The sequence below is a fragment of the Medicago truncatula genome, chromosome 4 (genome assembly GCF_003473485.1).
Source record: "Medicago truncatula cultivar Jemalong A17 chromosome 4, MtrunA17r5.0-ANR, whole genome shotgun sequence".
In the NCBI taxonomy this organism is placed as follows: Eukaryota; Viridiplantae; Streptophyta; class Magnoliopsida; order Fabales; family Fabaceae; genus Medicago; species Medicago truncatula.
The window spans coordinates 35,717,411-35,789,499 of NC_053045.1; the positions used below are offsets into that span (position 1 = coordinate 35,717,411).

General features: G+C 32.9%; 5 protein-coding genes and 1 pseudogene across 6 annotated transcripts; 4 read left to right on the top strand and 2 right to left on the bottom strand.

Moving 5' to 3' along the window:
- The first annotated feature begins 4,275 nt into the window (after positions 1–4,275).
- On the top strand, positions 4,276–7,911 carry LOC112421236 (pre-rRNA-processing protein ESF1). The gene is made up of 6 exons (XM_039833799.1): positions 4,276–4,349; positions 4,449–4,651; positions 5,283–5,439; positions 5,514–5,642; positions 6,517–7,193; positions 7,587–7,911. The coding sequence occupies exons 1-6, from the start codon at positions 4,329–4,331 to the stop codon at positions 7,870–7,872; spliced, it is 1,473 nt and encodes a 490-aa protein (XP_039689733.1). The 5' UTR covers positions 4,276–4,328; the 3' UTR covers positions 7,873–7,911.
- A 16,555-nt stretch (positions 7,912–24,466) lies between these two features.
- On the bottom strand, positions 24,467–25,778 carry LOC120579969 (photosystem II D2 protein-like; annotated as a pseudogene).
- A 3,957-nt stretch (positions 25,779–29,735) lies between these two features.
- LOC11439680 (E3 ubiquitin-protein ligase UPL3) lies at positions 29,736–40,241 on the bottom strand. 2 transcript variants are annotated; one of them, XM_003607148.4, is made up of 18 exons: positions 39,062–40,241; positions 38,556–38,666; positions 38,317–38,433; positions 37,964–38,134; positions 37,725–37,886; positions 37,330–37,575; positions 37,060–37,181; positions 35,560–36,958; positions 34,649–34,747; positions 32,791–34,347; positions 32,465–32,689; positions 32,270–32,374; positions 31,160–31,240; positions 31,005–31,073; positions 30,780–30,908; positions 30,390–30,512; positions 30,071–30,296; positions 29,736–29,950 (listed from the first exon to the last, which is right to left on the bottom strand). In XM_003607148.4, exons 1-17 carry the CDS (start codon positions 39,923–39,925, stop codon positions 30,231–30,233), a joined length of 5,646 nt encoding a protein of 1,881 aa, XP_003607196.1. In that variant the 5' UTR covers positions 39,926–40,241; the 3' UTR covers positions 29,736–29,950; positions 30,071–30,230. The 2 variants fall into 2 exon arrangements, with proteins under 2 accessions (XP_003607196.1, XP_024636883.1); XM_024781115.1 differs by having other exon boundaries at positions 30,156–30,296; positions 39,062–39,925.
- A 10,683-nt stretch (positions 40,242–50,924) lies between these two features.
- On the top strand, positions 50,925–58,745 carry LOC11442815 (synaptotagmin-1). Its single transcript, XM_003607150.4, has 12 exons — positions 50,925–51,312; positions 51,434–51,532; positions 51,809–51,859; positions 51,977–52,100; positions 52,577–52,695; positions 52,786–52,887; positions 54,145–54,219; positions 55,130–55,206; positions 55,319–55,565; positions 55,650–56,000; positions 57,258–57,386; positions 58,339–58,745. Exons 1-12 carry the CDS (start codon positions 51,202–51,204, stop codon positions 58,465–58,467), a joined length of 1,614 nt encoding a protein of 537 aa, XP_003607198.1. The 5' UTR covers positions 50,925–51,201; the 3' UTR covers positions 58,468–58,745.
- A 1,112-nt stretch (positions 58,746–59,857) lies between these two features.
- Positions 59,858–64,197, top strand: LOC11443228 (L-ascorbate peroxidase 3). Its single transcript, XM_003607151.3, has 9 exons — positions 59,858–60,164; positions 60,284–60,408; positions 60,505–60,554; positions 62,112–62,177; positions 62,259–62,307; positions 62,489–62,571; positions 62,651–62,730; positions 62,914–63,016; positions 63,638–64,197. Exons 1-9 carry the CDS (start codon positions 60,049–60,051, stop codon positions 63,827–63,829), a joined length of 864 nt encoding a protein of 287 aa, XP_003607199.1. The 5' UTR covers positions 59,858–60,048; the 3' UTR covers positions 63,830–64,197.
- Positions 64,198–67,240: 3,043 nt separating this feature from the next.
- LOC11442816 (myb-related protein 308) lies at positions 67,241–68,808 on the top strand. The gene is made up of 2 exons (XM_003607152.4): positions 67,241–67,795; positions 68,036–68,808. Exons 1-2 carry the CDS (start codon positions 67,533–67,535, stop codon positions 68,628–68,630), a joined length of 858 nt encoding a protein of 285 aa, XP_003607200.1. The 5' UTR covers positions 67,241–67,532; the 3' UTR covers positions 68,631–68,808.
- The last annotated feature ends 3,281 nt before the right edge of the window (positions 68,809–72,089 follow it).

Here is a 72,089-nt window from a genome sequence, read left to right on the forward strand (position 1 = left end):
AAAGTTACATAGATTGTTTGATATAAGTCTGAATTAAATTTTATGTCTTTGTTTTATGAATAATTTAGTTCTTGCTTTATATGAGATATCGTTGCTTTGAAAGTGATTATAACAACTTAACATAAATTTCTATGGCCACGTTAATTTACATAACAAATGTTAGTAATTTTACAAACTTGATTTTTTATTAAACTAAAATAAATTGCTGTCAACCATTTGTTGTTTATCGTATACTCGTGAGGTTGGCTCAGTTGATATAGACAATGCATAAAATATGCAAGGTTCGGAGTTCGAACTCCGACCACCGAAAAAAAAAATACTCATATGACCTTGCTTCAAATTTGAAACAAATTGAGATGTGAAGTATATACTATTTTATTTTAAATTTATGTTAGAAAAACAGTTTTCGATGCCCTGATATACACACTAGTTTCAAATTGTTTTCAATAATGCTTTTCCATTGTATAAAACTTCTAACAACTATAAATGGCAAAAGAAAATCAAATAAATTTTCCTCATTTACAAGATCAAACACAAATTAAAGCACAACATTACTATGAAATAGTTATTTTTTTAATGATTAATTCTATTTCATAGTTATTTTGCCATATGACATCTACATTTTTCAATTGTCAGATATCACCTGAGACCAAAAGTGAAGGCATCTGAATTAATAGAGGTTGAATAGTTATAATTATTTTGCATAAAAGCGAATGACATGCAAAACCTAAAATTTAAGATAAAAAATTAAAATAATGATACCTAAAAACCAACAAAATAAATCATCATAATGTTGGGATCTTAGTAATTACGTACATTGGGTTGTATCGTTACATTAGGCATTAAGTATTTGAGTCATCTCACTCATATGTTGCTCAACATCTATTACTCTTGTATCCAATGTAGAATTTTAACTTACATTTAAAATATTAATATATCTCCATTAAATGTGAGACTCTTCGTGTGTGTAATCCAACATCAAGAACCACTGTGATACAAGTGTTGGGCTTTCTGGAAAAACAAACCCTGACATGGGTTGACTCATTGGAGAAAGAGCAATAACATAAGTAAGAATGATATACTATCTTCAAAGTATTACTTTTCCTACCCTATGGCCTTCTCCCGCACCCTGTAAAATTTCCAAAAACATCCTTGTGCAGTTTGGATTTTGAAATCTGGATTCATGATTACTATTTCGGATTTTATAACCCGGACAATTTTTATGTATAATCGGTCATCAGACTCTCTCACATTTCAGCAGTTTTTAGTTTTTCTTTTAAAAACAACAAAAAAACTAAGTAAAAAATGCTAAAAATCAAATAAAACTAATGCAAATATTTTTGGATTTTTCTGAGAATATGAAAAATTAAAAATAAAAAAAAAATAAAAAAAAGATCTAAACAATGGAATTTTGGATTTTGAGGGGCGGAGTCCCATAAGAAGTTCCTTCTACGGGAGGCATGATCCTCCAATTTTTTCTGATTTTCGGGGGATGTTTCGGAGCAATCCGATTAAGTAGCCCGAAAACCCGATTTTTGACTAAGAAAATGTAACAATGACTCAAAACAGAAGGATGAGAGTTAGGAAGATTAATATTGTTCCCTAAAATAACTATTTATGTTACAAACATGTTTAAAATTTGTGCTGATACAATTCAAATTATATAGGGGGCGTTTGTTTCAGGGATTCATAAATTAATTCCAGGAATAACTTACCTGGGAATAAAGTAGTGGGAAGTTTATTTATGGGTATTTTTAAAAAAAAAAGTGTTTGGTTAGTATTTTAATTTTTCAGGAATATTTTCGAAAAATGTTCCCATAAATAACTAATTGGTTTTTAGTTTGGAATATATATTCCTAGAAAAAAAAAAACATGATACAGTTACAAAAATACCTGTTCTAAATCAATTTGAATCTATTTACTATATTTTATTCTCATTATAACTTGAAGCATTTCAAAATACATCATAAAATAAAATTATGTTTTCATATATTTGATTGATAGAATAGAACAATATTGTTGAAAACTTGAATAGACACATAAATATTTTTTTGCACAAACCAAAAAGAACATAAAGAAATAATAGATGGATTACATAATAACATACATTATAACAATGTCTTGATGCACAATATGTAAACGAAAAAAATCAACACGTTCAGTGTATTGAGAAATTAATTGGTAGTTGAAAATACATGGTGGTAGTGGGGTTTTCATGTAGCAAGGCAAATGTCATTCTTAGGAATAAAACATTCCAACTCCTTTTTCATGGGAATAAAAATGGGGAGATCATGGGTTAAAAATTTTCATGGGTATAATCTGTTCCCAGGTATATTTTTCTTTTACCTTCTACCAAACATGGGAAAGTGCATTCCCATCCTCATATTCCCAAGAATAAATTTTATAACCTGGAAACAAACACCCCTATAGTAGTATTGTATTTTTCGGATTTGACTCAAAATTTAGGATGTGCTATTTGATTTTTTCGGATTATAGATTCTGAAACCCCCTAAACACTTTTTTTTTCTTCATGGTGCTGATGCAGTTCGGATTACGTAATTCTAACTGTAGTTCTGAACTATAGTATTGTATTTTGAATTATAGTATTTTAATTCTGACTTGAGTTAGATCATGATGAACCAGGAGAATTGATATAATTAGGGGTGTTTGGAGTGTAGTTTGGTTCGATTTTGAGGTTAAAAGTCATTTGAATCGCTTGATAAATATGTATGCGGTTTTAATAAAATCTGAACCAAACCAAACCAAACCAATTTGGTTTGGATTTGATCAGTTGGTGCGGTTTTTTTAGACGATAATTTTTTTCCAGCATTAAAATCAAATTAAAAAGCTAAAACAAAGCATATTTTCAACAATGTTTAAAATTTCATCCAACATTACAATTTTATTTTCAGCCAACAATGTTCCCAACTAGGTAGACTAAATATAAACGCGGACAAAAAGTAATCCTATTTTGTAAGAAATACAAAAGATTAAAATTTTAATCATTCTCTAAGAGTTCAAGTAGTACATAAATACATTTTTGAAAGAAAAAGCAAAGAAGAAACTTAACAAGAGAAAAAAATATGTCATTTTATCAATGTTTTCGTTAAGTAGCCTAGTAGTTAGAAAGAAAACGCGGATATAGATTTTTTTTTTTTGTCAAGTAGTCTAGTAGTTAGAAATCACACAATTTAATTGTGGAGAAGTAGGGTGTCCGGGGTTCGACCCCTGCATATAATATGCAATATCCCTACCAACTGAGCTACGCTCACGGGATTTAATTAGTGTTTTCTTATACTGCGGATTGGTTTGGTTTGGTTCAGTTGGTAAAATTAAAACCGCAAACCAAACCAACCCATGCGGTTGAGTGAAAAATTGATTTGAATAAATCCGAACCAAGTACGGTTTTTTACGATTTTGGTTTGGATTGGTTCAGTTTGCGGTTTTTCGGTTGAATTGATTCAGTTTTGAACACCACTAAATATAATAACTATTAAATTCTTTTTTTTGACAAGAATAACTATTAAATTCTATTTGCCTAAAGGTTGGTTATTAAACGAGATTATGGATCCCTAAAAATAAAAAATAAAAAAAGATTATGGAGTTTTAAATTTTAAATATAAATATAAATAAACAATCTGGACCTAGTTGTAAATTTACCGGGTTACTACAAATCGGAAAGTTGAAAGTGAAATTAGGTTTAAGCGAACCTACGTACCCATTGTTAGTTACAACACAGATTTGGTATGAAGTCGTCGCGGTGGTTGTTTTCCATATGTGAATCAAGGAAACAAAAACAACGCCGTGAGATGAAGAAGAAGCTTATCAGTGATCCTCGATTTGTAGGAATGCACACAGACCCTCGTTTTCGAGAGGCTCGAAAGGATGAAACAAAAGTGGCAATTGACTCTCGCTTCAAGCACATGTTCAATGACAATTCTTTTTTCTCTTATTCTGCACCAATCGACAAGAGAGGCAGGTATATAGAAAACAACCTCACTTTAAAATCTGATTTTCTTCGCCATTACTACAAAGTAGAAGAAGAAGAAGAAGAAGGAAAAGAGGAATTGATGGATGATAATGATAAAGCAGCAGAGAATGAATCAAATTCTACTACAGACGAAGAAGAAGATACATACACAGATGAAGATACTGACACACTTGATATGCAGGTACTTTTATGCCCAAACTGAGATACTTGCAGGGACCAAGCACATGTTTAAATTTTTTTTTCCTTCGTTATTAGTGTTTTTGTTGTTATTAAATAGGATCAGGAAGACGAGGTATCGGTGATTGATAAAGATACTTATAGGCTTGCTGTTGTCAACATGGACTGGAACTATGTGAAGGTGTGCATAAACGTATAATAATTTTTTCTTTTTTTTAATTTAAATGCTAAGAGTTGAAACATTTGATTTTGTCAAAAATGTTTTTTTTTTTTTTTGTAGGCTGTTGACTTGTATGTAGTATTCAATTCATTTGTCCCACCTAATGGAATGATCAAATCTGTAGCTATCTATCCAACTGAGTTTGGCCTTCAACGTTTGAAAGAGGAGAATATTCATGGACCTGTTCTATTTCACAATGAAAATGATATAAGTGATGAAGATATCAATGAGAATATGCGTGCCTATCAGAAGAGCATGATGCGGTATATATAATAACCATAAAACTGACTTGTGCCGTGACACATTGGCCTGAATGGCATATAGATAAAGCTCTTCAATTTGATTTCAGCTTGAATCAAGCATAACTTTATAATAATAATAATTTTATCAGTTTCATAGTGCTTCTTACCAACATTTAGAATTGAAGATTGTTGAACTTCCTTTTAAGCATTCATTGTATCATTCTGTAAGTATTGCATGGTGTTCCAAGCTTACTTTAACACTGAAGAGTAATGTGTAAACATGGAGACTTAAAAATATCGTTCTTTTTTCTTCTTCATACCTTTCTTGTCGTGTAGCAAACGATCATTGTGGTCTATTATATGTTTTAGTGTCACACATGCTTTGTTTGATAGACATTACACTCCTTAAAACACATGGTAAGCAATCAAGACATGTATAATTCATATTATTGTATTTTTGTCTGCAGCATGGATTTTTTAACTGTAATGATGGTAGATATACTTGCATCCCCAATGTATATCTTAGAATATTTAATCTTTTTTTTTTTTTTTTATTCTGCATTCCTGGTTCAGTATTTTGATAGATATGTTTACTGTGTCCTATGTGCATCTCTCTTTTTTCCGTAACTCGATTCTTTATCTCATTCTCCAGGTTCTATCATGCTGTGGTGGAATGTGACTCAAGTACCACAGCAGCTCACATTTACAAAGAATGTAATGGTCTTGACTTTTTATCCACTCCACTTGATTTAAGGTTTATTCCTGACTTTTGGGAGTTCAAACAGGAGTCTGAGGATGTCGTGACTGAGGTATATAACACATGATATGCTTATTTATGCTCTATGATAATAATTGGTATATTTTGACTCCTATCAATGCTCAGGTACCTGCAAACTACGTAGTCAAAGATTTCGGTCCTCGAGCACTTCAGCACAGTAAAGTTGATTTTACTTGGGATGATGATGACCCCCTTCGCAAAAGGACCTTGAGACGGAAATTTACTGATGAGCAGGTTAGCACTGCCCTAGTCTATGGTAAACAACATCTAATGGATACCGGAAAAAATGGAGTTAAACATAGTATTGTAATTCGCAGTATTAATTGTGGAAATCCAGGCTTGTATCACTATGATGATATCAGGTCTTGGTTTCTGAAGACAATAGGAAATGTAGAAACAATGAAAAACACGGTAAGGGAAATATAAGTTAAAAAATTTAGGAAAAAGAAAATTATGTCACGACCCAAAATTTTAATCGTGACCGGCGCACTGACCAATATCTCATAGTTTGGCAATATCTCATGGTCATGCTCTCTTTTTGGGGGGAAACCATACATCAATATCCTACAAACAAACGTCGTTGTTCATTCCTTTCCACTAGCAGTTGTTTCTACTCCATGTAATAAATGTTTGCACTTGATAATACCCCTTTCCTTCATCTTGCAAGGCCTTCCCTTAATCATGGTTCACGAAGAGGCTTCCCTTAATCATGTTTATTGCGCTAACACTTGTAAATTATGAACAAACCAAATGACACCAACATAAAAGCTAATATAATATAAATTCTTATCTTTTTCAATGACACCAATAATATAACATTATTGTAGGTGAATTTGTTTAAGGGTATAACTGGAAGAATGAAAAACCCAACCCAAAATCACCTATCCCCTCTATATTGTTATAGATAGATAACATGCTTTAGAGCTTTCATAACTTGCAGTATCGATGTATCCTGTGCATGTGTCTATTTTGTTAATTGTTAAGTATCTGAATGGCAGAAGAAACTGAGAAGAATTCATATTCTCATGTATCATTTTTATATTTATCTTTTGAAATTTGTTTCATACTAAAATGTACTTTTTCTTCTTTTCCCATATGCTAATAATAGCTTGCTCAGTTAGAATGGAAAGATTACTTGGCTTCGGATGCGAGTGAAAGTGATGATAACACCGAGGCTGATGATCAACTTGATGAAAAGGCTAGAAAACAATCTATATATCTTAATTTGGTCTATTCGGGCAATGGTTCAGATGAAGATGCTGAACATGACATTGGCCAAGAGATGGAGGTGACCTTCCATTCAGGATTGGAAAGTCTAAATAAAAAATTAATGGAAAAGAAGGATAAGGAAACAGTTTGGGAAGCATCTCGAAGGAAAAGGCATGAGAAAAAGAAGGCCAAGAAGAACAAATCGAAGTATTCATCAGATGATGATAGTGATCAACAAGTTATTGAAGCAGCAAATGAGTTCATTGAGGAACCTAGTGTTAAGAAGAGGAAGAAGACAGAAAAGAGTAAAACTGACAATCATATGGATATAGTTGCTGTTGACAAAGCAAGCAAAGAAGAGCTTGAGTTATTGCTTGCTGATGACAAGGCGACAGAAACTGGTCTCAAAGGATATAGTCTAAAATTTAAAAAAAGGAAGGACAAAATGGGAAAGGAGAATGTTATTATTGATGAGGGTAAAGTTCCAAACAGTACATATAGTGATGATCCACGTTTTGCACATTTTTTCTCTTCTCCTGACTATGCTATTGATCCCACCGATCCACAATTTAAAAGGTATTTTTTGTGTTCTATAAACATTGTATTGTTGCTTCTATTTAAGCTATTACAAGCAGCTGCCAACAATTTACTCAATAGTGGACAGGAGTAATTAAATATGGCAGTTATGTTTACTTTTTATCGTTCAACACATATTCGGTTCGGCTTTTCTATATCTATCATCATTGATGAAAACATCAATGGTTTATCTTGTATGCACATGTATAACAAATCATGTGTGTGTGTTTAACACTCAAGTCAGAGGACTCAAATCCATTCATAACTGGTTGTTCTGGTACTATTCTCTTGCTTAGCTTAAAGGTTGACATTGAAATGGTCTCTGAAATGTATTTTCTGCAGTTCAAGATGTTTGTATATAGAAAACTCACTTTTAATTGTGGATGTTATCAGGAGTGCTTCATATGCCAGGCAGCAGCTAGCACGCAAGCAGAAGGGTCAAATGGAATTATCAGTTCCCAAAGTAATGCAAATGCCTTCTGAAAATGCTGGAAATGGCATGATGGAGAAGGATGAGAAAGAAGGATTGCTTGTTTTTAAATCAACAAAAAAAGATGAAGACGAGCTCTCGTTTCTTGTTAAATCCGTCAAGATGAAATCAAAGCATATCCTTAATAGTAAGACAAGGAAAGATGGAAAGTCACAATTTGATGGTGTGGAGAAAAAGAGGCAGCACTAGTTCTCTCATTTCTTGTTTATCATATATTTATGGATCTTGTTAACGAGTGTCACGGGACACTCTTTAAACATTCTAAACTAAGTAATTATTTTTTAAAAGTATTTAACTTTTCAATTTTCAATATATCGATTACACTAACTTTCATAAAAGTTTATTATTTATGGTCCTTAAGTATATCCGACACTAGTTAACATTTTCCTACTTTTATTATAAAATGTTTAGCTTTAATTTTTTTCAATAGGTTTTTTTTAGGGAATTTCCAATGGGTTTTGTTTTAGATTGTAGTAACTGAAAATCGAAATAAACATTCTTTTGCAATTATGTTGGTTTTTTGTGCAGATTTTTGCAGTAACGATCTTAGTATCTTCTACTTTGGTTTTAGTCATTGTACAGTAAGTAACGATTTTCCCTTCTTTTAACTTGGTTCAATTAAGTGGAAAAGTTTCCATTCAATACAGCAAGCAAGGTCGATTAGTAGATAATTTTGTCTTTTTCAATCAGAAACTGATTTATTTGGCAAAGGAGAACATGTGTTTGTGGGAGCTTCAATAGAGAAGATGAAATGTGAAAACCTGATTTGATTAATAATAAAAAAATAAAAAAATGGCAACACATGTTAACAGGTAAAATGAATTAAAAAAGTGGATGACATGGTTAATTATGATTGGATGTTTTAAAAGAGAGTGTTAGTGAATGTGACCCTAGCATTTATCTTGGTACAGATCATTCTTTGGTAAAGTGATAACAATTAAGAGATGTCGTTGGAAACAGGGAATGAGGCTGAAGCTATGTGCATGCATCCGGAAACTAACATGCCATTTAATGTACCAAGGAAATTGGAAAGCCATTGCAAAAGGCATTAAGTGTAATGTAGGAAATTTTGAAAATGCATCGTGTGCTGTGTTACGTTATAGCAAACAGATGAGCATTAAATGTAGAAGATCAACGGTTGATGTTGAATGGCGCCTAAATAATCAGCATCTAGTGGCCTGCAAGGAGGAGGGAAAAATGAGGGGGGAAAATTAGTGTTAAGGATAATTTTAGGGGATAAGCTTTAGAGATTCTTATCATGGTTCAGTTGACTAATTATTTTTTTTTTTTCTTTCATGAATACATTTTTGGGTGATCATAAAGATATTTTTCGAATGCACTGCTATGTGTTGTTGAGGATGCTAATAAGCTGGGGGTTGTCTCTGATATACTCATAGATGTCTAAGTAAATGAAGTGGAGAAGAATTCAAAACAAGATATAAGAGTTGTATAAATTGCAAAGATAAGGTTTAAAAAAAAAAAAAAATACCTTTTTTTTATTGCTAAGATGAATTTAATCTTTCTTTTTATTTCCGTGATAGTTTTTTAATGTCTAAGTAACACAAAGATATTTAGGGCCTGTTTGATTCCCTTTTTGAATACAGTTTTTCAATTTTTGAAAATTAAAAAAGAATAAAACTTGTTTGATTACTCTTTTGTGATTGATAGTTTTAAAAACTGTTCTCCTGTTTCTCTTTTTTAAAACTGAGAAATGGAAACACCAAAAACGTGTTTTGCTTTTCTGTTTTTGATTTTCACTCTAAAAACACGGAAAATTATGACAAATTTCATTAATGACAATTTTGTAAATATACAACAAGTTTTATGAAAATTGAACACGACCGAGTCAAGTGGAACTATCAAACAGTATTTCTTTTTTATTGTTTTCTTAAAAATAGTTTTTTAAAACTGATTTTCAATTGAGTATTTAAAAACTAAAAATCAAAACCCAATCAAACAGGCCCTTAGTCTTCCATTCTTGCTCACCATGTCAGCTTCTATCTTGCAAATTTCATAGCAATTGATTTATATTGTTAACTATTATCTTATCTTATTATTGTGATGCAAGTTAAGCTGTACTCCCTAAGTTCTAATTTATAGGCAAAAAATATTAATTTACACTTATTATTAAGAAAATTAACATTTAGTGATTTGAGATATGATTTTTTGTGTTTTTTTTTTAATAAGTTTCATGGAAAGATGTAAAAATAATTTTTAATTGTTAAAAATTATGGAAAAAATAAAAAGAAGAACAAATTAAATGCAACTTGCATTTAATTTTACATTGGAAAAGATGATTTGTTTGAAATAACATAAAAATAGCATAAAAGTTGGTCTGTTATGCTTATATTTTGAGATAAAGAAAATGAAATTTTTTTGCTTATATTTTAGGACGGAGGAAGTACAGCTTTCTCTTATCATGGTGTCAAACTTTTTTGAAGAGAATTTCTAATATTGTTATTATGTTTTGCTATTGGAATACAACACAAAGATGTCAAAAATGAAAATTTATTATTTGTAATTTAAAACGGGAAATTTTAACTGGCTATATTAACTAAGTTATATTAATGAATGTTGGCTCATTTAATATGGAATTGGTGTAAGACTTGGATCAAATTTCAAAGAGTCAATTTTTGTTTGTTTTATTTGCAATGACTATTAACAAGAGTTACTTTAAGAGATGGATTGAATACGTAAAAAAAAGGGAAGAAAAAAAAAAGATGGGTTGATGATAACCGATGATGAATGTGAAAATACTAATGTCACTTCAAATGTCATTTTTATAATATTTCGTAATGTATGATAACTAATGTAAAATGTACAGTTTTTAAACTATATTAATGTCAAGATGATATGATTAATGTAATACATTTTTATCATGTGAATATTTCATATTTCTTTTTTTTATCATGATATAACTTATTCTTACATATTTTAGTCGGTCTGCACGGGTCGATGGTCTAGTTATAATAAAGGCTTAATTGCACTTTTGGACCTCTATGTTTCCAAAAGTTGTGGTTATGGACCCCTAACTAATTTAAATACAAAACAGCCCCTTATGTTTTGATTCTTTAGCAGTTTTGGACCCCTAAGGCAAAAAAAATAAATAAAAAATCACACGTGACACCTCACTTAGGGTGCCACGTCAGCGTTGACCGAGTCAACAATGGACTGGGGGTCCAAAACTGCCAAAGAATCAAAACATAGGGGGTTGTTTTGTATTTAAATTAGTTAGGGGTCCATAACCGCAACTTTTGGAAAGATAGGGGTCCAAAAGTGCAATTAATCCTATAATAAATTGCATACGCTTGATTTCTTTTTTAACTTTAAGATGAATAAATTATTTGATATAGTAAAAAAAGTCTTTCATTGAAAATTCAAAGTTGATCGATTAAATATAACACTTGTAAGTATTATTTAATTTTTTTTTTACTATTAAAATAATATAATAATTGAATAGAGAAAAAAATTAGAATTAATTGTGTGTGCGAGACCCACTTGTAATAGGAGAGAGAGTGCGCCTATAAAAGCACTCATCTCTATATAGTGGTGGATCTTCAGCCATGGTACCCCCATATAATCTATAAATACTAGAGTAGGTGTCTTCTATCATGTGTATTGTGTGAGCCACAATGGAAATAGTGGAAATAGATTCCTTTTTGTTACACAAGGTCATGAGTTCGAGTACCATTGCCTCCTTTTCATGCATTTAATGTTTTTATTTTATTTTATTTCACAAAAAAAGGCTTTGCCCAAAGTTGAACATCCAACCAAGGGGTACCACTTAAGCAAGCTAAACCACTACACTACAACTTTAAATTTATATACTTGCTATGAAACAATTTTTATACATTCTAAGAATATTTGGCACCCCCGACAAAATCAGCCAAGATCCGCCACTGTCTCTATAGGCACCCAATTAATTGACGTCACAATGGTGTTGTTTATTTAGTTTGGTGCTAAATATGGGAAGAACCTGCCATTGTCTTATAAAAAAAAATTTCATTCATTGGAACAACAAAACAATAAAGAAAAAAGCAATAAAATAAGAAAGAGTCAATGACATTAAAATAAAATGTCTAGCAAAAACAATTATAGAAGGAAAAAACATCAAATATCTGTAATATTCTCATTCATTCATCAATGCACAACGTATATTGGGTACAACAATTCAACAGTAAGTGCTCATGGATCCTTTGCCAAATCCCTGCCAAAAATGAAGTAAAAGAAATGACAATTTTGAAAGCACTTTTGGGGACAATAAATGTATGGAACTGAAAATATGCATGTTAAATTCAAACTTTTGACTGTTACACAGGAGCATCTATACATGTACATAATTTAGGCAAGAGGTCGTGTATTTCAGAAGATTCTGCTCTACTACAAAGAAAAAATGTGAAACCATACATTGATCAGAAACTCATCAGTTACAGCAAACATAAATGGACTACTTTAGTCAGCTCTGCATTAGTTTTCTTTGGCTGCCTTCTTCATATGTGCCCTGTATACAAAATGGAAAACAAAAGAATAAATATTTGTTCTGCTTGAAGAACATCGGCACATGCAAAAGTCCAATTGAAATAATAAATTCATGCGAAGTTAGCAGCGATTAAATAGGCACACATATTTGCAGTTTCTAACATTAATATGTGTTGTTCGAGCATAAAATTATCACACCTAGTGTTGCAAGCTATTTTAAACCATTACATAGAAGAAGACAGGAAAAAACAGGACATTGCATTTGCATTTCAGCCAAAATGTGCAATTTACGATATAATGGATTGATTCTCACTTGAAGAGAAGTCACCAAAAGAACAATAAGGCTGCCGAATTTTGAACATCTCCCCCAAAAACATGTTTTACCAATGGGAAAAGAAAAAACATTAAGTTGCGAAGAAATCTAGTCAACTAGTATTGTTCTCCCACAAAAAACATAAGTTGGTCAATGAGTTAAAGACATCAAGTGGAACAAAAAAAAAAACAATGCATAGAAAAGCAATAATATGAGAAACACATACCCCTTCATCTATCACAAAAACTTCAGACGGGGTAGATTCAGATCTGCATTTAGCATGAATAATGGGGCATAACTGTGACATGGCCATGCCTGTTGTTATTCCATTGGGCATATTAAGGTATACAGCTCCTCTATACATCCAATCCTCTGTTTCATCACTGTAAAACTCTTCAAAAGGTTCTCTGCATAATGCACATGTATTTTGGTCCTCGTCAGGAGGAACTGCCAGCTTTTCATCTTCTTTCTTTTCCTCAGTGGTCTCGGTTAGCAAAAAATCAAGAGCTGATTCAGCTCCCAATGCCTCTGCACCACTAAGCCACATCGTCTCACTCACAAACCACATGCGAGAGGGCTTCTGCTTACGGTTTTTAGACATACGGTTCTTAGTCACATGCCAATCCATGTGACTTCTGTGCTCATCTTGGGATTTGAATCGGAGGCCACAAGTTGTGCACTGTCTAGGAAGATCACCATATAAGGCACTGATTGCAGATTCATGACGAACCTTCAGAGTATTTGGATCAAACTCAATGCCAACAAAATCCTACAAACGTAATAATATAATTACAAAATTGGTAAGCAACCAAACAAAAATGGAAGGAAAATAGGATATAAAAATTGAACTAAGGATAGATTTAGTTACCTGCGCAGGGGCTTGATTAGTCAATGAGATAACACCTTGGGCCATGAGTGAACCAAACAAATTAGAATATCCAACAGTTGGTTGTTGGCTTGACACAGAAGGACAGGGATTGGGATTAGGTGGAATCTGGAGTAGAGTATATGGACCAGCTGGAGGTAAAGGTGGCAAAGCTCCCCCCTGGAAACTGAAGAGCTGTTTGCAATTCTTTGGCCTGACGAAGGAAGTGGCATAACAAATTGTGCATTTTGCGAGGGGTTACTAATAGCAGCACCATGTCCTGGCAAAGAGGTCTTATAAGTAAATTGTGACGCTGGTGGATTCTGAGATGGAAAAAACTGGAACGGTGGCATTTGTCCACTGTTATGCGGGTTAGATGAAATCGGACCGGGTAGCTGATTAGGCAACTGATGCAGGTTTCTTTTACTAATATCATTGTTCTCAACACCATGTTCATGCAAAGGAAAAGGTCTATTAATTAGACCATGACTCACAACGGTACTATAAGCATTTATCGATTCGAATGGATTCCTAACAAGATTTTCGATGGAAATATAGGAGTTATGCTGGGAGGATGCGGAGCATGCACATTAATGGAGTGCCTCATTTCAAAAGTTGCTGGCAAAACTGGTGGACCGTACTCAATATTAGAATTGAGACCAGGAAACTCCCTTGACACTGAAGAAGTTGCACTTGCTGCAACAATGTCGGGTTTTTCTGATGAGAAACCAATAGTTGGTTGCAGGAAACCATTACTTCTACTACGGTCTTCTAGTGTCGGACTCATATCTTCCCAATCGAACTCCTCCTCTTCAGTATTCTGCCAGGATGTTGTCATAACCTTATCCTTACCGTTTTTATCCAGTCGCTCCACTAACAAAGGCTTACTGCCAGAAGTTTCTTGACTTTTGTCACTACCATAGGCATCAATTAGAGCTCTTGGATTTTGACGCGGTTGTCTGAGATAGCTTAACTCATCAAAACATCTCTTTCGCGTAATGTTTGAGATAACTGAGGAAGAATTTTTTGGTATTTCGCTCAAAGTATTCCCACCAAGATGAAAACCATCGGCAAGCATCTTCTTGATTTATCAGAAGCTATTCAAATTCTGAAGCCATGAGAAATAATCCAACAAATATAAGTTACAGAAAATTCCAACAATGTTCTTGATGTGCCATAAACTAATAGAGGAAAAACATGATTATCAATTGATCATAAATTTAAACAGGCTCACAATTAAATGTGCATATATAAACACCAATGTGAACATCAATCGGAAATCATATAAACATCATAATTCAACTAAAAGTGGTACCACAATCTAAGCAAAATTCACAAAGTCTCAAAGATTCTTGGAACAATTATTATTATTATTATTGAACCCATTATTAATAAACATTCAAATAATCAAATTCATTAATTCAGAGAGAGAGAGAGAGAGAGAGAGAAAACCTAATTTTTCAGTTTCAGGATTCCGATTAAATTGGGGTTAGTTTAGGATTAACGAAAAGATTGAAGTTATTATTATGATCAATTCATGATGATACACACGCATTACAAAACAATGAATTGATTAATCACTTGGGTTAAAACAAAACCCTCAATTCCAATGAATTAAATTAGGGTTAGGGTTTAAGAATTGGGAATAATAACACGAATTGAGAAAGAGAGAGTTAAAGGACAACATACAACGAACGTGGTTGGTGTTAACGCCGTTAGTCTCTGTCACTGTCGTTAACGGAATTGTTGTTTTCTTTTTGTTTTGTTTTGATAAAAGAGTTATGGTTTTCTTTTCTTAACTTGTACACTAACTATTTTTAGGGTTTAAATTAAGTTCAATACAAAATAAGTCATTAATTTAATGTGATCCTCGTACTCATTCTCTTTCAAAATACATGTCGCATTTTTGTAATGTACATTGTTCATATAACTTATTTTGACCATACTTTTTAACTAACATATATATAAATACAAATGTTAGCACGTAAGATGTTGTTCAATTTGTTTCGATAAGCATTTACAAAATATTAGTTTTTATAATTTTTTTACTTTAATAATTAAAGATATTAACTGTCAAAGTTGTGCATTGGCATGTGTAACGTAGCTGAATGCAACATGTATTTTGAAATGGAGGGAGTAATATGTAATTGTAGTCTTTAATTGTATATTTTGAGGGGAGTTAGTTTAACTTGTTATCAATACAATTACTCTTATTGTTTTTTTACTTCAGTAATTTTATTTTTCTTTATCTTTTTTATGTAATTTTTGTTTGTTTGATTAATTCGTATATAAATTTTGAAAATTCAAATCTATGATTTTATTTTGATATGAACTTTTAATGTTTAAATCAGTATTTTGAAAATCAGACCGAACAGTCGTACCTCTCTCACACCAAAAACCAGAGAGATAATTGTTCAGTTTGGCTATTGAAGCCGACGTAAACCGACCAAAATTGGAACCTATGAACCTAGGGATTTTGCAACCCAAGGGTTTATGTAATCTATAAAGGGAAAATGTTGATAGAAGTATGGATGGAAGCTAGAGTAGTTGGGGGATCGGTGGTATGGTAAATTATAAGGATAATGTTAACCGGTGTCTCGGACACACTGGTTAAGGAATCAAATGTAGTAAGTATTACATTGAAATTTGTGTTGTCAACTCTTCAAAAGCATAAAAAGTGTTATTTTCATTTTAAAAGTTTCTTTTTTTAGTGGATTTGTCTAATATGTGTGCAATATTGCACATGTTAAGGAAACTAAATGTAGCAACTTTGCATTGGAAAACACCAATTATTATTAAAAAGTTATCTATTTAATATAGAATATACAAGTTTCAAGACAAACTTGCTACTTTAAATTTCTTAACATTTGTAAATTTGTACATGATAAAAAAACCTTTTTTTAGTTTCCTTAACTAATGCCTCGGGACACCGATTAACATGACCCAAATTATAAAAAGAAGTGGTTGCGTCCTCCGTGAGATTTTTTTTAATTGTAACGTGGATGTTTTGTTCTTTACAAGCTTCAGTAGAGTATGAATTTGTGTATGTATAAGAGAATAAATAGGGGCTTTTGTTGGAGATAAAACGATGTGGTTAAAACCTTTTTTTCGTTCACATAGCCGAAGTGAAAGCACTACCTGTTGCAATTCATTGGGTCAGAGAGCTTGGATTTGATAATATAATTTTCTCTACACACTCCAAAATTGTAGGTGATGCTTATAATAGAATTATGCAAGATTGTACTAAGTTCAGTTTTGTTATTAACAGTCATCACATACGTTCAATCTAGTGTTTACAACTCATGTTGAGTTCTCTAAGAGAGACGCTAACATGGTTGTTCTTCATCTTGCTAAGGTGGTCATATATAGTGGTTCTCGAGTTTATTTTGATATCCGTACAATGTAGTGATTCTTCTTCTATCTTTAATGAAAAGAGCTAGTTTTCTTTCATTAAAAAAACATAAATTTGACTAAAGGGTAAATAGTCATTTTCTTTGTATGAATGTATGAAGCGAAAGCATTATTGTCCTTCAATTAGTCGAAATTACAAACACATCTTCAAACATCTTTTTATCTAGTCATTTTGATCCTAAAAAAAAACCATAAAGCATTGACATAGACACTAGATACAATATTGATATCGATACATCAACATTAGTAGTCAATTGAGAAAATAAATTATTTGAATGTAACAACATGTGTTAACATCAGACACCAAAAACACATTTGATCATAGGCGTCAATATTATAGAACTAACATGTATTTTTGTTAGTCATTTTGATTCTTAAATATGCTTTTATTAATCATTTTGCACCTTAAATGGGGCAAAGGTGAATAGATAATTTATATAGAAAACGTAAAGGTCGTGTTAGAGCATACACATCTAAGACATCATATTTGATGGTATAAATAAACTTCATCTAATATTTTATATTATTTTATACTTTTCAATTATTTAACCAACTAAACTACATTTTCTAAACATCTATATCAGTCATCAAAAACATTAAAATTGGTCCCATTGCACCCCACAATAGTTCATCAAAGCGTAAAAAGTATGTGTCATTTTTAACTATATATTTTTATATTCCAACACAACAAAAGACACGGTAGTATAATATGGCAACGGTGCCAAGTTTGGAAACTGTTTAAAAAGCCAAATATTCATAACATTCTCACACTGTATCCTTGGTTTATGTGATACCACCGCTAACTAATCGATATGTATGCGCTAATCTACCTGATGCACTCTGATTATCTCAGAGCGAAGAAAACAGCACTCTTCGAGTGAGTGTCGACTCCTAGAGAGAAAAGAGATGAAGAAATAACACTTTTCGAGTGAATGTAAACTTTTAGAGAGAAAATAGATGACAAATTAAGGAAGAAAGTGAAACCTTATTATTATTCAACATATCTGAATTGGTTCACTATTACATCATATATAGTCAATCTTAGCATAACAACTTGCATAATCTAAGAAAAGGGAAATAACATAATCATAAATTTAGAAAAGGAAATAAACTAAACCATAAAATTAGAAAAAGGAAATAACTTAATGTAATCAAGTTCAACTCTACTTGACGAGGTCGTATCACTACCCTTTTCAAAGTTAATATCATTGATTAACTTTTAGGTTCATTCATAAAAGCACTTTTCATAGTTAAAAGGGACATGTGCCACTTGATGTAATAATTAAAGGGAAATTGATAACAGAAATCTACTAACTAACTATATAAAGTAAGTTACTAATCCTCGACAAAAAAGTAAGTTCGTAAGAGCATACACGTCTAAGACATTCTATTTAATGGTATAAATGAACTTCACCTAATATTTTATATTATTTCATCCTTTTTAATTATTTAATCAACTAAACTACATTTTCTAAATATTCATATCAAAAACTTTAAAATGGGCCCATTGCACCCCACAATTATTCATGAAAACCTAAAAAGTAGAATTCTGCTATTCACCTTGTACATTTTGCTCGCGCCCTGCAGCCATGCCAAAAATGTCCTTGCGCAAGTGTTAATCACTGCGCAACTTAACTAACGCTGCGTGAGTTCATAGCGCAACGTTAGTTAAGTCACGCTACATGTTGTCTTAAATAAGGCAGAGCACCTCATTTCCTCATTTCTCATCTAAAATCTCAAAAATTCTCAAAAATCTCTCTCAAATCATCCAAATCCAAAATTCCTTCAAGTTCAAATCAAACAACACTCCAATAACAAGTAAGTTTTCATGATCAAACACCATTAACCTTTTATGTTTATATGTTAGATTTTTTCGCTTAAATTAGAATTTTTTTAGATTTAGAGTTTGTTTAAATTTTGGTGTTTTTGGCAAGAAATCATACAATGTTTGCATGTAAATGACTTGTGTTGCTTAAATGTTTAGATATTTGCATGTTTATGTTGTAGTTTTGAGTTTTAGAGAATTTTTTTAGATTTAGGGTTTGTTTAAATTTTGATTTTTTTGCAAGATATGATACAATGTTACATGCAAATGAGTAATATTGCTTAATTATTTAGAGAGTATCATTCACTTGGGTGGAGTTAAAGAACGACGAAAACGTGACGAGCATGTTTTGGGAGCACAGCATGTTCCAGTGGATCGATATGCGAGTAACGTTGCTGAGATCAACTGAAGATATCATCAACAGCTTGATTCCGCCAGAAGATCGTCATTAGTTAGGGTAAGGTGCATTTCAACTACAACAATTGTCTTACCTCTGAAATGGGGTAATTCAAACTTGCCAAACGGCTATGACTCAAGCATTTCGCCCAGCGTTCATGTTTTTCCTTTGAAAAGATTAAATTCTTGTTATGCTGGTTTAGATGAAGGTATTAAGTGTCAAGGAATGAACCTCATTTCGTTGGCACTTGAATACCATCATCTAAAGCAAGCCTAATAAAAATTTATTCTTTTCAAAGGAAAAACATGAACGCGGGGCGAAATGCTTGAGTCCTGTTGTTTGGCCAGTTTGAATTTACCCCATTCAAAGGTAAGACAATTGCTGTAGTTGGAATGCACATTTCAACTACAACAATTGTCCTACTCTGGATGGGGCAATTCAAACTTGTTAATCGGCAGGACTCCAACATTCGATAAGCCTCTTGAATGTTGGTATTCAAATGTCAAGGAATGCACCTCATTCTTTTGACACTTGAATACCATCATTCAAGATTCTGATCGTATGTTTGAGTCCTGCTGGTTAGCAAGTTTGAATTTGCCCCATTCAGTGGTAAGATAATTGTTGCAGTTGGAAGGTACATTTCAGAATGTAATGTAATGATAAGAACATCTATTACCGAGAATCAGCTATATAAGTTATTTATTGACTTTTTATTCGAATTTTTATTGGAATTCACATTGTCGCAATTTTAATTCGAATTCACGCTATCGCAATATTTATTCGAATTCACGCTATCACAATTTTTATTCGAATTTATTTAATCGCAATTTTTAATTCAAATTATTTTATTAACTTTATTCTAAATTATTTTATTTACTTTATTCTAAATTATTTTATTTACTTTATTCTAATTATTCATACATTAATATTTATTAAATTAATATTGATTCGATATTATTTATTAAATAAATACAAATATAAATAAAATTAAATGAACTAAATTAATATTTATTCATTAAATACAAAATTAGAACATAAAAGCAAATATAAATAAAAGCATGTATAAAACGGAATGAACAAAATTGATGCATATAATAATATCTCATTTTATTAATAGAATTCATACAATACAATAATTGATACAATAATTTATTCCAATTCACTAATTTATTCTATTTATTTTCTCCCTCTTTGGGGTAAAAAGTGATCAATCAATCTTCATGGGGTAAAATAGTGAGCAACCTTCTTGGAGAAAATACATCACCAACCCTTGGGCTAAATTTAAGTCTGGTTTTTTTTATACCCCAACAAGAATCTTTTTACCCACGGTAAAAAGTTTATGGAGTAAAAAATAGCAGATTTAAACTTATCCCAATGGTCGATCACTTCCCTAAGTCAGCTACTCACTATTTTATCCCGAAGAAGTTTGATCACTTTTGCCCCCAAAGAGAATAGTGAAAAAAGAAAGAAAGAAGAGAAATAGAGGGAGAGAGTGAGGAGGGGGAGAAAGTGAGATGGTGTGAGGAAATAGGGAAGTATGGAGGGGTAGGTTATAACCACCATAAATGTGGTCAAAAAACGTGTAAAGTTTGTAGAAAACGTGTGGATTGAAGGTTGAAAATCTGACCATCGTCCAAAAAACGTTTGTCAAAAAACGTTTGTTCTTGAGTTCTGACTACCGGCCAACGTGTGTGAGTTAACTCGCGCATAGGCTAGTGGTGCGTGACTTAAGTCACGCAGAGATTATAAGGTGCGCAAATTAAATCACGCAGCGTGACTTAACTTGCGCAAGGGCATTTTTGACATGGCTGCATAGCGCGAGTAAAATGTGTTGGGTGAAGAGGAGCATTCTAAAAAGTATGTTTCATTTTCAACTCTATATATTTTTATATTTCAACTCAACAAAAGACACTTAAGTATAGGGAATTTCTACGGTACACTCACAAAGTGAGGTGTATCGGTACTCTTGCTTCATAATTTTATGAATTAACGATAATTTTTTATGTAATAAATAGCTATTTGTCAATATTTATATTTTATAGAACATCATTTCATAAGAAAAAACATTATTTCATTGTTTATAAGAATCATAGTAATTTTTTTACATATTATCATAAAAAATAATGAATGCTCTCAATTATGAGTGATAAAAATTCAAAAATAAATAATTTTATTTTGTTGACACTTTTGATGAATAAGATTTAGTTATTATAATTATAAATGATAAAAAAATAATATTTTTTTTCAAAAAACAACTCATTTAATTGTTAATTTAAAGAATAAGTGTACCGGTACACTCAAATATATTAGGTGTACCATAGAATTTGCCTAACTGTAATATGGCAACGTTGCCAAGTTTGGAAACTGTTTTAAAAAGCCAATTATACATAACATTCTGACATTGAATCATTGGTTTATGTGATATCACGGCTAAAAGTAAACGATATGTGTATGTTGTATTTATGCTCTTTTCTCTTAAGTAATAAAAAAATAAAAAAAGATATGTATGTTGCATTTTGTTACAAGCACTCGTTAATGTACGCTCTTGCGAGCATTCGTTAAAGATTTCAAAATAAATTATTTTAAAAATAAAAAAAAAAGTTAAATATTTCAATTTTTAATATATCGATTACTCAAATTTTTATAAAACAATATTGTTTAAAGACCTCGAATAATGTCTCAAGGACGCTCATTTGTATTTCATAAAATGTAAAAGAAACAAAAGGAAAATATGATTTTACCGAATCTGAACAATAGGAAACTTGTTGCTAAGATATTCTTGGCATTCTTGTAGATCCAATGCAACGAATTTAAAAAAATGGTTTCAATGACACACAGTAATCCTAAGACCAAATGACTCCCTAAAGTCAAATTTATAGCAACAAAAAAATAATAGGACTCGTTTTATGTCACAATTTTACTTAACTTAATTGATTAATGAATGACTTAGCATGCACAAAATATACATGGAGGCCGAATACAAATATGTTGTTCAACCTCAAACAAGACTAAACTCCTCAACCCGTTTGGTATGGGAGTGATTTTCGTTGTACCTTATCCACATTATTTACACAACTGTAGTCATGTTACCCTGTTTTAAGCAAAGAGCTGGGACTTTGTCACTAGTTTTTTGAACAAGACTTTGTCTCTAGTTACCATGTGATAGTCTGTGTTTGATTAATAACTCAAGCGAACACACGATATTTGTTTAATCCAATTAAATACTTGATTTACTAAAATAGTAATCAATTAATCGTTACAAAGCAATAACTATAATATCTAACTATCTTAAATTGTTGTCTAAGTATCCAAACATCTAGAAAATAGCACATGCCTCGAAAATCATTAAATAAAATTGGTGTGTTTGATACCCGAATATATTTCTTTTGTGTGAATCGAATATTATCTACATGTAACTATGGGTGTGTTTGTTTCAAGTTATAATTGTTGATTCCCGGGAATAAAATGATTGGAATGTATATGCCTATGTTTGTTACAAGTTTACTAAATTTTATTCCCGGGTATAAAATGTTCCTGGGAATAGAAAATATTTCCCAAGGAAAAGGGTGGGAATAAAGTTCCCATGGAGATGGGAATAAATTCATAAATAGTTTACCTATTATAATCCCTATTTTTATGGTTCCTAGGAATATTATAAAGCTAACCAAACATATTTTTCCTAAATTCCTTGGAATAAAATTCCTATCTTTATATTCCAAGGAATGTTATTCCTAGGAATAAATTTGATAAACTTGAAACAAACACACCAATAGAGATTAATCTCTCAAGTTAGATAGGATTGCAATGGATGACAAAGTTCTCTCTCAAAGATTTAACATTCTTGCATTCGTATGGTTTAGTTAGATTCAAATCCATGATCGGGCTAAAGATACCCATATTTATGAGATGAAAAGCAAAAGGTGTGTTTTTTTTATAGCAAAGTTTCAAAAAAAAAATTAGTTTAATTTATATACATTGTTGGTGAAAGCACATTTTACACATGCATTCAACGACGTATTGTCACATCATTTAATATCTTAAAAATAAATGAGTTGTCGTACTTATTAAATACATGGGTAAAACTTTTTTACTATATATAATTTAAATTATGTCATTTATTAATAGGTAGGGATAGAGGTCTTGTTTGCAATGTACTTTTTTGAGGTTGGATTACGATTTTGAAGTTATGGTGCATGGATGCCAACAAAGTAGTTGTTTGAGAAGTTATGGTGTGGATACATATGGAGCTACGGACCCCCAGGCTATGGTGGAAGGGTTTAATGAAGCTATCTTTGCCATGCTATTCAGTCTATCATGTGACAAAAAATGTATCATTGCAATTTGGAGCTTGAGGTGGAAAAGGAATGGTCTTTAAAATAGGTTCGTGCGTTACCCGTCTAGAGCAAAGCAAAAGCTCTCAGTATTATGGTTGCAGCGATGGGATCGAAGATAAGCCTAAGTATTTAGATAAAATAAAAAATAAAAAAAATATCAACTGATAATATTTGATGTTAAAGTCAAATTTGCAACCAAATATATACATATATACACACACTCACATCAAATGCAAAAATTTAAAACAAAAATAATTAAATCACATCAATCAATATCATTTAGTTTCATTCTCTTTTAATTTTTATCATTTGTGGTTACATTTATAGAAGAGTTCATCTATATTTGTGTGCACGTTTTTTTTTTTTTTTTTTTTTTTTTGTAGAAATAAGGGGGCCTAGCCCCTGGATTGAGCTCTACGGTGAACTTGGCAAAAGTTATGGTGCATAAGGAAATCCTTATGCACCGTGCATAAACACTTCGCAACCATCAGATCTAGTGTACACGTGTAATAATCCTACGCTTCTCAAACTACACCAAATCAAACCTTATTTGCTTCAAACATTTCTCTCACTAAAACATAAAGTTCTCCCTCTCTCTCTCTCCAATTTTCAACATTCTGAAAAAGAAAACGAAGAAGAATTCAGATGAGTCTTCATCTCTTCCGGCCACACATGATGATTCCGACGCGGTCGTCGCCGGCCAGAGGCGGCGGCACCGCCGTGCTGGAGAACCAAACTCACCCTTTTTAAAAACTAAAGCCATTTTTCAACATCAATTTTTGTTTTAAAGCCAAATTTGAACTGGGATCGCGCAAAAACACAATGAGAAATAGTAGACCTAAAGATTAAAACACAGACGAAATTTTCTTTGCTTCACTTGCTGTTGAGCCGGTTCGCTCCTCTTCTTCCCTCGCGTTTTCTTCTTCTTCTTCGATCCAGTGGCGCTGTGTTGATTGCTATATGTTACTGTTTCGCCACTATTTGTGTTCATAGTTTCAGATCTGAAGTTGTTACTGGATTCGAAATCTTTGTGATGTTAGAGGGATTTATGGCTGGAAAACTGTTGGAAACCATTAAGTACATCTAATGGTTTTGGTACATCTAATGGTTTTGGAGTACAACTCACAGAAACCATTTCTTTCCTCCTCCTCCAATTGTGTCAGTCCAAACTGAATGATGGCAATGGCTCTAGGTCCTTAGTTTTTTCACCTGCTGGAAACCATTAAGTACATCTAATGATTTTGGAGTACAACTCACACAAACCATTTCCACAGCAAAATGGTTTTGGCATAATTTTATACAAAACATACTATAATAAGGACATTTGTGAGTGTCATTGAACCAAATCAACACTCTGAAATCATCATTGAACTGAAATGATGATTTCCGCGGTTATAATGTTGTTTCGTTTTGTTTTGTTTGGTTTCGCTTGGGGTGTAGGAAGCAATTATGTTGGGCTACCGGTTCCACTGCATAGGCACGTAGGTTCAGGGCCAGACCGACTACTCCAAGAGCACTCATCCATAAACCAGTTACTGGTACAAATAACATAAAGAAATGTAACCAGCGTTTATTGGAAAAAGCAACCCCAAAGATTTGGGACCAAAAGCGGTTAGCGGTGACCATTGAATAAGTTTCTTCCGCTTGAGTTGGGTTAAAAGCACGGAATGTATTTGCGCCATCACCATCTTCAAATAACGTATTTTCTAAGGTAGCACCTTGAATAGCGCATAGTAGGGCAGCGCCCAATACACCAGCAACTCCCATCATATGAAATGGGTTTAATGTCCAATTATGAAACCCTTGAAAAAATAGAATGAATCGAAATATAGCTGCTACACCAAAACTAGGCGCAAAGAACCAACCAGACTGACCCAGTGGATAAATCAGGAATACAGAAACAAAAACAACAATTGGACCGGAGAATGTGATTGCATTATAAGGGCACAATTGAACAGATCGAGCAAGTTCAAATTGACGTAACATAAAACCTATTAATCTGAAAGCACCATGGAGAGCAACAAAAGTCCACAAACCACTCAATTGACACCAACGGGTAAAATCTCCCTGTGCTTCAGGACCCCATAGTATCAACAAAGAGTGTGCTAAACTATTAGCAGGAGTAGAGACTGCCGCAGTTAAGAAGTTACAACCTTCCAAATAGGAACTTGCAAATCCATGAGTATACCATGAAGTTACAAAGGTGGTACCTGTGAACCAACCCCCCACGGCAAAATAGGCGCAAGGAAAGAGCAATAGACCGGACCAACCCACAAAAACAAAACGGTCCCTTCGTAACCAGTCATCCATAATATCAAATAAATCATTTTCATCTTTGGTAAATTAACCAAGAGCTATAGTCATAGTGATCCTCCTATTCAACTACTTCAACCATTTCCAAACACCCCCTAGCATTTTCAGGGATGGAACCTTCGAGGATTTTTTCTATTTATATATGATATGATTTCTCGAAGACTGTCCCTTCTTTTCTACTGGGTTTCGATAGAAAAATACTTTTTTTGTCGATTGATATTTAATCTAGGTCAAATTCATTAACTTAATTGGGTTATTCCTTTCTATTCTAAAAAATTCCCTAAGTCATGAAGTCATGACGCGGGAATTGTCTTATGACTCGTAAATTCGATAAATAAATTTTTTAAAGAACTATTCCATAAACAAATGAAATGATCACTTTTGTTACCAGCAGATCCCCAGACAGACTACTCTCCTTTTATCAAATAATATTAAATAATATTATTCTTGAATCTTGTTCGTGAAATAAAAAAAAAAAAGTTTTATATATTCTTCTAATTTGTATGTCTAGGAAACTACTATAGAATCCTATTTTTACTTTCTATTTTACTTTAATTTCTTTTATTGTCCTCTTTAGTTGTATTTTTCTTTCGTTCAGATTAAAAAAATTACAATGTATACCTTTTTTGCAGATCGAGGTAAGAAATTCGAATATTTTTTTATCTATCTATTTTATCTATCTATCAGATTTTTTAATATTGTATGGAGTTTTATTAAAAATAATAGATTCTAAGTGAAAGTTTCGTCCATTAATTGCTTTAAAAATTGACTGGTGCTAGTCACACCTCAAAAAAAATAAGTTACACCCCCAGAATGACTAATATACCCCTAAATTGAACATAAGTAAACTTAATTTACATTAACCTAAATTGAATAAGTAAACTGAATTTACATTAACTCAACATAAGTAAACTTAATTTACATTAACCTAGATTGATTAAACTAAATTTACATTAACCTAGATTGAACATAAGTAAACTAAATTTACATTAACCTAAATTGAACATAAGTAAACTTAATTTACATTGACATAAGTAAACTAAATTTACATTAACCTAAATTGAACATAAGTAAACTGAATTTACATTAACCTAGATTGAACATAAGTAAACTTAATTTACATTAACCTCGATTGAGTAAACTGAGTTTACACTAACCTCTTATATACATGTAAACTGAATTTACACTAACCTAGATTGAAGGTAAAGTAAACTAAATTTACATTAACCTAGACTGAACATAATAAGTAAACTTAATTTACATTGACATAAGTAAACTAAATTTACATTAACCTAAATTGAACATAAGTAAACTTAATTTACACTAACCTAAATTGAACATATCTCATACCAAAACAAACAATAAACAAATAGAAACTCATTGAAAATGAAATTCATGAAATTCACTAACCTTTATGAATATAATACAGATCAATAACAAAGATGTTGATTCAGATATTGGTTGCACATCTATGGTGATTTGTGGATGAAAGGGGTAAGGGTTCAGAACGATCATAAAAGATGGGTTTTTAAAAATTTACATGAAGAGGGCAATTTTGGTATTATTGTAAAATTTTAAATAAATTTGGGTGTAACTAGTTTTTTTGGGGTGTAACTAGCACCAGTCTTAAAAATTTAGTATGCATAGATATGAAAATTAAATATTTGATACTCGAAGTCATGATTGATGGATTTTTCTATTATTTTTACATAGCAACATTTTAATGAACAATAAATTGAATTTACTTGGTAAGTATCCCGGTGAACTTGGCAATGATCGCGGATACTTTCAGGTTAATTTTGTTACAGCAGCTTTAGGGGGATGTATTGGATTAGGATTCTATGGGATTTTAAAAGACTTTTTAATTATGAAAAAGTCTTGTGGTATTCAATCAAGATTTTTTGCAATTTAAAAAAAGTCTTGTGGTATTCAATCAAGACTCTTTGTCATTTTAAAAAAGTCTTGAGGTATTCAATCAAGACTTTTCATCATTTAAAAAAAGTCTTGTGGTATTCAAAATCATTCAAATTTCGAAGGATTGTTTAATAAATTGGATTTTGATGGATTTTGTGGGATTTTGTAGTGTAATTTTAACAAGAAAAAGTCTTTCATGAAAAGATGAGATTTCTTGAGATTGTTTTTATTTTAAAAGTTACTATCTTTTTCTTCTCATCTCTCTCTCTCCCCCTCCCCCTCTCCATTCTCTCTTCGTTTCTCTATCTCTCCATTCTCTCTCTCTCTCTCTCTCTCTCTCTCTCTCTCTCTCATCCCCCCTCTCTCCCTCTCTCTATCTCATAAAAAAATAAAAAATTGTATTGAGAATATTATGATAGAGAGTATGTCGTAATCAATGTTCCGCAAATCGAGTGTTAAATCTCCGAGATTATCGAGTTTACATTTTTAGGTACAAAAATCGTGTTAACTCTGAGGTAAAATCGGTTTCTGGTAAAATTGGAAGGTTTAACGAGTTTGACTGAGTTAACATTCGGTAAACTCGTGTAACTCGACCGATTTGTAATGGCTGACACAATTTTTTTTTTTGAAAGATTTGTAAGTGCTGGCATAATTTTAAATATGTACAATTGAATTTTATGGGAATAACATTTTTAACAAATAAAAAATGTATATTGAGAATAATGTGTTAGAGTGTTTTTTAGTCCCTTAAAATCTTATAAATTCCATAAAATTCTTAAAATTTGAAAATTAATAGTAAAAGAATTTTTTATTGGTTTTATTTTTCTTTATTCAAACGCTAGAATTTATTTGTTCATTATTTTTATCATTCACACTTGTAAGTTTGCTCTTTTCCCCTAAAATTTATTGAATCTTTTGAAATTTTAAAATCACATGAAATCCTTTGAAATCCTTAAAAGTCTGTGTGATAAATCCTTTAAAATCTTGAGTGTATAAAGTCTTTTACATAAAAAGTCTTTTAAAATCTCACAGAATCAATACAATCTCACACAGTCTTTTAAAATCTTAAAGACTTTTTTTATTAAAATAGTCTTTTAAAATCCTAATCCAATACACCCCCCTTAGTGTATGATGCAATATGCCCAAATTTTTTATAGATAATTATAAAAACGTATATTGAAGTTAGCATGACATGATATTGGATGAACGAAAACTCAGTGTACATCAACAATAGAACAAACTCAAAAAAATTCAAGCATTCAAATTATTGATAAAAATATCTTAAACATTAAATATTACTATTTTATATCATTATTTTTTTTCATAATAGCCAACGGCTATATCATTAAAAATAATGGCTATATATCGTTAAAAAAAAAAAAATACTAATATGGACACTTTTATCTTCCTATAAATATTGCAGTACTAACTTATATTTTTTTTTACACTCTTTCAAAATAATGGCTATTATGTTTTCTTTCAATCTTCAAGCATATTTCATTTTTCTATTATCAAAAGGATCTCAACTAGTTCTTTTAAAAAAAAAAAAAAAAAACCAACTAGTGGAACCCTTCCTTATTCTAACTATTTTCAGGTGACATTTTTCGAAATCTCCAATCCTTTATGAAACATCAATTTCTAACGGTGACGGTACTTCCATGTCTCCGACCTTTTATGTTTTAATCACCGTTGTTACCTGCCGGTGATAGTTCTCAAAACCCACAACCTTTTATGTTTCAATCCCCACATTAATAATTACTTTTTTCTACAACTTTAATAATTAATATTTTTATACAAATTAATACTAGTTTTGAATCAAAACTAAAACAAGTTCTTTATAAACAATAACCATTAATGTAAAATCTACTTAGATCAACTATATATAGATTGATTAAATCCTACATAACAATTTGACCGCACAAAAAATAACTTAGATTACCCTCTTTAGTCCACCCCAGATGTTTCTTAGACATTCCAACAAGCAGTGTGGATAGCATTTCTAATTTGCTGACAAGCCAAGGTCTCAATTTTTTACTTCAGGCAAAAACAATCTAATTCAAAACAACATGAAACCCAAACTATCACCGTCTAGATGGCTTGGATGATATATGTAAGAGCGGCTAAAAAAACAAAACACTTAAAGGATACCTTAAATATATTGGATAAAAAATTTAAATGGAGCTTCTTAACCTAACAGGAAATAATGAACAAATAAAGCATATAGTATTTTAATTTATTTCTATTCCCTTTAACATCTTCCATACAAGTATGAACTACCAATAATTTGGCTTGAAAGCACGATAAAAAAAATTAGGGGGCAAAATAGCTCAACATTCCTATTTAATTTACATATTGTAACAACTAAACGAGCTCAGCAAATGCCTTTACACCTTGAAACTGTGGCGATCCGTTTTGACTGCCATTTATTGAAAAAAAATCATCAGTTATCAAACACAGAAAAAACGTAAAATATACACAAAAATAATCAACAAGCTAAGCAGCACATGCTGATGTGAATAATATTACTCTGACTCACATCGGCAACCTGAACTATGTCAAAACCTTTGATGAGCTTCTTAAATGGGGCCATTATTTGAGAAGGAAGAAGGGAAAGTACCAACCAAAGAGTAAGCCTTGGAAGTAAACCCTGATTCATCATATTAACATACAGGGTCGGGTTGGTTAGTCCAAGAAACTCATGATAAATCAAAGGATCCCTGGCCTTCATTGATTGCATACATTAGCTTCTTGTGCATAATTTCCTGTTTCAAATTGGACATCAAAGATCAGTACCCAAAGATGCTTAGACTGATGGGATTATATAATCAACAATGCTATACAGTATTGTGCCAAACCTTGGTAGAATAAGGAGGAAGCTTCAGGTAATTAGCACAAGTCATCACACTTGGCAAGTCATCATCTGCTGTTTCTGAAGGTCCGTTACCATTGGATGTAGTATTGGCTGCAGTTGACGAGAGCTGCACCAAGAAATCATATTAACACTGTACTTTTTTGTGACAATATTAACCTTGTACTTTATGTTTAGAAATTATAATAAATAAATTAAAATATGTGTAATACAAGAAATAGGGCAATAATGACCAAAGTTCAAATAACACGAATAGAGAATCAATCCCCCCACCACACACACACAAGAACAGACATTCAAGTATGAAGCACAAAATTACAGAAAATTGTGAATGAACTAAAATACTGAAGGCTAACCATAAATATAGTTTTAATACCTTTCTCACAATCGTTAATTTTGGATTTAGAACAGCCAGCCCACCAGGTGGTAGCTTAGGTGCTCCAGTAACAAATTGACAGAAGGCACGCTGCTGCTCCGGTGTGAACTCTCCCATAATTTCAAGTAACTAAAAAAGCACCATAAGGATCAGCATCAAATATATCACCCTAAATATTACATAATACACTACGCTCCTTATTATATAGAAGGAAAAGAATCATACATTCACTATTGCGGGGCTCTTGGCAGTGTACCCATGGTCAAATTTGATATGATCAGCTAGTGTCTCTGTCTGCAAACATTTAAAATTTATGATTAATTTACTGACCTTGGCATTTCAAATAATGTTGCAATAAGATATCTCAGTAAAAACAATACCTTCCATAATTCTCTACGGCCGCAAAGCAAATAATCCAATTCATGAGGCGTAAATATTTGTAAAGATGAGATGTCAAAAACCTGAATCAGCCAGCACAAGTGACAAATGTTTAGTTCATTAAATTTAATTATAAATGAAACATCAAACAAATTTTTCTAACTATCATCCTGCTCATCTTATGTATAAGAAAGGCTGGCGGTACATTACCAAAATGTACCAAAATTTGACATTCAAATACTGAATATCTCAAATCAATTGAAAAAACGAGCATTTGTTTCTATCTTCCTTAATTTGCAGGGGAAAGTGGGACCGAATGTTGATAAGTAACAGAGGAGAAACAAAAGTCTCATCATTTCCTAATAAATCCAAGTGTGAGATTTAAAGCTATATATGTGGTTGACTGCTACAGAGTTAACAAAAGGACAAAACTTATATGCATTTTCCACATGTGAAGTTTTTGTTGTTCCTCTGATAAAGAAACCGTTTTTATTTTTTATTTATTTCGAGAAGTACAAAAAAGAACTGTCTTAAAAAAAAACGCTTCTGTGAGAGGAACAGAAAAAACTGGAAATGTGGAACTGCATGTAAGTTTTGTCCTTGACAAAAAGGATAAATTTAAGCATAGAATGCTCTGCAGTTATTAAATACATGGTACCCAATTTGAAGACTTGCATCAAGTGAAATATAAACAAAAGACAGCAACTAAAGCTGAAGGATAAATGTTTGAAAAGAATCAGATTTCAGATGTCAATCAAGTTTAATTTCCGATTAAATTATTCGCAGATGTTAAAGAAAAGAAATGGGTGGGGGGTTGGGTAGCTCAAATGGTTTGAGCAAAGTGATTAAAGGAGTTGAGTTGAAGGTCCAGGGTCCAAGTCCTGGCAAGGAGAAATATACTAACATTTGTCATTCAAAAAAAAAAAAAAAGGAATGGGTGAAAATTATCAGCCACGTGAAATAAATAGATAGGGCAAAAAACAAATACCAAACTTCCTAATCAAGTTAAACAAATAACCAAAACATTTCCAAGTTTCTAAGTAGATATGTTCAGCAAACAAAACAAGGTGCACAGTTAAAATTAATTGAATTAATTAAGATCAGCCAATAACCTGATTGAACCCTGCTCTAAAGGCTTCCAGTTGGCGCGTTATTCCAGTCTTGACAGTGGCATCAACAACCATGGATATATAATCCTCTAGATTATTGAGGTCAACCTGAAATTTTGACAGCAAGTTCAAAACAATTTTCACTAATTTTCATAATAAGAAAAGTAAAAAGAAAAATTAAAGATAGTGGAAACATACAATTTCATCCCCAGGTTTCAAGGTATACTCTGGATAACCAGGAAGGGTAAAATCCAAACAGAGATCTGCAATTGGAGCTCCACGATAATGCAAATTTGATACTGTACCAGTATTACCACCACCAATAGATTCAATATTATGTTTCCGACAAACAAGGGCATTCAACTCTTGCAAAGTTTTCCCAAGTTCAGCGTCAACGTAAAGAATGTCGTGCAAATCAAGATCCTACAAAAAAATAAAGGTTAAATATTGACCAAAATAAAATCAGTTTTAAGCTCAACAATATGCATGAAATAGATAAATATCGACATTTTGGAACAACTTACTTGACCAAGAACAAGCTTATAAAATGCTACAGATAATGGCAAATCTAATAGACGTCCATCCTGAAGTGCTTTAGCAACTACGCGGCCTAAAAGCCGGAAATATTCAATCACTTTGAAAAGCTGGCTACCCTCTGACGCATCAGCATTTGCAGGCCAGGGACGAGGAAACAACCCAAGAGGAGCTTGAACAAGTTCTCCATCTCTAGCAATATTGCCTTCACTGCTTTTCTTTTTCTTTTCATCTCCATCAATTTCCATGTGATCAGAACCTGACCTCCACATTTGAAGTCCAACTTTCTGTAAGTCGTGACTTAGAAGTGTATAGAACTCAAGGGTGGGACCAAGGCCAGTGCCAACTTCCCCAAAATATTCTACTTCAAGTACAGCCTTTTGGCTAGAATACAATTCCATCACTTTAGCAGCGGAATCCAAAATGCGGTTTCGGGAGACACGAACCTTCTGGCGCTGCAGCCTTCCAACCCTAACCTCTCTTTCATTTGTTGATCCATGCCCATCGGCACCCTGCTGCTGCTGGAGCCGATACAGCGCACGAGATAACCCAAAGGCAGTTGAATAGAAGTATTGTCTTCGGATCTCAAATGGAAACAAAAAAGGACACGCTTTTGTTAACTGGTAACACCATGAGGGTAGACTCCCACTGCATAGGGCAAGGGCATCTTGTATCTGCCTGGCTAATTTTGGAGTAAGCTTGCTGCTTATAAATTCTTCCGGAGGAACCTTAGAACCTGTGGCAACGACTAGCTCATCTAAATCCAAAAGTTTACCCTCGGCAAAGCCATCAGTAGCCACTTGGGCCCTCAAACGAGGTGCAAGCTGGTTCAAACCCTCGAGTACACGGAGTAGAGCCAATATATCGTATGTGGGATTAGATTTCTCCAGCTCACAAGGCAATTCTCCTTGCAAGATACTATCTACTACAGATGTCTGATGCAGCTTGACTTCAGAACTGGAATTTGATGCAGACCCAGATTTACTAGATTTTGAAGTGTTAGAACTTGCGCCTCCTGGGGAAGCCCTATCTGTTTGGCCATCTGCCTTCTGATAAGTGATTGTGAAAATGTCGCCCCACATCCTGCTTCCATCATTCGACACAAAGTCACTGCCAGCAAATCTCTCATCATCATCGTCATCTTGTACAAGCTGTCTTTGAACTGCTTGATAAATAGTCAACTGTCTGTTCAATTGTTTCCCACCAGCAGTGAATATTAACTTTGGAGGATCATTAGAACTACCAAACAAGGGACGCCCGTGCCGGTCTCTTCCCCCTCTGATTCCTCTGCTATTGGCAGATCCAAGTCCAGCCATAGCAGCAGCAGCAAATGACATTGCACCTCGTGAGCTAGAAGAATAGCCACTCCTAAAATCTGTGGGGTCTGATCCCCTGACTGAACCAACTTTGCTACTAGAACCAGAAGCTGCATTAGTCTGGCCATCATTGGTTGCAGGAGTAGCAGTACTCTCCTCAGCTGAGTCGCCCAATTTCACATCATGTACTTTCTCAGGTAAGCAAACAGGAAGGGAGTCATCCCTCAGCATCTGCAATATAAAAATCAATGTAAGGAAAAATATCTTAGAGTAGATGCAAATGTTATCATTTGTAGTAAAAAACAACAATAGCATGTCTGTTTGATATAATTGAAAACAAAGAAGATAAACAACAGCCGTAGTTATCCTGGTGGTTGGAAAATAAAGATGTATTCTAAATTTAACATGTCAAAAGATAAAAATGTAAAAGATAAATGATGTCTGATAAGCAAACACAGGTTCATTATGAATGTTTGTATTTTCTACTCATAACTAAGAAAATCTATGCCAAAGAACACACTAGATTACATACGTCGTCATGGTCATCATCTTCATCATCAGAAATATCATCGTCATCTTCGATCACCAAAGCCTCATCAATTTCAACAGGAGATATGTCTAAATCTTCATCCTAAACACAAAACAGTGGAAAATATTGTCAACAGAGAAAAACCAGATAAAAGCTACAACTAGAACTACAATAAATTGGGAGAAATTAATTAAGCTAAGTTGATTCAAAGCACAGAATGGAAAATGTGCATAACGTACGAAAGCCCTAAGGACTGCATTTTGAGTATGTCAGAACAAATTTTCTACTCAACAGATCCCACCAACAGTTTAATGAACAAGAATATGGCTGCATAACAATTACCATGCATGTAAAATTGAAATTTAGAGTGAGTGTGTGTGTGTGTGTGTGTGTGTGTGAGAGAGAGAGAGAGAGAGGAGGGGGGATAACTTAGGGTTTGTTTGGATTGAGGGTTTAGGAGGGGAAGAAAGGGCTTACTTTTCTTTTCTAAATTACGGATAATATAAAATGTTGTTTTTAAAATAAATTAAAAGTGTGATTGAAGTATCATTTATAAAATATTATTTCAATTTTTTAAAATACATATTAGAGTGTCCGTAATTTATAAAATGATATACTTAGAAGGGCACTCCGGTAGAGTTTTAGGGGTGAATACAGCCTGAATAAGTAATTATAAATATTTCAACAATGTACCGAACACATACAACATCTAGTGTGTCCAAAGCTACAGATATTATATATCCTCAGAGGTTTCAGGACACTTTATAAGCTAGCCATGCAAAATGTAATAACGCGTCTTTCAGGAGTTAATTTGGCACTATCAAGTACTCTCCATAAAAGTATACTTCAATACAGCTGCTTAGGGGAAGAAAAAAAATCATGGCAACATGAGTCTCTAGGATTTTAAAGCATACCTCAGATGTAGAATCCCCATTTGCAGGCTTCATTTGAACATCTTTATCAAGAGCTGCTCTTCTGCGTGAAGCATTTCTGGTTTGAGGTCCTCTTGCCTCCTCTTGGGCAGGCTTTAATACAGCTTTCCCCTTACCTTTAGATGAGCTCGAGGTTTTGTCTTGAGTTGATTCTTTTTTGGAAGTGTCCCCTAAACTAGCAGATGATCTGGATCTTGTAGAATGACGACGGGTAGTGGACGGAGTAGAGGTAGAAGGAGGTGGAACACCAGCACCAACAGGACTTGTCCCAGATTCAGAATTCCCGGCAGGTGCAGTGGACTTCTGAACAGATTCACTTCGTTGGATACGAGGCCAAAGAAATTCCTCAATGGCTGCTAAACTAGCTAATGGATCAATCAATACAACATTATTTGAATAATCCTTAAGTGACTTCTCTCCCTGGGCTCGACAAAGACGCAATTTGAAGGGATGCGATAATGCGCTTAGTCCAGAGGAAAGGCGTGCACTTCCACTGGATGACCTAGGTGATTGACTCAGCAAAACAGGGAAACGCTCCATGGAGGACAAAGCATTTTGAAGCTTTTGAACCAAGACAGTCATAGGAGCTGCATCCCTATTGTCAATAGCGGTAGGCAGTGCAACAGTAATAAATAATTTAAACCTTGTGAGTGCTTGTTTGCGAAGCTTAGGCAGGTGGGTTTCTGAGGGTCTATCTTTAGAGAAATACCCACAAGAAAAATAATTTAGCAAAGCTGCAACAACACCGCTACCAATAAATTCAAAAGTGGATACACCATCTCCTTTGCCAAGTTCCTTTAGCATTTCAGATATGACCCCGATTAAACCCTCCTCCAGACCAAGTCCAAAAGTTTTAGATTTCCCTTTACCATTAGTCCTTTGGTCATCAACACCACCATTTAACTTCATGCAAAGATTTTTCAGATGCAAAAGATCGTCAGTAACACCTACTTCAACAGCCCCAGGTTCCGAAGGAAAGTACTGATCCTTGAAAGTTTTTGCAGCTGCACTAACAGATAACCGGATGCTAGAACCTGCTGTTGGAATATTCGCAGAACTTGGAGGTGAACCAACATTTACTGAAACAGGACTCTTCAAATCGTCTCCGTCAGGATTGGAGTTGCCAGAGCGTCGCCGATTACGCCTAGGGCGGGATGATGCTCCAGGCATAGAATCAGTATCCTTCTCTGCTGAAGATGCTTGTGTAGAGACATTGGTTGAATTTCCAGGCAAAATAAGTTGGTCCACTGCATGGACGACACCTTCTCTGATAAACATCTTAGAGAATGTCTCGGGCAGCTTTTCCATAAGAATTTCAGCAATTTGCAAGGCAGGTGTCAATACATGTGAATCTTTTGATGCCAAGACTCCAGCTAAGAAACTATATGATCAAAGCAGCAATGAATAAAATTTCTACACCAGTAAAACATTGATAATAATAATATGAGGCAATATCAACCCAGGAATCAGATTTCAAGATACCTTGATATATTTGTCACGCTTAACAAAGACTGGATCATCTCCGATGGGCTGAAATACATCAACTTTCCAATGACCGAAAGACATTTGTGACGAACAGGTATGTTGACACTCGAACCATATATCTGTTTCAAACGCACGCCACCATTATCAGTTATCAAATAGCCACATGAGGAAGCAAAAGAGCAATTTAACAAAAAGCCACCAAATTTTAAAATTTGACAAATGTATGAAGCAAAACTTATTCATGTAATCAATGCAATAAATGTCGACCTGTATTAAAACGGGGAGGAGATCCATCCCAAATTGCCCAAGTAGCTCAGGTTGCTCATTTAATAGCTTCTCACGAGCCGATATCTCAGGAACATTTCCATTTGTGTCTTCTTGTTGCACAGAACTGCCGGCAGGAGACTTTTTTACAACAGGCCCCTTCACAAAATTGGTGCTGACAGGGAGGGAAATAGTTCCTTGCGGCAATGGAGGGAGAAGCTCATTTGTCAGGTTTACAATCTCAAATATCTGTGTATTAGAGAACATAGAATAAGAATAATTCCATCTCTTAACAATGCCAAGAGAACTGAAAACAACAAGAATCTAAATAGTGAATTAAAGGTGAAATGTGTCATATGAATCGATGACACGGAGAATAATTCAGAAGTAAACTATACCTGCTCCGGCGGCCTACTTAATGCAGGAGAAACAGAATCATTAGAAGAATCTCCAGAACCAGAGAGAATATCTTTAAGAATACGGCTAATTCCGAGAAGAAGCAGAGTTTTAGAACCAAGAGGAGACCCGCTTGCACAAGTTGAAAGAAGTCGGATTAAACCCTGCATATGCCTTGAAGTCAAAAACCAACAACGATAGCACAACGCATTGGACCTAAAGGAAGAAAAAATTCACTTACTGTATATGTTGGTGTACTGAGAGAAGCCTGTCCACCTCCAGAACTGCTGTTAGAAATGAGTGAGGCAGCTTGTGTTACCAGTCCATGATTGCATAATTCATCTAACTTGTCCGAAGATGATGCAAATGCTTCAGCTATTCGAGTCAAACAAACAGAGGCATGCTCCAGGACCTACAAAAATTAAAATTGCATATAACGAATATATAACTAAATTTATAATATGGATTATGGGGAACAAAATTTTCCTCGGATCAAACAAAACTTTCTAAATAGTTAAAACTCTATTGATGTAAAAAGGAAAACTGCAGTTTATATTACATAAAAAGTCTGATAATAACAAAACATAAGCTTACCTTGGCATCATGGTACTGAAGGAGGTTAGTCAGAAGAGGAACAGCTTCCATCACAAAGTCAGATGCATCTGAAGGAAGCTTCTTACACATATTTGCAGCAGTAGACAATGCAACACGCTGAAACATACAATTAATGTCAATATATGCTTCCTAACTAAACTGACTATCACCAAATGAGTTGTGACTATCTATAACATATCATAACATCATCTAAATGTAGGTATTCGCTGATAACTAACCTGAACTCCAGTTGAGAAGAAGTCCAAATAAGACAGCACGGCCATGAGAGCCCCGGCTCGTAGGCATGCAGTTGGGTGCTCCTGGGATATCTTCTTTAGAGCTTGAAGGGACTGTTTATATTAACAACCACCGCAATGAAACAATTAAAAATCTCATTTGCATTATCCATATTCACCAATAAACAAATGCATATATCCTATAACAAAATAAGATATGACCAAGGAACCTCAAAAGGCATATATCCTATAACAACATAAAATATGACCAAGGAACCTCAAATTTCATAATAGTCCTAACAACAATTAAACATCTTAATTCTGCATAAAATATGTAATCATTGTTCCAAATTCTCAATGCAATTTTCACTAACCACAGAATGGTCATGAATAACAGTGCTAAAAACAATTAGACGTCTCTTTAATTCAGCTAAAATAACACATGTACCAAATTCTCAATGCAGTTTTCACTAATCAAATAACATTCATGAACTAGAAAAGAAAACAACCTGCTCAGCTAAATCCATATACTCTATGGTAAGCAACCTCGCGCAGAATATTGAAACAGCTCCATAATGCACAACAGCAGCACACGACGAAGGCAGCACATCACATAGATGTGTCAGCGCCCTCGCTGCAAGCAGCATTATATCAGGATTACTCTCATGATTCAGCAACCCAACAAGCACTGGCACAAATGAATCAACCGAAAAAGTACTCAATGAATCCTCAGTCCCAATAGATAGTATTTCACAGAGCTGAGTCAAAGCCTCAACTTGTCTCCCTTCTTCCCCTTCAGCCCTTAACCCAAACAAAATCTTCTTCAACCTCCCACTCTGATGAGATGAAGAGCCCATTCCAGATGATGGTAGCAAATCATCCAAACCAGCACCGAGTTTGCGAAGCAACCCTTGTAGTGCACTGCTTGCAGATGTTAAATTCTGATGCAATGTTCCAACACCACTGTCACTATCATCATCGTCCCCATCACCAGCACCAGCTTCAACATTCAAAACCAAACCTTTCTCAGCATCCCTTTCATTCCTAGCCCTAACATCGTGTTCCTTCTCTTTTCCCTTATCCGAATTATCCCTTTCAGGATTCTTTCCGCGGCGCCGCGAACCGGATGATGATTCATTGTTCGAGTCCATAGGAGGAGGAAGAGTGTTCTTTGTTCTGGAAGCGCGTGTACGAGTATTGGTGGTTGGCGTTGGTGTAGCAGTGGCTGTTACGGTGGTTGTTGCGGCGGCAGCGGTGGAGGAAGAAGAAGAAGAAAGACGAGGACGTTTGGTGGAACGAGATTTGGGAGATGATGAAGAGGATGAAGGGGCAGCTGAGGAAGCCTCCGCCCGCTTCCGACTACGAGTTTCCATACAAAAACCAAACCACCGTGCAATTCGTGAACTCGCTCACGACGGAGCGTTAATTACACGCGATAATCAATTATCATTCAAAGGTTCAGATCGATGGATCGAATCTTGGTTGAATTGAATAATCAATCGATCGATAAAGACGATTGAAAACCCTAGAATGAATGAATCGTGTGAGTGAATTGAATTAACGTGATGTTGATGAGATCGATTTTGGGGAAAGTGAGTGAAATTGAGAGGAAATAGGGTTGTTGAAGAAAACCCTAAATTGGGGAAAGGGGAAGAATGAATAAAAGGGTGAATGAATGTGAGAGGCTTTTTTTATATGTAAGTTTCTTGAAGAGCTTTTTATTTTTATATTTTTTATTTTGTGGGATGGATTGGTCCCTTTCGATAAACGGAATTCAGCTGGCTCGATAGTACAAGTGTAACTGTAACACAGCGTCGCGTGTGGTTTGGTCTCATGGTTATTATGTTGTAAAAAAATAATAATTACTAGTTTATGTATATATAAGTTTAACTAAAATAAAATTCTACATACCTTTTACTCAAGGCTAATTGGATTTATTTATTTTATGTCATGTATTCTAGTTTATTTTGAGATAACTAAAAAGTATCTCAAAATCAAATTACACATGTGAAAACTTATGTGTCTTCAAATCTACGTCGTTATGTGTACTTTTTAAACTACTAATATTTGACAATGCATTAACCCTCTAGAGTTTTTCAAAATCAAATTCTATGTGTGAAAGAGTGTAATTAGAATATCTTTATATTTCTTTTGTATAAGAAAAGTATATTTATGTCACTAACCATGCAGCTTAACTACACTTGTTTGTGCACATTGTAAGTACAAGCACAACCTTCACGACACACATATAAATTTCACTCAAAATAATTTGCAAGATTAGGTTATACCTTTGCTCCAAAAATCATCTCTATGATCTTTACTACTTCTATGTTAAAGTACAAAATATTTCTATTTGATATAAGAAAAGGTCTCTCAAATATGTGAAGTTTGTGTTCTCGGGAAATAAGTCAAGAGTAATTCTCTTTTCAAAGAAATTAATTAAAACTCTCTTGAATTTCTTCACATAGATTTATTTAGAATCTTATCAAAACTACAAGTTTTATGGCTTTGTAATAATAGATAAGTATTATCCAAAAATCATTTGAATTCATTTTTAAAAGCTTAAGGATGATTCCTTAAAATCGTTTCAAACAAATTCTTTATTAAAGAGTTCAAAATGAAAAACCTCAAATTTCATTTATGTAAGGAATGACCATAAAATTATCTTTGACATGAGTTATCTTGTTCAAGAAAACTTTCGATCAAAATTATAATCTTTGAAAAGTGTTATGAATACTTTTGGAGAAAAATCATGAACAATGCATCTTTGTTTTCCTTACTTTATTTTATCTGAAACATATCAAGGCTGATCCTAAGTCATGATTAAATGACTAAGTTCTCAAAAACCAATTTGAAAAGCTTACATGAGAAAGAGTAAAATAAAAATTATTCTTATAACATGAGAAAGATGATCATTCTAAAGAAGGAGATAAAGCTATTAACGATCAACCTACTTCAAAAGATTATGCTTATTGATGTTTGAAGCTCTCCATCCAGAAGGGTAAAGGTATGAGAAAGATGAACATGTCATTTTCATTGAATCTCAAATAAAAGTCATCCAAAAAGGTACACTCATTTATAAACTTTATAATTCTTGCAAATTGGTATGCAATGTTATGTTATGAATGATTGGATGCTCCAAGAAGTGAACGATAAAATCATTTTCAAATATGTGTGAATTCAAACCTTAATTATTTTTACTCCTTTCATAAAGACATGGCATCAATAAATATCTTTATAAATCATATTTGATGATTAAAATTGTTGCATTATTTTTTATGTTTGAAGAAGACATGTTAAGAATGCATTTAATATGAATTTGTGCGTTCTAAATTGAACAAAGAGTTGGTGTTATGTAAAGAACAACTTTTACATAATACTCTTTATTTTTAAACTCATCTCTTATGGAATATCTTGATGAATATTAAATGATTCAACGTCATTTTGACGAAATTCATCTCTTGACTTCTTAAATGAAATTATCTTTATGTTCTTAAAATACATTTATAGATAAGTTATTGTTGTAAAATCCAACTTGAATCATTTTCATTTTTAATGGTTCATCTAAAATTGGTTCCTAAATGACATGTGATGGTAGACCTTAGAATTGGATCATAAAAATATTTTAATTGTATATTTCATAATGGTCTGAAATTTGATGGTGTTTATGAAATTTATTCTACTTTATTCATTAATATATTCATTTCTTGACTCTTAAGTGATGTATGTTGAATTTGAATTTTCCAAATATTTTAATATGGATTATGAAAATTTCATTCTCCAATCATGTTTTTAAATGGATCCTAATTTAGGATTTATCTCTGAATTTGTTTTAAAAGAAACACACAAATCGTTCATTTGTTCTTGAACTTTTTAAAGTGTCGAGAATGTTCTCGTCACAATGATCAAGTAAAAATTTGCATGTAAAAGCCAAAAGAATTAACACTTGTGTAACTTCAGTTTGACAATGTTTTAAATATATATTGATTGTATTGTTGATCAATATCTTTCAATGTCAATGTCTTGTTTTTTTTTTTTTTTTTAAATGTCAATGTCTTATTGAAAACATATTCTTGATCATGACATGAATACTCGAAAAGTAAACGAGTTAGTCTCTTAATTATAATGCACGTTAGACTTGAGATTCAATACAAGAAAATGTTAAAATATATGTAAATCATATGATGTTCTTACACAAGTATGATATCTAAATATGTATATTACAAATCATATGTTGTTCTTACACAAATATGATATTTATTAATTATTTTGACAACATAAATCATATGTTTTCGCATATTTATGATTTATGTTATTTAGGAACATAAGCAAGAAATAATTAAATATGATGCATGAACATATGATCACAATACACATGTTCAACAACAAAATCGTCATCATTTTCGTCTTCATTTTTCGTAAATGCATTTATCATCAATATCTTCATCATTTTGCATGTAATAATTCAACAACATAATTCATCATCATCATCAACAACAATCAATTCAAGAATCAACAAAGTTCAAAATCACATTATCGAAATTAAGTTGTTATTCCCGTCATATATATTAAGTTGTTCTATTTCAATTAGTATCAGTTTTAAATTATCAAAAATAACGCACTTCAGGATATTCAGATTATCCTTTCTCAATTTACTTGCTAAATCTTGTAGCAATATACCCATTTTTACCACCTCTTTAACATCACCCTCATCTTCTTCAGATTTATTTATCAACATCTTTCATTCACATAACAATATATCCAAGTTGTATTCTATGTTCACAACTTCATTATTAACAACTTTTTGATCCACTTCTTTGATTGCCTTGAAGAGATCAGCCATACATGCCCCAATTATTTTGTTCAACAAACATGCATTCCATGTGTTGATATGAAGTTCCATGTTGCTCAAATTTGTTCGGAGTTCATCCTTTCTTGGCATATCTAGCGATGCGCGATTTTCATTTATCGTGGTCATTTCAAATCGCAAATTAAAAACATCATCATCATTATTGTGGTCCTGATGCTTGGAGTCACACTCAATTACTATAGGGCGATGATACGTGCGATAAGTTGGTAATACGTGCATGTGTATGTCACGGAAATGTGTGCGTCATTCCTTTTGCACAAAAACTCTATCCAACCAACTTGCATTTGAATTGGAATAAAATATATATTTTGTGTTTGATAAAGAGTTCACCAAGATACAGTTTATCCCTCCATTCTATTATATATTTGATCGCATCACGAGATCTTTTATCAACACTAGGAGTCACTATATAGTTTTTTATGTGTTTAAAATCCAAATTTGATTGAAATCACCTAATACCATTAAAGGATATAAAGGCCGAAGTTTCAAAATCGTGTCATATAAGACATTTCTTTCAACAGGTACAAGAGAAGCATAAACAAGGATCAATGAGACGCCAAAAAGCTTACATTTTTATGTCATGTAATTTACCTTCAATCACCAACCATATGTTGCCAACAATATCATTTACGGTGTTTTCAAGCTTGAAGCAACTCTTGTCCCAACCAAAGATCATTCCACCGCTCATTTCTCTAATTGTAAATTCTTCGTATTTAAATGATATCTCTTCCCACCATGTAGAGAACAATGTTTTTGAGAAATTGTTGTGTTTAGTTTCTACCGAACCGATAATACAGTGTTTGGTTTCAAGATACATTTCTTTCAATTGACAGGCTTTTCCATCAGTCCTGATACTAATTCCTACCTCTTTCTCGGATGACGTCTTATCGATTATTATAATTATCTCTTTCTTTCTCCTTTACAACCTTCAATTGTTATTATTCTTCTTCTCAATTTTTATTATTCCATCTCGCTCCTCTTCAAATGAACGTTTGTACCCTTTTTTCCGTTTGTTGTTTTACTTGAGTCAATCCTTTTGTATAACCCTAGTTTATCTTACCCTAATTTTTTATTTTTTTAAAGTTATGGTTATTTTTAAGTATAGGCAGATCAATCCAAAAAAACAAATCAGAACAACAATGGGTTGTTCTAATTTCAGGGGACAACGGATACCACATGACTCTGAGTTATGTGAGACAATTAGGTCACAAGTTTCTGCTTGTTTGTGAAACTCTTCAGAGAAATGAAGCATCCAGATCTCTTTCTAAATTGGAAAAAGATGCTTGACAGAGATCTTGTTTACATGTATTTATAATTTACGTGTATTTATAAACATGTTTACATGTTTTCAATATACAAATCTTTAAAAACAATGTCATATAAACACCTATTATCAATAAAAATTATATAGATGTTATCAATATACTAAAATTATTTGGTCATTTAGTTCACATTATCTTAGGTTTATCGTATGTTCTTTTTTTATTAGTTTATGATTACGTTGATAAATAATGTATCAAAGTTATAAAATAGTCTCTGATTGCGTACACGTTAATTAAAATACTCTTTGACGTTAAAATAGTTTTGTTAGTCAAAACAATCTTCGATGTTATAGCAGTTTCTCAATGTTGACAGGAACTCTTTTTTACAAGAATTGTTATGACAATAAATAAATATTAATAGGGATTGATATGATTGTAAGTAAGTACATTAAACTAATTATACGACATTTTTAACGAAACATTTTAATGCGGTAAACTATTTTGATTAACGAAATATACAATCAATGACTATTTTGAATTTTCAATGCATTAAGGGGTTATTACAGCTATTCGTCACACATTCAGGGATTGAAATGACTTTCACCTCTAAAATCTGAAAATTAAGTTCACGACTTGAAAACATGTGGAGTCGAGATGGAAAGTAAAAAAATAAAATAGTATTTATGTGTTTGTAATTTTGATATATTCACATGTTACATAAAAACGGTGTTTCACACGTTTAACTCCCAGATTTAAAAACGTTGGATCACCTACCAATAAGACCAAAGTAATATTTTTTCTTTGTCAAAGGGTCAAGTATAGATTCTACTTTTTTTTCTTTTAATTATTCCAAAATAATAATTCTATTTTTTTTAGTTTGTCTTTGTTTTTCTCTTTGAGTTTTTCTTTTAACTTCCGTTATAAGCTCACCAATGTCACAAATCATGCTTACCTTACAATCAATATTTTTTTCTTCAACTAAACATCATTTGAAGTATCTAATTATACACTTAGAGCACAAATTAAACATATAATTTATATCGTGTTATTTCAATTCTTAAACAACCACGTTATGCATGTGCTTAATTTAAACTACATCTAGAGTAAACACAACATCCTAGTTGATCAGGAAAGAATGGTTTTATTTTACATATCTCTCTATTTTTCTTTGCTATGCTTTGACGTGTTTTGTTTTCAATTTTGATCGGCGACATAACTTATCAAATAATTCAAACCGTTTTCAAATTATTATTATTGTGTTCAGAGTTCATGCACAAACATAAAATCATGGCTGCTTGTTAAATAAAAATCATATGACTCCTTTCAAAGGTTGAACATGTACTACATACACGTATTCTCGTTTGAACCAATTCTTTAATTATTTGAACATTGTTTACGGATCATATTATATCTCATACTTACTAAGCAGCGGTGGCGTTTTCTATTTGTCTCTTGCACACCCCTGTTTTATGTTTTACATCTATTTATGTTGTGCTATATTGTTCGTGTATGGATAGCTCAAATTATGGGTCCGAATATTGATTGGATTAAAATTTTCTTATTACTGAATTCTAACAAAGCCAAAACCAAGCTGACAATTAAAATATATAAACAACCTTATAATAACAGATAGTGGATGTAGAGAGAAATTTGACAAAGCAATACAAACATGAGAAATGAAATCTCCTACTCAAAATATGTGCTTAAAGCTAGGTCTACATGCAAGAATATAAATTTCTTATTCAAAATATGTGCCAAAAGCTAATATAGGTCCATACACCAATTAGATAATCATGGTAACTCAAAGTCAAAATGATTCCATGGCACCAATTTATTTTGTTTTAGTAGAACCATCAAAATTTATTTGTACCAGACATATATGTTTGCATACGTATGAACACACATATTCAGGAATCTGTTTATGAAATATTTTGCAACAAATTCCATGTTAGAACTATACAACTTAGTTTCAGATAGTATGGCATTGTGGAAGTGCTGCAACACATGATCAAAGGCTTACATACAAAATTGGAAAAGTAGTCAGAAAATAGTCTTAACTTTGAGGGATAGACATTTGATTACGTGCACAATGTCGTGCGTGCATAAACATGGCATATAGGCCATATATGTCTTTATGTAACAACAATTCTATATGAACCGGTAAGTGTATCCAAATTAACACAATAACAGTAGCAAAGTTGCTATTGCCTGCTAGCAGTTAGCTGCTTATCATTAGATTTAAAATTAATGGCACCCATCATATGATGAATACAAGTGATGTTATAACTAAAGAAAATACCAAGTTGAGCATAGTGCAGGAATTATACAGGATCATAACGAATTTGAATGATCAATGATAAAGCAAGTAGATAGGAGTTTGTTGTTTTTTCTCTCAAGGCCAACAACCCCAGACACAGATCAGCGCATAAGAAGAAATCAAATGGAACGTGACATGCCTCCTCAATTTTCAAAATTAATATTCTCACAATCCAGGTGACATTATTATAATTCGATATACTAGAATGCTATATATGCAAATTGGTGGAAAAATTTGGTAGTAGAATTTAATGAATATCATTTATCTTTCGACTAGTTTTTGGCATAATATGTAGACAATCAATTTTACCAATTTCAGTTTGCAAAACAATGGCAAAGTTACGACCATGATAACAACAAACAAGCAACGATCGGGAATGGATGTTTAGTTCCAATCTAATAAGAAGTAGGCGAGTTAGTAATCTAATAAGAAGTAGAGGCGAGCTAAATAAAAGAAAACAAATTAAATAATAGTTAGTTTCCATTGAATATGATTAAATATGATTAAAACTCTCAATTTCTTTTATTTATTTACTTCGGAAGTTTGGAGGTATTGTTATATTTCAAATAAATCAAGGTTGGGATACTAAACAAGCCCGCCAAGGACCAGATGAATGAAAGGAGAGAACTCGCCAAACAATACGCCATAATTAAACAAACATGGAAGAAACAGTCCCGCCATTGAAAACATACAGATGAAACGCGGAATTACGTTTTAAAACAACTTTTTCGACCTTTGAGATTTGTTTTGCAGGTTTTTAATTAGGCGCCCTAATTTCTTATATAATTGTACCTTTGTTTTTATTTTTTGCAGAAAAGAAGACTGTCGAGAGGACGCCCAAACTGGGTCAACCTTTTATAGGCTCTGCACTCGGCGTCCCGACAGAAAGAAGATAATCGAGAGGACGCCCAAACTGGGTCAACCTTTTATAGGCTCTGAACTCGGCGTCCCGATAAAGAACTCATAGTCATAAAGACATTTACGATTTAAAGTCGTCTGCAAAATTCGTTCAAAATAGAACATAAACGACAAGAACCTTTGTTGAATTTTGAACATCTGGTTCAAAGAACATTTTCAAAGAAAAGATGATAAAGTAAAACAATACAGTTTCCAAGAAACTATTATAAATGAGCTTTAAAAGCACCACGCCTTGTACCAAGACTTGTGCTTGGGGGCTGTGGACCGTCATAATGTTCTTCAAAGCTTAGAAACCATCGGAAAAGTCTTAAACGCCCTTCGTAAGGACCTAAAAGGTTTTACAAAAGGGTTATTGGGTTTAGGCGCGCCCTCCTAAAGGACGTCGCCCTCCTGAACCTTCAGAACTTGCCTGAAAGTATTCTAAAGAATTCTTAAGCTTTAAAAGCACCACGCCTTGTACCAAGACTTGTGCTTGGGGGCTGTGAACCGTCATAATATTCCTAAGGACCTGAAAGGCCTCCAAAAGGGCATTTAGTTCCCTCAAGAAGGCCTAAACATCCTTAAAAGAAGCCCCAGGGCCTTAGGAGCGCATTACCCATGGCGCCGCCTCAATAATCTCTAGAATCTTCTAGAAACCGCCCCTAAATACATAAATAGCCTTATTACTTGGAGACTAAGCAACCGAAACCCAAGCCTAAAAAAAGGCTATAAATACCACCCTTGAGAACACTCTCAAGTATCCAATAATCAGTCTAAAACCCTAGTATACGATTCTTAACCCTAGAATCCCTTATTGTACTTTTTGCAAGTACAATATGGCTTTTTAAAAAAATAACGGAATTAAGAAAATTGAAAGTAGTAGATTTGTATGTAATTGCTATTCTTTTTATAAATTTATCCTTTAAGAGAAATGGTTATAAGTGTGTGTTTTCAACATAATATTGAATGCTGATTGAAGAAACAAATATAAAATAAATAGAGGTGTGTTGATAAAAAATTAAATAATGTACTTGGAAAAACCAAAGGGTCTTATAAAAAGATATAATTTTTTTTTCTTTTAAAATTGTCTTATATTTAGGGACAGAGGTAGTACCTACTTACAGTCATATCATATCATATAAATTCACAATCATAATAAACAATTTCAAAAAATCATATCATATAATAACCAATTTAAAATTTTCCAACATATATAATTCACATTGTCTTATTTTATTGCTTGAGTTTGAAGAATTTTAGTGGAGTTTGATTTGTGTTAGAAAAACATATTGTTGAAAGCAATAGTGATTTATGTTTTATGATTATATATATATATATATAGCGGAACGATTTGTAGCTCTTGTTCAACATCAAACTATTTCTTACTTTCATTCAGATGCGAACAATTCATGTCTTTTGATATAAGTTTTAGGTGGCCGTAGAAATCCAATATGTTTTAAAAGCAAGCCGAGTGCTATGAACATTTTCTCTAACACTCTCCATAACACTCTCTCTCCAACATACATTATCTTATGATATAGAATCCTTATGGGTACCACCAATTGTAAATGGATACCACATAAAGTGGTGAGACCATCCGTGTGATTCACCTAATAGAAGATTGCGTGTCAGAGAAAATGTTAGAAAGAGAGTGTTCCTCCAATCAAAAAAGAAAGCAACATAGTGTTCCTATCATTTTTCAAAAATCAATTTTCTATATTTAGATGTGTGTAAGAATTGAATTAGAATCCTCTCAATTTCTTTCATTTGAATAAATAAAAACATAATGAAGTTTAAAAAAATATACAAATAATTACCAGCGATGGAACCCATTTAATGATATGACCCACTATATACTTTTTTTTGGTGTTTCTCTCCCACCAAATAACATTATCTATTTGTTTTAAGTAAATGAAGAAGATCTTTACTCATAAGAATATTCTCTCCCAAATTAAGTGAACCATTTGTTCATTTCACACATATTAAGAAAAATGTATAAGCGATGGAGATGAAAAATGATTTTAAGTGCTCTTGTCAAATATTAGTGCATTCACCATCATCTTAAATGCAAAATTGAATATATTAAATTAGAAGTAATGAAAGTAATATTAATTAAAATTATAATTCCTTTCAACAATATTAGAATTACAATTGAAAAAAATAATTAATATTGCATTAAAAAATAAAATGAGTGATATATTATGAGTATCTTATTATATCTAGGATAAGGATTAAGGATGACAACTGGACCCATGTTCGATTGGTACTCGTAAAAAATACTCGCAATGGGTAGGGTAAAACTTCACTTTCATTGGACTGGGCATGAGTTCGGGTAATTATCTGCAAACTTAAAAGGGTACGAGCACGAGTATAGACACTATACTATCCATCTCCGCAACCCGCATATATGTATTTATATAACATATAAATAATTTATGTATATTAATTAATTAATTTACATAAGCTTAAACCTAAACCTATAAATTGCTTATTACAGTAACCTGAACTCCTATTGCGTTCAAATTGCCTATTACAATAACCTTCAATTTTTGAGAGATATTTTGGATGTTTTTTTTATTTAGTTAAATACTACGATTCGTACTATTTTATGAGTTGATATGAAAAAATCTGGATTATAATTTTATTTCAATTGTGGTGCTTTTTTATTGTTTTTTTATAATTGAAGTGCATGTAATGAATGCGAGTATGAACATTTAGGTGTCCATAATGTATGAAAAATGACACTAAATTAACCGTCCACGAGAATACAGACCGGATACACGCATTTTTATAAATACGGATATGAGTACGAGTACCATAATACACCGTCGATTGAGTACCCATTGCCATCCATAATCCAGAATGATAGTCATTATATAGGGCTATCATTATGATTAGGAAGGCATCTTCTCGTGCCGACAGCTTGTCTCTACATGTATTCCTCTCTCTAAAAATAAAATGCTGCATAATAAATCATATAAAAATGCATATTTTAACAAAAAAAAAACTTATTCTCATAAATAAAAACTGATTAATGATGAATACTTTATGAGGATTAATTTCCATCGATACTTTGCTTTCTTCGTCAGTCAGTTGAATTTCATTTCATTTCATTCCAGCCGTTTCATTCATTCTTCATCTACCCCACCATCCCCATCCCCATCCCTATCCCTAGATTTAGGACAACATCACCATCACCCCCTAATCATTTTCTGTTACACCTTCACCTCCATCGTATCATATAGTAGTAGTAATGGCGAAGTGAATGAATACCCGATCTGAAATCATTTAGATCCATTCCAAATGGGTTTCTTCAGTACAATTTTTGGTTTTTTCGGATTTGGTGTTGGAATTTCAATTGGTCTCGTTGTTGGTTATTTTCTCTTCATCTACTTTCAACCTACAGATGTTGAGGTAATCATTATTAATCTTGAAATCTTTGAAACATCACATTGTTTATGTTGTTTTGTTAGCTTATTTTTGAGTATTCTCTTTTGTTTTTTTAACTTTGTTTTTGTTTTTGATTTTGGAACAGGATCCTAAGATTACGCCAATAGTGGACCAAGACGATGAGACTTTGCAAAAAATGCTTCCTGAGATTCCCAATTGGATTAAAAATCCTGACTTTGATAGGGTAAATTAATTAAATTAAATTAACTAGTAGTATCTATGAAACACTGACACAGACACCAAATACGACACTGACACCAACATGTGGAGATAGTTTGAGAAAATAAATTGATTGAATAGTAACCACATGTGTTTGTGTCGTGTTGGAAACCAGACACGATTTTGTGTCGGTGTTATAGAGTAGTATATAACTATGGTGCATTTCTGTTTTTAGGTTTTGGGTTTTGGTTTTTAGTATTTAGCTGATGAAATATTGTTTTTGTTTGTGGTTTTTGTTAAGGTTGATTGGTTGAACAAGTTTATAGAACTTATGTGGCCTTATCTTGATAAGGTATGTTGTTTTTATGTACTTTAACAGCAATAGAGAACAATTGTTAACATTTGACGTTTTTCTGCTTCTCATTGTTCTGTGTTTTGGAATTATTTTGTTTTTTGTTTTGATGTTTAGGCGATTTGTAAGACCGCGAAGAACATTGCGAAACCCATAATTGAAGAGCAGATTCCAAAATATAAAATTGATTCTGTTGAGTTTCAGACGCTCACTCTCGGGACCCTGCCCCCAACTTTTCAAGGTTTGTTGATCTATACATGATGCATTGTTGGATAGGAACCTTTTAATTGCATGTATAGATGCTCAGGATATTTTCATCGATGTTATTAAAACTGTTACTTATTTCACTGTTTGTAAAGGGAGGAATATAACTTTTTGTGAATTCTCCTCTTAATATTGAGGTTTGAAACTGAGATTTATCATTGTTGTACTTTCTTTGACGTCAAAGGCTATTCCCGTTTATAATTTGAACAAACTTGATGTGTTATACAATGCATTTCCCCACAAGACCCTCTTTTTGGTGTTTTTTGCTATGTGTGAGACAATTGCCAAAAGTCATAAAGATTACTCTTTTTTTATGTCTTCATAGTTCATATCTGCTCACAAAGGGATGTAATTTCGCCGCTTAGCTATTTTATACACAAAATCCATTTTTGTCTAGATAACATATTTGTGATATTGTATGAACATTCTCAATACTTTCTGTCATATTCACAGGAATGAAAGTTTATGTGACTGATGAGAAGGAGTTGATTATGGAGCCTTCTATAAAATGGGCTGGAAATCCCAATGTCACCATTGCTGTTAAGGCATTTGGGTTGAAAGCAACCGTTCAGGTAACAACTTTGTTGTGTGTCGGCTAGTAGAGAATGAATGATTTTTTTTTTTTTACTGTCTTTTTATGCTAAAATATATGTGGTTTCCAGGTTGTGGATTTGCAAGTTTTTCTTTTGCCTCGCATTACATTGAAGCCTTTGGTTCCAAGCTTTCCTTGCTTTGCCAACATCTATGTCGCTCTCATGGAAAAGGTTGGTGATTGTTGACTGTTTTACCCCCCTACACACATACACAAAAAAGCTTACTTTGCTTGCCCACTTGAATTAGTAGCACAAGACAAAATAAGTACATTAGTTGATAATGTTATGATGATGGTTGGCATCTGTATCGTATCCATGTTTTGAGCATATCTCGACAACAAAGGAATATTTTCTAGTTGGAATTAATGTTGATAGAAACCACTTATTGGATGATAGAAAATTTCAGTCTTGAATCTTATAGACGAAGGAGTTGGAATAGGCCTTTCATTCTGACATCTCTATATACAGATACACAATACAGGGCCTTATTATAAAAATTGCTTAATTTCATCATATACTTCTGCCTTCTTTTGCTGCACAAATATTTGAAATGCTATTTTGTTCCCACGAGGTCTTGAAATTTATAAGGATGTAGTTTATATATTCGTAGTTGTTTTTACCTTTTAGTTTATCTGGAAATCATGTCCCTTATTTGACCGGCGGCATACCCTAAGGGACATAGATTTCTCCTTGCACTAAAAATACTCATCAGAGTCATTGTTGTTTGAAAAATAAAGTTGACTTCCACAATCTGTTGGGAAACCAAAGGGCTATTGTAGTGATGATCAATGACCAATGTTTGAGCTGTTGTGGACAACATGATCACATGTAAATAGCTTTTGATTTCCTTTCTTATTAATAGTTTAACAACCTAATATATAAGGCCCCATTCACTTTGTGAAAACATTTTCTATTTCATTTTCTAAAATTTGTTTTAACTTTACTGGCCAACAAAGAGATAATATAAATGACTCTTGAAGTGAACCATTGTGTGTATTTTTGGAAATGAAAATGTAAAGAAATTGTTTTCATTATTTCCAGAAATGCATCATCTCTAGCTATCTTTTCATCTTCTCTCCATCACATTGGTTCACTTCAAGAGCCTCACATCTTATGAGCAAGTTAAAATGAACACTATAAGTCCTAATTTTGTTGCTTTTTTGTTTTGGGTATGAGCTACTTTTGTATGTAATGATGTAAATGATCTGTGTTTGCAGACTTAGTTCAGTTGATGTTTATGATGATGATATCTGTAGTTACTATATTTATTTTATAATGATAACTTTGATGATGCTGGAGCAGCTGGTCTTCTGCACTTTTCTCCCTTCTTATAATTTGCTACTTAATTTTATTTTGAATGTGTAATAAAGGCAATGCAACTAATATTTACTCTCTGCTTCTTTGTTTTTGTTGTACATTTATGTGCAGCCACATGTTGACTTTGGGCTAAAGCTTTTAGGGGCTGATCTTATGTCTATTCCTGGTGTCTACAGGATTGTTCAGGTACAGTACTTGTGACTTTTGAGCTGTTTGTTTGATCCCCATCCTATCCTAATGTTTGAGGCCTTGAGTTGCATACATTCATCTTCCACTCTTTAAGCCGGAGTGGTAACTGGCCTGCATCACAGACAATCTCCCATCCTTGAAATGAACCATTGTTTGCTCAAGCGGATCTTATTTTGAAATGTGATATTTTCAGCAGACCATTGATTTTCGTAGGCAATATTTCTGAGCAAAACATCACTCTTGCAGAAGAACAGGAAAATTATAATGGAATAATTTTTTGCGTCAAACTTGAGTTGCTAAATACGCTATTCACTTGAGTTGCTATATGCATGTGTCAGATAGAAATTAAATTGCCAAAGAAATAGAACCCAATGCATTCTTGATTGAATCGACATGTATAATATTATTGCAAACATGAAGAAATGAGAAATGTAGAGTTCTGAGATTGGATAGTTTTTGGGATTGTCACATGTTACTTGATAGTTCATTGAAGGTATAGTTGTATGTGGGCCAGTGGTGCAGTTGGATGTTGTGGTTTTTTTAGCCAGAAGCCATTCTTTTAGTTTGAGCTGGATGTTTTATCCTCTGGTAGAGTTAGAATCTCAAATTTGTGCATTTGCTGGATTAGTTATAAAAATAACATTTGACATTGATGCATCTGATGATTTGAAAGATTTTGATGGCTATTTTCAATATTTCATTCTCTCATACATTTTTTTTTTTTTGAGGTTTTATTATTACAGAATAAAGCGAAAACAGAAAATTGATGGTAATATTATGTAGCATATATAACCTTTTAACATAATTACTCTTCATAACATATATCCACGTCTTGTCAACGTACTTGGATAGTATTGGTTTTATTTAGGATTTATGACCATTAAACTAATTTAAAGTGTGTTTCCAGGAGCTTATCAAAGATCAGGTTGCAAACATGTATCTGTGGCCCAAAAACCTGGAAGTTCAAATATTAGATATGGCAAAGTATGTTTCTTTATTTTTCTAAATTAATATTCAGGATATAATGGTATGGTTAACTTTTAACTCATTTATGTATTTTTCTTCCTTTTCTTGTGAATGTTATTGGGAATCTTAGAGCTATGAGGAGGCCCGTTGGAATTTTACATGTAAAGGTTCTGCATGCTATGAAGTTAAAGAAGAAAGATCTTCTGGGTGCATCTGATCCTTACGTGAAACTAAAGCTTACTGACGATAAGATGCCATCAAAAAAGACTACTGTAAAGCACAAGAACTTAAATCCTGAATGGAATGAAGAATTTAATTTGGTAGTCAAAGACCCGGAGACCCAGGTTTTACAGCTCAATGTTTACGACTGGGAGCAGGCAAACCTCTTGAGCTGAAAGTTTTATCTTTATAGTTTCTTGTGATATCTGGTTGGACTGAATGTTGTTTATGCCTTTGCTTAGGTTGGGAAGCATGACAAGATGGGTATGAATGTGATCACTTTAAAAGAAGTTTCCCCTGAAGAACCTAAACGTTTTACTCTGGACCTTCTAAAAACTATGGATCCCAATGATGCTCAAAATGAGAAATCGCGAGGACAGATTGTTGTGGAAGTGACTTATAAACCCTTAAATGAAGAGGAGATGGGCAAGGGCTTTGATGAGACACAGACAATTCCTAAAGCTCCCGAAGGCACTCCAGCTGGTGGAGGTCAACTTGTAGTTATAGTCCATGAAGCTCAAGATGTTGAGGGGAAGCATCACACTAATCCACAAGCACGTCTTATTTTCAGAGGGGAAGAGAAAAAGACTAAGGTACAGGATCCTAAGAATTACTTGCATTCTATCTTTCATTTTTCTTTGTTTAGAATAAATAAAGTAGCAGACTCCCCGACCTTTTCCCTAAAATATAGGGGAAAACCGGAAAACCTCTTTACGATCCGGGGTTTAATGTACCTCATTAGTTTCTGGAATTCTTTCAACTCAACTAATCCCCCCGCAGGCTGTCACTTATATATGCTTCTTAGGAGAGTGGTTATGGATATAGGCTCTAGCTTGGTAAATCTCTTATGGAGCACAGTATCCCCTGAAAGCTTTTAATCAAGTGAGTTGGATGAAATGGAGGAGTGTTGTATTTATGCTAGAAAAATGTTACTCAAGCTCAAGGGAATTTTTTTACCGGCTATATGACTTGCAACGCTGTATGGAATAAAATGTTTGGTCTAACTATAAATAAGCTCAGTGCTGTAGAAATGAGTATATTTACGAATGAGTGAACACGCTAGACAAAATAGGATTATGGATGCATTAAATATAATCAAGGTAGCACTATTTTGGAAAAGATAGTAGTATCTCACGTTAGATGATTTAGGCATGTGTGGAGAATAGCCGCAGAAGCTTTAATAAGGAGAATAAATTGGATTGAGAGTAGTCCATTTTGAGATTGACTTCGAAAACTATAAGCCAAGTCATTAAGAAGGATTTGGATTTAAATGGTTTGTTAAGAAATGATTTATGCTATATGACTTGCAACGCTGTATGGAATAAAATGTTTGGTCTAACTATAAATAAGCTCAATGCTGTAGAAATGAGTATATTTACGAATGAGTGAACACGCTAGACAAAATAGGATTATGGATGCATTAAATATAGTCAAGGTAGCACTATTTTGGAAAAGATAGTAGTATCTCACGTTAGATGATTTAGGCATGTGTGGAGAATAGCCGCAGAAGCTTTAATAAGGAGAATAAATTGGATTGAGAGTAGTCCATTTTGAGATTGACTTCGAAAACTATAAGCCAAGTCATTAAGAAGGATTTGGATTTAAATGGTTTGTTAAGACATGATTTATGATATTAGTATAACATAGTTTTGATTCATGTGGCTAAATAGACCTAGTTTTAGCGGTGGTTGTTGTTTTTGTATTAATGCATAAAAAAAAAAGAACAGATATTAGATGTATCAAAGAGAAATATAGATTAGAGTAGTAGTGATGATGTAGATGTACACCACATTCAGATTGAAATCTGTTTTTTGTGTGGAAGGCTAATGATACGGTGGTTATTATTACAGCGCATAAAAAAGAACAGAGATCCAAGATGGGAAGATGAGTTCCAATTTATAGCAGAGGAGCCTCCTACCAATGATAAACTACATGTGGAGGTTGTCAGCAGTTCCTCACGAACCTTGCTTCATCAAAAGGTACTTAATTCTTAACAACTTTACTTGTCAGTAATTAGTAATATGATTATGCCATTCAGAAAGTAAAACCTATTCAGAGTTGGTGTCAACTACAAAAGTTAAGGTTAGATTAGGGAGCCTCATTGTTGAAAAAAAGTTAGAAGTACTAGTGGAATATGCACAAACATTTAACGATTCAAAATCAAAATATAAAAATGTTGACTAAATTATTCTTGTTCTTTTAACTTTGGGTTATGACGTTATGTCATGGACAATATATTTCAGAAAACAAAATATCATGAACAATTTAACCACTTTTGCTTCGAGTAAAGCAGTTTACCCCCAGCATGCTGACAGTTACCCATATTAATAGAAGCTCAAGATGTGTACTTAATGCAATGCTATATATTTAACACATAGGCTTGTTGTTTGAGAGAAAATTACACTTTTATTCTTTGAGAGAAGTTTGGATTAACTCCTCTTCTTGTTACGATAAAATCAACACCATCCTTCTTTAGAAAGTAAATATGTATTATGTTTTAATCCAATTTAAAATTCCGTCTTAATCCTCTATTAAGATTCATACTATCCTTAATATATGATTTTGAACTCTAACTGTCTACCAAGGAATACTATAAGTTAAAATAAGGATTTTGGACATTTGTTTCAAAGCTGATAAATTGGGCATTTCAAACTTCGTTTTTATCTTTTGAAGTCTTCATATCTGCAATAAAATGTTCAAACCTACTTTGAAGATGATTGCAAATAGAGGAAAGGTTATACTGAAAGGATAATTTCAAGTTGTTTATCCCCTTAAAAAGTTCCTTCTATATTACCACCCTACATATATATTTACACACGCGTAAATGTGCTTTGACTTGGAAATATGTCAAATGTTTCTGTTTTTCACCTTTTCATAATAGTTGATATATGATTAAATTTCATTGTTCTCTGCTGCTCCTTTCCTTATTAGGAATCACTGGGTTATGTCGACATCAATCTCGGGGATGTTGTTTCTAACAAGAGAATCAACGAGAAGTACCATCTTATAGATTCTAAGAATGGTCGCATCCAGGTAGAGTTGCAGTGGAGAACTGCATAAGCATGATGGTGAAATTCTCCATACATATGTACTTCTGATTCCACCCTCACCCCCAAAACCATCTCTTAAATTTTAGTCTCCGTGCAGTGTAACAAAAACAGTGAGAAGGGCATTTCTTGTATTCTTGAGTTAGACTGATTTTATTTGTCAATCATGTACATGCCTGTGATAAAAAAGAAAGGTTTGTTTGAATAGCAAAAGAACATATTTGTTTTGATTTGGATATATACCAGCAAGGGTTTCGGTCCCGTGGATAAATATTCTGTTCTACTTATTCACATTTTTTTTAGGTGTTCTATCATCACATTTCTTATTTTTTGTTTATATTATTGCTTAAATATATTTGGCACGTGTCTTCAATGATGAGGATAAACATTTTATGTAAATATGAAATAACAAAAATGTTTTATACAATACTATAATGATATAATCAGGAGAATATTTGATTTTTAAGTCCCTCAAAATGAGTAATAAAATATTGTAGGGACGAATTTTAATATAAATTGATTTTGCAAGGTCTAAAACAAACCATCAAGAACCATGAGCAAAAAAGTGGTACATCTGAAAGGATATTTCTTTTTTTGAAACTTAGCACCCGTTCTAAGGACTGTCCACTGGCGATGAGTTCAATTGTAGTTGGAGCAAAAACTCTGTATTGTGAGATTTAAACCTGAGACCGACCATCAGGGTTGTATATTTTCAAAGGCTAAAAGGATTAATACGTGTGCTTATTTTTTAGCCATGCTTATGACAAGGTCTACAAATGGTCTATTGATTGTGTTTAATCCTTCAATTGAGCTTCATTTGTTGTCTATGGCAGACAATACGAGTGTTGATTGTCATCGTGACCAATCGTCTCTTTTTGTGTTTTTTCTTTCCCCTTTTCTCATATAACTTTTCTCATATAACCAATTCAAAGTACTATTTTACGAAGCTTATTAGCCACTTCAAATTAATCATTTGGTTAGAAAGTTCTTTGTTTAGTAGTAGAATAATATTAATTTATTTGATTTGATAATGAATGTTTTGTTTTTGTTTACAAAATTGCATTAATGATAAAAGAAAGATATATTAAAAAATGTGAAGTTTTGCAACAAAATAAAAAAGAAAAATGGTAACTTTAATATTCGGAAGACACTAGTTATGATATTATAAAAGGACATTTTTTTTTAAAAAAAATTATGTATTTTATTTTTTGAAATTTTAAAAAGTGTTTTTAAATGTTAACTTTATTTGTCCACGTGAATTTAACTGATAAGGAGAATGTATAATATATGTAAAAAGATTGGTTTCCTTCGAGCGTAGGTAGCAGGTAGTATCGTCCCTCAATTTTCTTCTGTAGCCCATTGTAAGGGTCTGTTGTCTTAAATAGGTGAACCCATAAACGAATCCCACCACGTGTCAGTCAGTAGAAGAATTCAAAGTCAGCAAAAAACGTGATTTGATTTCATTGGGAGTATCAACCACCCACCCATTCCCTTCCACTTATCCATTTCCATTTCCATACAAAATCTCACTCTCACCACTGCAACTCTTGTTTCGTTCTTTCCACCAAAATCAAACTCTGTTACTCCGTTAACAATGGCGTTCCCGGTAGTAGTAGACTCAGAGTATCTCAAGGAAATCGAAAAAGCTCGTCGCGATCTCCGTGCTCTCATCGCCAACAGAAACTGTGCTCCCCTCATGCTTCGCTTAGCGTAAGGGATTTCTCTTCATCTTCACTTTTCCTTGTTTTTTTTTTTTCTCTTCCGATTTCGGTTTCTTAACGATTTTTAATTTCACGGTCAACGCTTTCGATTTTGTTGATTTGATTCAGTTGGCACGATGCGGGAACTTATGATGCAAAGACCAAGACCGGTGGACCTAATGCTTCTATTCGGAACGAGGAAGAGTTTTCTCATGGTGCTAATAATGGATTGAAGAAAGCTATTGATTTCTGTGGTATATTATTACTATTCTATTCAATTTAATCAATTTCACTTTCAGTTTTTGTTGTTGTAAAACTAGTATCAATATCATTGGTTTCTTATGTCACAGAGGAAGTGAAGGCAAAACATCCTAAGATTTCATATGCTGACCTTTATCAGGTGATTATTTACCTTCACTCACTTGTTATGTAAATCTGCAATAAATCCAATAATTTTGTGTTCAAGTGGTTTTCTTAGAAATTGTAGAATGGGGTCAATGACTTTCAATTTTGTCTCCAGTGTGCAACATGATTTTTTGATTAGATAAATTTATTTATGTTATGTCTATTGTGGCGCTCCTATTTCTGCTACTTCCAATTTTCAACTTAAATTGTCCTCTTTATACATTGTTTGTGACTCTGGACAGTCAAAACTCTGGGATTGCTGCTTTGTTTAGTTTTTTCATGCAGTGTTAGGTGGTATTAGTTTACCCAGTTCTTGTTTCTATTTTGAAACTGAATCTCATTGTTAGGTGGATTGTATGAATCTTGAAGTTACATACATAACATGCCCTTTGCTTACATTAGTGCTCTGTCCCATGATGCATGACAATTCCGAACTATAATAATTTAATATTACGATAACAAAGAGATTGACTAGCTTTGCTTAGTTAATCATCTCACTGCTTTGTTCTGTTTGTTTTTTCTATTCGCTTTTATGATTATGTGTTTTTTTTTCTTCTTCTTTCTTTTCCTTGTGCTTGTTTACCTCTTTAAGAAATTGTCTTCTACCCAAAGACAAAAAAGGTTGATTGTTCTATTCAATCATCTACAGGCTTGGTTATCTTGCCTAAAGCTTTAATACTTTGTGTGAGATTTCAAGGTTTTTAACAAAGTTGTCAAGGATTATATTATGCCTTGAATTAGGATAAGGTGGATTATTCTGTGATGAACCATTTGAAGGTGGAAAACTAACTTGTTTGCTCTATACAAATTCCATTTTCTGAACTCTTTATTTGGTTAGTTCAGTTGTTTTATATGATTTGAGAGAAAATGCAGTTGTAATATATGAAGGTTACAACATCACCTTGTTCCCTTAAACAAATTTTGGCAACATTCTGCCTCAATCATTTCAATGACACTGGTGACCAACTTCATACTACCCACAAGCCTTTCCTAGGCGAAAACGTGATGAAGAAAGAACTACATTTCTTGGTAGCTTTATGAAATCTGGAGTGATTACAGAAGTACACCTAAATTTTGATAGTTCAGAAATATATATAAGTGAAGCTCAAGTTCCTGTGTTGAGTTTCAAGTTTCATCATTTTAGCTTTTTACCTAGTGGAGGTGTACTTCTTTTGTTTCTAGTAATTTACATGCATCCACTCTTAGTGGCGAATATCTCTACAAAGTTGAACGTCGATTGATTTTCATATACAGTAATTTTAAAAATTTGCAAGTTTTCCAAATTTACTTTTTGAAAATCGAAGATTCCCTTAATTACTGTATAAGTTTCTATCAAAATCAAGACAATTATTGGAGTTTCTTGCATATCACATATGAAGTGATTAAAACCGGTACATATTAAAATAGAGAGGAAGGGGGAGCATTATTTATCACTCGTGCAGGGCATGCCTTGTATAAAACAAGATATGCATTTGTTAGTGAAGAACTAAACCAGCTGCAACATAGATTACATGAATCTGAAACAACAATTATTTCTTTCCTGTGCTTCCAGCTTGCGGGTGTTGTTGCAGTTGAGGTTACTGGGGGTCCCACAGTCAACTTTGTTCCTGGAAGAAGGGTATGTTGTGCAATACCTTTCGTTAGAATATTAGTTATGAAATCCTGAACTTGTCGTTCTCTAATTTTCTGTGTCATGTAGGATTCAAAAGTATGTACCAGAGACGGGCGACTTCCTGATGCTAAACAAGGTGTGTTACTAAATTATTGTTAGTGTTACAACAGTTTTGTTCACTTGGGCATGGTAAATAGCTTACCATTGCCTGTGAAAAGATTTTCTTTTCTCTGAATTCCCTTCACATCAACAAAATTAAGAAATAATAATATTAAGACTTATATGAAAGCATGTAAACATGTCAATGCTATTGGTAGGTGTGTCGCATCTCCGTGATATCTTTTATCGTATGGGCTTGACTGACAAAGATATTGTTGCACTGTCTGGGGCTCATACGCTGGTGATTCTCCTTTCTATATCTTTTTATTATTTGCTGTGATTGCGGCCATAAATTCTTATTTTATTTTCTGTGTTTCAAGGGAAGAGCACATCCAGAGAGATCAGGGTTTGATGGCCCTTGGACAGAGGACCCTCTGAAGTTTGATAACTCATATTTTCAGTAAGACTTATGTTTTGTGCATTATCATCAGTTTTTTTTGCTTTACTACAAGGACATTTGTAGATTTTCAGTTTTACATCCCAATATGACAAGAGTTTGATTTTTTCATTTTTTTTTTTAATTTTTATTTCGGATAAAGAGCTGGATTTTTTATTTACCGCTAAATTTCATTGTCAATATCAGGATACTTTTGGAAGAAGATTCCGCAGCTCTGCTTAAACTTCCAACAGACAGGGCTTTATTGGATGATCCTGAATTTCGCCGTTATGTTGAGCTGTATGCGAAGGTAATTGGGATTGTTTAATTAAAATAACATAACATTTACATAATCCCTGGTGAAAACTGATTTCATAAAGTGTCCTGCCAAATATGGTTTTTCAATAGCATTTTATAAGTCCATTTGTAGTCTTGTTGCATTTGTTTATTGGATCAATCTTTTGATTGGAACTCATTGCATTAAGTAGGTTGATTAGTAGGTCCTTCTTCCCGGTAAGCATTGTGCTTTGGAGTTTACTAATGCCATCTGCGATTATCACGATGTTTCATAAGATTTCCTACATGTGCTAATTGGGTGGAAAAACCAACAGCTTTCTTACTTAATATGTGATAGATATGAGCTCTTTCTACGCGGCCAACTACTTAATATGTTGGTTTTGTTTTCCTTCTGTTACAACTATTAAGGTTGAAGATCTACATTTAAACTAAATAACGTACTTATTAGATCATTTATATGGGACTAACCTACCCAAAACATTCATGCCAAGTTTCTGTTTTGCTCAAAAATCATTGAAGAAAATAAATAGTGGTTATTTGCGTCAAAGTTCTGAATTCTGTTGATCCATCATTAAATTAAATGAATCGTCTGCTGTTTCCTGTTTTTTCTTTCTTCTAATTCTCCCTCTGGCAGGATGAGGATGCATTTTTTCGAGATTATGCTGAATCACATAAGAAACTTTCAGAGCTTGGCTTTGCGCCAAGCTCAAAGGCGACTGCTCCTGTGGATGCAACCGTACTGGCACAAAGCGCTTTTGGAGTTGTAGCTGCCGCTGCAGTGGTGATCCTTGGTTACTTGTATGAAACTCACAAAAGAGGGAAGTAGACTTTGATTTGTTCAGCTCTGTTGGATGTCACGTTTGTGTGGTCTGTAACGAGCAGTATTGGGTTCATTTTTGCAGTTCCAGTCTATGTTTTCTTAGTATCAATAAGAATATTGCTACATTCTACAGCTATTGGGTATATGAATAGACTATAAATACAACTGAATACTCCAATTATGAGCAGCATCATAACTATTATGTACATAGAAATTTCAGTAGTCCCATTTACGTGTTCGTTTTCTCTTGAAGATCAGAAAAGGAGGTTAGTTAATTTGCCGTGTTAGTGTATGTTATTGTGAGTAAATCAGAATTTGAAAACAAAGGATTGTAATCAAGAAGAATTACTGCATTTGCGCCCGATGATCAATAATCCTGTCGCGCCTTTGTCTTCGCTATGTGCCTTGCTTATAATTCCAACATAATGCACTAGCGGAGAGACAATCTGATCCACGTTTAACACGGAAATCTTCAATATTGGATCTTTAATAATTGTATATTACCAGTGGTTCGCGTATAATGTGTGCAAATACAAATAGTCGGGGCACTGATATTTTTAAAATGAACACATTCAAGCAAGTGTTAAATATAGTGATGGTGCCATAGAAGGTAGAACGTTAACTATGCAACTGTCATGGGAATGACTGTTACTAATTCGTGTTAGATGACACTTGATGTCCTGTGAATGCTTTTTTCTGAAGATCCAGTTGCTCTTCCTCTCATTATAGTATATCTCATAGATTATAATCAGCAGGACAATCTGTTCTATTAAAATTAAAATGGGAAACAAATGAAAAGCAGTAACAAAAGGAATAAAGGGAAGACTCTGCTAAATTACAACGTAAGACAGACGTTGAGGTAAGTAGAACAGAATCTGCCGAGTGGTGGTGTCTGCCAATAATGTTACATAATTAAAAACAAGAAAAGATATTCTCATTAATGTGAGGAAGGAAGGTTATTCTTGAATCCTGAATAATGACGTTTTTTTTAAATGTTATCCACCATATAGAATATAGACATAGCAGAAAAAGCATAACAAGTTCAGGAAGACACATGTGGAGGACAGGACAGCCCAAGAGGTAGGTAAGGGGGTCTCAGAAGTTAGGACTTAGGACAACCTCCCACTCCCACGAATACCTAAGCACATGACATACTCGTGTTGCTGTGCTGGCTGTCACCATACAAAAACAATCATGCAAATGCAAACCGTACGCCACAGTTTCTTTCTTTCTTACTTCCATTCTATTTTATTATTCTATGCTGCATGAGCCAAAGTTCCTTATTCATTTTTTTCCATGTGACCAGTGTTGCATTTGGTATACAAGACTAATTGAAGAGTTAAGGCCTTAGGTTGCTCCTCCTTTTTGGGTTAGCTAAGAAGGCCATTATAGAGTGATCGATCTCTTTGTAATAATTACACCCAACCGATAGCGACCAAGGATGATGCTCTAAATTAAATTGATGTGAGTAGTTACGCGTTTCATCCATACATTTATTATTGGTAACTTTAGTATCATACGCACATTGCATCTTTTCGGTACCTATCCAACAGAGTTAGGTAGTGCTGTTGCCTCACCGAATAAAATAAACATTTCATTTAAATATTGCAATTATATGCTCATCATCTTAGTTGAGTTGTTCATTCTCATTAAAATAAATCATACAGACAGAACCATTTTCTTTTGCACATTAACACGAAAGTGGTATGTAAATTGAATGCGTTTAAAATTCAAAATGACATGAAAATCAAGCATAGAAATCGTATGTTTACATAAAATTCACTGATATATATATTACACTATAGACATATAAAATGATTAGTTACATGGGTATGGTACTATAAATCATGTCAATGTTCAACAAACAGTTGAGGGGATACTTGGACTTTTGAATTGATAGTACAGTCAAAAAGGGTGAAAAAGTGGTAAAATACTTCCAAAAAATTACCCATGTGGACTGAATCTTTTTCAACTCTCATGTTCTTCCCTCCTTGAAAGCTATTTGTACCTATGACCATGAATATTAATTTTAAAACGGATTCGGTCACGATTTTCATGCATTCACGTAGTCAAAGTTCTAGTGTCCATTGAATCAGTGTTCAACATTTTAGATTTTAATTTCATTATTTTAGTATTTTATAAAAATCAAAATATATACATTGATGTATCAATATGTCTCGATACAACGATCACCGATGCATCGAATTTGAATTCTATTCATTCTTACCATCCACTTGACTGTTATAATATCAAATTTGAGAAGATAACAACAAAAAGGTAAATGAGGCCCCCAATCCCAACCTTTTCTCATGCTGTACTTTTCCTAAACTTGCATCATAAGGTTTGGAAAATAAAATTTGAAAAGTGGAAGGTGAACCAAAGCCAATGTACAACCACAACTACAACCACACTCATTTGGCATTTCCTATTCTCCCCATCTCTTATTTCACCATCTTAATTTCTTTGAAACCAACCTCAACACTTCTAGAAACCTATCTATTTGATCTACCCTCTCCCTCTCTCTCTCATGAATGATAATGCACCAATAGAATAAAGAACCACAACTACCATTACCATCTCTATATTTCCTCACATGAATACCCAACTACTAAGACATTTCTTTCAGGGAATTGCCAATTACAACTAACTTACCGAAATTGCAATTTTTTTTTTATAGGGAAATTTGAACCCACATGAGGCTTATGTTTTGGTTGGTTAATTATCCATATTTGAATTTAAATCATGTATACATTATAATACTACTATATTCCTACGTTGGGTGGGATTTTCATGTGACTAATAAAAATAAAAAATTGAATAATTAACACTTGTGATTAATTAACAATTAGCATATGGCACCCTCTTATTTGTGTATCTTTAGCATTTCTTTTATAAAATAAATAAAGTGGTGGAAAGATGAGAGGTTATAACTTTCTAAGATGATAATAAGAATCAATCAAATTCATTAGTGAAATTAAGGTAGTTAGATCTCAATCAAACTTTAATTTGGTTTCATGGATCTGATGTTATGTTCTGTAAATGAAATACTAACAACAATTTCTTTAATTACGGAGGTGCCTTACTCATTACATAACACCAGCTAGACATTTTATTAATCAATTATTGAAGAAAAAAATTTGGTGACTGAATTTTTTTAATAATATTTTTAAAGCTCAAGGTTAAATTGACAAGTTAGAGTTTTATAATAGAGATTAATAAAGCGTATAAGATATGAATTGGTGTTTCTCTTTATTTTCTTAAAAGAGGCAAGTGATCACATCTTGTCTTTGCCTTGCCCATACTTTAATATATTCTACTTTACACCAACCTGAAGGTAACCCATAGTTAATGTCTTTTTAACCCGTTATATCATTGATGCAAAGAAACTATATAAATATATATCATATCATAATATCGTAGATAGAGAAATAGCCAACAACAGCCACTCTCTTTAACCTGTCTCACCAACTCACATCTAGAAGCAATTTTTTGAGTCTTTTTCTCTCTCTCTCTCTCTCTCTCTCTGTCCCCTTCTCCCTTGAGGTCAAAGTCCCTATATAATCATACCCTCAACTTCTTCTTAGACTGGCTTTGTTCTTTAAGCAACAAAACAAACACAAATTTCTCAATATCCTATTATCATTCAAAATTTCAAAAGTGAAACAAACATACATAGAAAATAGAACAACAAAAGTTACTTAACTCAAATATGGGAAGATCACCTTGTTGTGAAAAAGCTCATACAAACAAAGGAGCTTGGACAAAAGAAGAAGATGATAGACTTATATCATATATTAGGGCACATGGTGAAGGTTGTTGGAGATCTCTCCCTAAAGCAGCTGGCTTACTCCGATGTGGTAAAAGTTGTCGTCTCCGGTGGATTAACTATCTCAGGCCAGACCTTAAACGTGGTAACTTTACAGAAGAAGAAGATGAACTCATCATCAAACTCCATAGTCTTCTTGGTAACAAGTAAGTTTCAAAATTCAATATTCCAAATAAAAACAACATTCTTAAACACCATTTTAATCTCCGTAGCATAGACACTTCTGATAGAAGGCGGCGTTCTAACACAATTCAATTAATTCATTTTTCAAATTCTTTCTACTGGTGGGTGACTATGTCCGTGTTGTGTCTGGTGTCTATCTGTCTAGGGCTTGATAGCATTTGATACTATGAACTAAATTTTAATTCTTTCTCTTTTTTCTTTAGATGGTCTTTGATAGCTGGAAGATTACCAGGAAGAACAGATAATGAGATAAAGAATTATTGGAACACTCATATAAGAAGAAAGCTTTTGAATAGAGGAATTGACCCTGCTACTCATAGGCCTTTAAACGAAGTTTCTCATTCTCAATCACAATCTCAAACTCTTCATCTTCAAAATCAAGAAGCTGTTACTATAGCTGTAGCAGCATCTACATCAACTCCTACAGCTACAAAAACCCTACCAACAACTATATCTTTTGCATCATCCATTAAACAAGAACAATATCATCATCATCATCATCATCAAGAAATGAACACAAACATGGTTAAAGGGTTGGTGTTAGAACGTTGTCCTGATTTGAATCTTGAGTTAACAATTAGTCCACCACGTGTTCAAGAACATGATGAACAATTCAGAAACAGAGAAAGGAACAATCTCTGTTTTGTTTGTAGTTTGGGTTTGCAGAATAGTAAGGATTGTACCTGTGATGAAATTGTTGGAAATTCTAGCAGTGGAAATGGTTCCACTGCACCTGCTTATGATTTCTTGGGTTTGAAAGGTGGTGTTTGGGATTACAAAGGCTTAGAAATGAAATGAAAATGAAGTTATGAAATATGAAAAAATAGCTAGTGTTGTGAGAGAATGAAATTCCATTAATTTTGAATACCCCTCTCTTTTTTTTCTTTTCTTCTTCTTATCTAATTTGTATAAATAATTAGTTATTGATGCATAAGATATAGTATCAGTATAGCTGAACATTATTGGCTATTTTTTTTGCCTTGTTATTTTCATCTATATTCTAATTCTTCTTGTTAATTTTGTTATGATTATTGATTAATCAATTTTTAGACGGGCAATATAAGATATGATGGTGAATTTGAATTTGAATTTGATTTTGAGTTTGAGTTTGTATTTCATGTATGAGTTGACACACTTATTTTTTATCTACAGGACAGGAATCGATCTTTCCTAATGGAATGAGTAATGACTAATGACAGCTCTTTTAATTATATTTAAGTGCATAATCACATTCCAAGTCATGACTATTCTTATCTTAATTATTTAATTGGTAAGTTAATTAATGAATTAATTTAATTTATATCATGAGGTTATGCTGCTAGCCAGGTTTTGGGTGTCTATTTCTTCGCACTTCACATGCATCAATCAAACAATTGCGCTAAGAATCCCCCCAACTTCAATTCTCTTACTTTATTTTCTTATTGAATATTGTGTATTATATATATGCATTCATGTGTCACAAATATTATAGACCATTAAGTCCTAGTGTATGATCTTTATTTCCCTTTTTCTTCCGTATTGAAATCTATTTTTAGATTCTTTTGGACTTTTGAAGACTTTTAGGGTTGTCTTTTTTGTAGAAAAAGAAAAAAAGAAAAGAGAGTTGATAGGTATATTCATGTTTACATGAGTGGATAAGCTGTGAGAGGAGGAGAGAAATTCTTCACATACAATGGCGGTATACCAATTTTATTTTTTTTAAATGCTACGTACAATATACATCTACCATGTGTATTATTTTATATTTCATTCATGTCATTTAGTTTAATTTAATACTTGCACATCAATATTTTTACTCAAAAAAAAAAAAAAAAAACTTGCACATCAATATTTATTTTTAATTTTCTATAAACCTATTCACTGAAATAATTTTATTTGAGACGCGTTAAATACTAAATATAGATACATCTTTTATCTTAATTCAAACTTTAGCTTATCATGCAAGTTTATTCTCATCCCCTATACATAATTTCAGTTGATACTTGTTTATGATTTTATTATTATACATATATTCTTCTTAATATGAGGGAAAATATGAATATGTGGCATAGTCATGTGCACGCATTATTTTAAATTCTATCTCTCTTGTTTCCACTCGCTCTCAATAATAGTAAGCTCAACAATACATATCAAGAAATGAAACATAATAATATAACATTATCTAAAACGTGAAATGACGAAGCATTGTCCTTATAGTACCACATGCATCATTCTACCAACCTCCTAACAATTATTTATTTCGTTAGGCCTTCTTCCAACCGACTTCTTAACTTTGGCATGTATACATGTGAACCTACCTAGGTTTTGCCTTTCTTTATTTTACCTTACACATATCCACTATACACTATGCTCTTCTTAATTTGGTGGTACATTTGGGAGGAAATGTCTACACGCCATATAATATTTACAACTAAGTTATAGAGACATGAATTAGACTAGTAAAATCTAAAAGAAAAAATATTTATAACTTAGGTTAATAGAGGTAGTTGACTATTCCACCCATATCATCTATGACTTAATTTCTTTAAAAAAGAGAGTTTGTGAAAAATTAATTAAGATACAATATAAAACCTAATATAAAATTAGAGTTTGTGATTCAGATTATCTACCATTTATATTTATATATCAAACAATAGTTTTGGATGTATGGAGTGTTTTGAAAAAAACTCAAGTTTTATATATAATAGATGTTAAAAAAGCCTAAGTTTCACATAAAAAAAAAAATAAAGATGGAGTCAGGAGGAATGAGTTTTGAAAAGATACACACATTTCATTTTACAAACCGATTTTTTAAGGATGTATTAGATTCAATATAAAACCTAATAACGTGAAACTCTACTATAATACTATTATTTTAAGATATATTGGATCCAACGAAAGTCCAGCACTATTAATTATATGAGGTACTTTGGTTTCATCATATATATAATTAAACATAGCAACGGTTGAGTTGTATTCACTATTTCTAAGCAAGTATATAACATGTAACATTGTAAGAAAATATGTGTCCTTGGTTTGGTATTTAAAGAATGTTTTGCACTGGTTTAGATAAAGTAAATGTAACTGTGAAAATGTCTATTCTCTTCCAATTTTCGGTTCAAATTGTGCAATTGCTAGCTTTGGTGCGAGTATTCTTTCTAGCAACATTATTGCGTGTTGACGATATATAAGGAACTTTTTAATAGGTAAATGGCATAAATCACATTTAAAGTTGGGAGCAACTAAAATAAAATGGGTAGTGAATTGATCCTACCTACCATTCAAATTTTATCTGCCACATTAACTCGAGGTCATGTCGTGGGGTCAGTGAGCAATTCGATTGGATTGGGGCATGTTCTGGGTGGCTTGGAATAATGAGGATGTTTTCCCCCAACCTAAATACTTAACCATAAATATAATTGCTTAGATATTAGGAAATTATGCATCCAAAAAAGGAGGAAATTATCAATCAAATTTAAAAAATATCAATAGTAAATTTTTTGTATGTCGATCTTTATAAATTATCATTGATCAGTTGTTTAATAAGTATATGTATTTTTTTAGAGTTTAATATTATAGACTATAAGTGTAATTAAGTTTTTCACATTCATCAAATTACATCTTATTATTTAGATATTAATTTTTGAAAATATTATAGGAACTATTATAATAAAGTGATGTAATAGTGAACAAAAAAAGTGATGTAATAATAATAAAACAAGAGTAGTGTTTATCTTGATTTTCGGTAAACCACTGTTGATTTATAAATGATTACTTGTAAGATCAACCAATAAATTTTAGGATATATTGTGTTTGTTATTTTTTTAGAAAATAAAGAATGTTCTTGATATTTTAGTGCAGAATTATGAATATAACCGTTGAATCCAACAAAAATTGAATTCTGCCGAGATTATCTTCAAAGGATTAAAGTAAATTGCTTGAAATGAACAAGTAAATTGCAAGGAATTTAAAGGAATAAACTTAAATTGCATAAATTGAATGTAAATTGGTAGACATATTCATACATTGCAACTTGTGACTTGTTTGTTTTTGTTTGTTTCTCTCTGAAATGCGGATAATTTGAGTGTAAGTTTTCTGTATGATTGAATTGTGACCCGTTTTTCATGTGAAAAACTATTATTTATACTAAGCAACTACCTACACAGAAACGTTTGAACGTAACTGCTAATAACTACCCAAGATACATCTTAATTAAATTTCAACTAAGATCCTTCGTCGGTAATCGTTGCGTGACTCCTTCATCCGGCACCAACTTCT

Bases quoted from the DNA above. Each gene is read 5' to 3' on its own strand.
- LOC112421236 (XM_039833799.1), top strand. From the start codon at position 4,329: ATGGACTGGAACTATGTGAAG. The intron at 4,652-5,282 runs GTATATATAATA...CTCATTCTCCAG, and splicing joins TATCAGAAGAGCATGATGCG to GTTCTATCATGCTGTGGTGG. The intron at 5,643-6,516 runs GTTAGCACTGCC...TGCTAATAATAG, and splicing joins GGAAATTTACTGATGAGCAG to CTTGCTCAGTTAGAATGGAA.
- LOC11439680 (XM_003607148.4), bottom strand. From the start codon at position 39,925: ATGGAAACTCGTAGTCGGAAGCGGGCGGAGGCTTCCTCAGCTGCCCCT. The intron at 34,748-35,559 runs GTATGCTTTAAA...TTTTGTGTTTAG, and splicing joins ATGGGGATTCTACATCTGAG to GATGAAGATTTAGACATATC. The intron at 31,074-31,159 runs GTATTGTTTTTA...AAATGTTTGCAG, and splicing joins GCCGTAGAGAATTATGGAAG to ACAGAGACACTAGCTGATCA.
- LOC11442815 (XM_003607150.4), top strand. From the start codon at position 51,202: ATGGGTTTCTTCAGTACAATTTTTGGTTTTTTCGGATTTGGTGTTGGA. The intron at 54,220-55,129 runs GTACAGTACTTG...GTGTGTTTCCAG, and splicing joins GTGTCTACAGGATTGTTCAG to GAGCTTATCAAAGATCAGGT. The intron at 55,207-55,318 runs GTATGTTTCTTT...TGGGAATCTTAG, and splicing joins CAAATATTAGATATGGCAAA to AGCTATGAGGAGGCCCGTTG.
- LOC11443228 (XM_003607151.3), top strand. From the start codon at position 60,049: ATGGCGTTCCCGGTAGTAGTAGACTCAGAGTATCTCAAGGAAATCGAA. The intron at 60,165-60,283 runs GTAAGGGATTTC...GATTTGATTCAG, and splicing joins CCCCTCATGCTTCGCTTAGC to TTGGCACGATGCGGGAACTT. The intron at 60,555-62,111 runs GTGATTATTTAC...CTGTGCTTCCAG, and splicing joins CATATGCTGACCTTTATCAG to CTTGCGGGTGTTGTTGCAGT.
- LOC11442816 (XM_003607152.4), top strand. From the start codon at position 67,533: ATGGGAAGATCACCTTGTTGTGAAAAAGCTCATACAAACAAAGGAGCT. The intron at 67,796-68,035 runs GTAAGTTTCAAA...TTTTTTCTTTAG, and splicing joins CATAGTCTTCTTGGTAACAA to ATGGTCTTTGATAGCTGGAA.